Below are 72089 nucleotides of genomic sequence, written 5' to 3'. Positions count from 1 at the left end.
GCTCACTTAAACAACAAAAACACTAGTGAGAATACAAAGGAAATGGAAGCAAAAAACATAAGTGCCACAAATGAAAACTCTAATGGTGGAAGAGAAATACTGGCTTGATTTGGTACTTCACTCACATGTATTGTCTATGGTACTAGAGCCCTAGAGGTTCCCAGTGTGGGCGCTTTTCTTTGAGAAGCAAAAAGCCCCGGACATACAAAATAAGCACACACGTCAAATGATTGTGAACCAAAGTAAAAAAGCAAAAAAAAAAAATGAATGACATTTAAAAGACTTCCATCGAGCTTACAGTTAACATTTCAAGCTTTTGTTTGTAGTTGTGAGAGCTAGTTGGCTAATCAAAGCTGAAAAGCACAATTAGGGAATCTTGCATTTAGATAATCTTCTTAGCTTAGCTAGTACTAGAGTAGTTGTTTTAACCTTAGTCATAGCTAACTAATTGATAGACTCACCCATAAGCCCAAAACTCTTGATTAATTAATTTACTCAAAGTGCGATTTATTTGTCCTTAATGGCAGTCTAACATTTCATAAATCTTGCATTTACTCATTTCCACATGTACTTTACATTCCCCTCATGATTTATGGCCATATAATTCCGCTTGCTGAAACAGTTACTTTGCCTTGCAGATTCAAATCCAGATGCTTTACAACATGGACAGTCAACTCAATAGCTTCCGAGGACGGAATCTACATCAGGAAGGGGGGCATGTTAACCCTCGTGGCTCACGGACACCCTATCGCCTACGACGGACGCCGTATTATTTATTTAGTAGAGTCAGGCACCGGGCTTGTCGGTCCAATAGGAAAAGGGTAGAGTGATCGCCGATGAGAGGCGCACTCTAACTGGAACACGCAAGGGTTAGTTGGCTAAGCATGGGCGCCCAAATGTGAATGGGGCGAGCTCATATAAAAGTCACCTAAACCTAAAATTGACCCATTCTCTCAGTGTGCAATAGAAGAAGTGCTCTTGCCCTATCTTCATCCCCATCTCCATTGTGTGCTCACAGGTGGGTGTGTGTGTGTGTGTGTGTGTGTGTGTGTGTGCTTGAGAGAGAGAGAGGGAGAGAGTGTGTGTGTGTGATCGATCATTGCGACGGCACCTGCGGCGGCGAGGCAGTTGAGCGCAGTACGACGGCGGCTCCCTCTTCTTCACGGTGAGGAATCCTTCACGGCGACAAGCGCAGGGAGGTGAGTGACACACCCCTGTTCTCTGTGAGCTTGCTAGGCCTGCTAGTTGTGTGCTTGCAGCCTTCGTGGCTCGCACACAGTGCTCGGCAAGTCCCTAGCTCCAACACGTGTGGCAGACGCGCACACAGACCCTCTCATGATACCTCAAGTTTTTGGTGTACTCGTCAATCGTGAGTTTTAGGTTCTCTCACTACCAAGGATTTCTGGTGTATCCATAACCTGGTGCTATGATAGTAGAACCCCCCCTGAACAGATAGGGTGTAGGTCAAAAAATTAGCTTTCCTAAGATCCTCCAACCTTTTAACAAGTTCAGTGATCACATCGGCTCTAAGATCCTCCATCTGCTCATTACCCAATAAACCTATAGGTGACTCCCTTCGTATTTGTTGGATCCTTTTTGAAAGACCATACGGAGATAGACATGCCAATAACCACCCAACCATACCTATATATAGGCCCTTGGCCCTTTGGCTCTTAGCTATATATAGCCCCTGTACCGCATGTGTATTCGTCGGCCCTTGGCCAGGGTCATGCCCTCCTATAGTCCTACCCTTGGCATGACATTACTCCCCCCTTGGAGAAGCATTTTCGTCCATGAGAACATAAGTGGTAAGATCTTCATAAGAACACTAATGTTTTCCACAGTGGTATCCCTCATGGATCCAGGTGTTTGTTTGAGTGAAACACGGTGCATTAGGAGGTTCAATGCAATCAAGAGTAGCATCTTGATTTTGCACATTGTTGTCCATTTGCAACCATCTAGTGTGTAGACTCCATTTAGAACGCACGTGAGCACGCTAAACGAGTTATCACAACAAAGATGTACCTGAAAGGGTACCGATTTTCACTTTCCGTGAAAGTAACTTGCTGACCTAACTCATCATCCAAGTATAAGTCCTTGACTTGTTCTCAAATTTCATCAGTAAACAACCCCACCATAACTAGTATTCAAGGTTGAGAATCTGACTCATACATGAAGAGACTACACCTAGTCGCAAACATGCTTTAGCTGATGGTAAGCAAACTCCAAGCAGAGCAATAAATGCTTATTAATTGGATTGCTGCTAATGTACGCACTTTGAATATCCTTTAGCACAAGATTACACTTTGTAATCTGCATATCCCCTTGGATAACTGACAGTATTGAGGTGTGTTTCCCCCATGGTTTACAAACAGTCTTTCCAGATGGCTGATAAACGGGGATCACAATATGTACAACATTGTTGAGGAATCAACAATCGGCTAAATAACCATCATGGTTAACTTGAAAGATCCACAAGCACCCAAACCGAGCCATGACCTCTATTGGTGATTGGTAGATCGAAAAGTAAACTCAGTGAGATAGTAGCACATGGAGTGCAAAATGCTTCTTAAGCAACTAATGTTATGAATATGTATGCCGCTCCAAATCAGCCTTTGCTAAACACTAGGGCCCATGACACCTAGTGTGCATGCATTTAGCAAAAAACAGATCCGAATCTGTATATCCATGATCATCCTTGCCAATACTTATGGATAATGTGATCGTAGCACACAATAAAGAGGAATGTAAATAATTCCGAAAAGAAACTAAATACTTTTAGTGGCAATCATTTTCAAGCCTTGCTGAAATGTTTGAACCATAATAGAAGATGAAACATTAATCACTTTTAGGGACAAATAATGAAACTTTTTCATTAACAACTCAGAGCCTTGATCTATGTATAAACAACCATCTTTAATGTTGTTTAGTAGTACTTGTACCTGAACAAGTCATTCTAAGTATCCGACAATTTATGGCCACCAAAATTGCTCCTAATACGTCGTACTGAAAATGGTCTAGCAAACAGATGTGACCAACACCTAAGGACTTTGTCATGACACATATTTGAAATAGTGGTCGCCAGTGTCAGTCCAAAGACTCATATTCGCCACATGTGGAATATGTCTCAACTAAGGATGGCTAAAAGAAGAACATCCTACAAGTACAAGATGTACTTGTGTGTGGAGGTAATTGCAAACACTCTACGACAGGAGTGAGAGGGACCCTCATCAACCTTTGCTCCACACTGGCTAAACCGAACTCCGTGACTGCCTAAACCATGTTGTATCCCATGTGACAACATGTGCCAAATAAACCCTACAAGTGGGTCTATAACTACATAATGCAAAAACTGACTTTGGATAGTACAACCCAAATGGCTTGGCTCTTACATGACCGTGTCATTTCTCTTGAGAGAAAAATTTGGATGATAACATAGTGTGCGCATCCGACGTGGAAAAAACAAACAAAGAAGAAACAAAATCAAATTAGATGCGTACCTGAAGGTTGAATTTAAAGTTACTTACCCATGTTGAGATGCATAGGAGCACTAATGGAAAAATGAAAAATAAGCAACATTGCACTGGAATCCCTGGGTGTTACCTTTGCAATCCAAACCCGTTGGTTAGCATCTTTGTAGTCAAACCCCTTGGCCTGACACGTGAGAGAAACTGCACAAGTAGCAGTTAACGATAACTAACATAGTTAACCGTGTACAGAATGCTTGGAATCAACTGAAAAAGCTGAATTTATACACTACCACGTGGTAGATTGCGAAATTCTTTCCTTGAAAGTATAACGGGAATAGATCAAATTGTGATTCTCAATGCCTATGGAGTGATTTAGTAATCACCCGTTGGATCTTACCCCAAAACTGTGCTTACATAGACACTCGTAGTGCTATAGAGAGAGCAGGAGACCCACACAAGTGAAATGCCTAGCTCTTATGGACAACCATGTTGTCTCAACTGTTTGCTACCTCTAGACTCCGTGGTATAGATCAGTATCTATGAGTTTAAGATTATCAAAACTCAACTTGAGCGTCGCACTAAAAACATGTAGTGCAAAAATGACACCCTAAACATCCGTAATGACAAGACTCTTGCTTTTCCATTACTGTCGATGTATTTGATGTGCACTCCACTGGGTAGATATGTTCGATCTTAAGAACAATCACCCAAGGAATGCCAATAGTTGGGTCTTACCCAAGATCTGACAATGGCTCCTAGCCAGCCGGTGTGGCTCATAGCCCTTATGGCATTTAGTGTTCAATCGATGAACCGATGAAGACTAATGTGAATGGCATCTTGGCCAAGTTCTAGGTGAGCATTAGAGCACCTTGGCTCAAACTGACTCACAAGTAAAACATGTATCAAAGAGCTTCTTAGAAAGTTATCCTTATTCTTCGAAAGAGAGAGAGGTGCAAGGAGAGAAAAGAAGAGCATGTTGGGCTAAGGAACTTTCCGTAAATTTCTAGAGTGTGTGCCCAATTTGTGTGCTCTTATAAAATCTTATGCCTGACTTGCAGCTTATCCTATAAGCATACAACAATCTGCCTGTATAACGCTCTCATCGAGAGAGGTAACAGAAAACACAAGCCACAGCTTGACCCACTTACCATGTATGGGGTCGTGACTTTTTTTTTAAATGACTTAAAAAATGGCACTTTTCTTGTGAAAGAAGTACTAGATTTAGGTTCCTTTTAATTTTGGTGTGTGTTGACAGCAACCCAAAAATCATGTTAAACCATCCCGAACCTATCTTGTCCTTGACAGAGTTGCCAGTGGGATAGCGGAAGCTTATTTCATGAGGCGGCGGAATTCATGCCACCTGGTTAGCATGCCTTGAATGCAGAATTGTATGCCCTTGGCGATTATGACGGCCGCAAACATGAGAGCTGAAACCATAAGTGCCTTGCACAGTCTATACTCGTAGGGATACATCACATTGCAATGTTGCGTAAACTGTGAGCTTATATCCATGTAGTGCTAAAGATGTAGTAAAGAAGCCATGTTGCGTATGAAATTTGACAAAATAAACATAACTTGAAAGTTACTAACCTTGTCGCCCACTTGTGGTCAGTTTGTTGATAATTCGCTCGAATCTGGCTCATAACTAAGATCATATTCCAAACTGTGGAAATCACGATGCCAAATACCAAAAGGGAAGCCTTGCTTCACATAAGTACTCATGTAGTTCTGGTGCGCATAGCTACCAGATACTCTTGCCGATTTACAATGTCGTAGCAAAAGAAAGTCAACTGTGTCGAGCATGCATAGATGATCAACCTTGTCGAATGGTAGGGAATGGTCGGTCTTGCCGAGGGACCTCGTCCATCTTCATCAAGGCTAGCAACAGGTTGTGCCGATCTCCATGAGATTCTCAAGCACTACCATGCCTTGACCTTTGCCATGTATGAGAAGAAGTGTTGCTTTTAGATGAGAACATTGCTCACTCAACTTGTGCTTGAGTGTGAGTGGTTGTTGCTCATCGTGTGTTCAGAAAAACAAAAATAACATGCTTTTGGGAATGCTCGTGAGCCTTGCTTGTGCCTTAAGGGTTGAAATTGTACAAGCATGGAAAAGCAAATTTCAGGCAGCATACATACCTGCTAAAGTACTCGCATCGACTTGCCTAATAATGTTTGCCTTACATGCCATTTGTCCTTGACAAACAATGTGACATTTGTCCTTGACAAACACCCCTTGGAATAAACTCCCCTTCCACCAGAATTCATGGTCTTGAAGTGTGCTTTTACTAAACTTTTGGCCCATTGATGCGAGTAACAATGACAAGCCTTGCTTGTATGACAAGAGCATGTACTTGAAAAAATTGGCAAAATCAAAATTGATTTTGTACCTCATAATGTATGTGTATGAACGTGCCATCTGGGTTGCTTGGCTCGGATGTTCATGAACCTCAAACCGAGCATCGACATCATTGTTGCCTCGTAGCCTTGCTCGAAATTGTGTCGAACACAATTGGTAGAATTCATCATCGTGGAGCCCATATGGTAACCGATTTGAAAGAACAACAGTGATGGTGTGTTCTTGACATAATTAATTCCTATGGCTCTGATACCAATGAAATACCATAGGGAGATAGACATGCCAATAACCACCCAACCATACCTATATATAGGCCCTTGGCCCTTTGGCTCTTAACTATATATAGCCCCTGTACCGCATGTGTATCCGTCGGCCCTTGGCTAGGGCCGTGCCCTCCTATAGTCCTACCCTTGGCATGACATTTTTCACCAAATCAACAGGCTTTTGCCTTCTTCCAGATGTCCATTGAATTTGTGATTGTGTGTATTTTACTGAGAACGGCCCATGAAAGGAGCTTCGAAAGAGAGTAAGGGTTGAGCTAGAAGATGCCGAGAAGAAGTAGCTAGGGCTGCCATTATGTTGCATATGCACAGCAGTATCGTGGTCGTCTTGAAGGAGCATTGAGCTCAGCACCGGGGCTTGGGGGTGATTGGTCGATCTTGTGATTGGTCGAAGAGATCAAGACTCAAAAGAGCTTGGCCACTTTAAACAAGTGTGTGAACATAAAAGAAAAAATGAGCTCTCTGTGTAGAGCGCAGACAGTAGATGGTGAGCAAGCTGGATGCACTCGTAGCGGGCCGAGGAGGCACCAGTTGAAGGTGCTCAAGAGTCGAAAAATGCTCAAAAATCCAGGGCGACCATGCTCATGCAAAGATTGCATGAAATTTGTGTAGGTTGTTCCACCTCTTGTCTCTCTGCATAAGCGGCTGCTCTCGCGTAGCTTATCAAGCACAAGCCGACGCCAGGCAAAACCACCTCGCTTTGATACCAGATGTTGAGTTGAGGCCTAAGGGGGGTGAAGCCGTGGAACTACCATGGCGTGGTGTAGCAGAACGAGTGAGTGAGAGAGAGAGAGAGAGAGAGAGAGAGAGAGAGAGAGAGAGAGAGAGAGAGAGAGAGAGAGAGAGAGAGAGAGAGACTCGATACTCAAAACGCTATGCTTTTTTTTTGTGTATTGTTTGTAAACCTTACAATGTATATAGCCAAAAAAGGCTGCCATGCAAAACTTAAACTCCAACTGAACCTGCATGCATGCTATAGGTAGTGCTCCCACGGATTTGACACTTGACATAGTGGGCTTGCATACCCAACAGTTTGCAGAGAAAAAATCTCACCATGAATATGTGTGAGCCCCTTATTCTGTTATGTACATAAAAGAATAAGTGTAGTGGGCGGGCGCTTGGCCTAACCAATCACTTGGGGCTTTACGCCAATAGATTGGCTATTTCATCATTTTGTGCAGAATTTCTGACAGTGCCGTTTTTTGCATTACAGGTGCCTTATAGTCTTCTACGGTTTGTGCTATATAGCACAGGTTGTTCCCGCTCCGTTTCTCCTATTTTCGGGCAGTTTTCACATCAGGTGCAACATTTACCATGGCTGACAACAACAACACAGATGTGTTCAAGATGTTTGCTGCAGAGGACAAGTTGGATGGGGATAACTACCCTATGTGGGCTTATATGATGCAACATGTTCTTATGTCAAAGGGTGTCTGGAACATTGTGCAGGGCATTGATGTACGTCCTGGTTCTGAGGATGTAGGCAATGTTGAGGATGTTGCACGTCTTGCTGCAAGGATTGCAGGTGTAAGAGTTGTTTTGCCTACGGCAGAACAAGCTCGTTGGGATGTTAAGGATGCGCAGGCTCATGCATTGATTGCGTTGTCTATGAAGCGCACCATTGTTCCTCACATCCGTTCAGCAAAATCAGCAAAACAGGCTTGGGATATTTTAGCAGGTCTTTATGCAAGCCGCAATGAGGCTAAAATTGCTTTGCTGCGTAAAGAGCTGGAGTCGAAGATTATGCATGAGGAAGATGACATGGACACTTTCCTTGCTAGTGTCAAGGATATCAATGAGCAACTTATTTATGCAGGTGAAGTCATTTCAGACAGTTCCCTTGTGCAGACTGTTCTTGATGCCTTACCAGATTCTTACCAGACTTTTGCTAGTACTTGGAGACTTATGACCCAAGGAAATCCTGAAGTTGTCAAGTTTGATGCATTATGCACATTGCTGTTGCAAGAGTCACTTTCCAGAAAAAACAGGACTAGGCAGCGTGCAGTTGAACAGGCTTTTATTGCTTCTCAAAGAAAGGGTGGTAACAGTAATGCAGCCACTTCTTATGGTTCTGCTGCGAGTGGCAAAAATTCTGTTCCTAATGCTTCTGCTGACAGTACTTCGTCTGGCAATTCTGGTGATAAGGGGCAAAAGAAGATGCGTTGCCATTATTGTAAAGCCAATGATCACTAGATCAAGTCGTGTCCTAAGTTGAAGGCCAAAGAGGCTAAGAAGAAAGAGGGTGGTTCCATTGCAAATGCTGGTTCCACTACAAATGCAGCCATTGTTGAGTCTTCTGTGAAAGGAGATTGTGTTGCTGATGTTGATGCAGAATGGGATTTTAGCGCAGAGTGCACTTACAATCCTGTTGTCCATGATGCATGCTTGTCAGTTGTTGCAGATTCACATGTGTGGTATTTTGATAGTGGTGCTACAAAGCACATTACCTCACATCGTGAATTGTTTACCTCTCTCGAGTCAGTTCCTCATGGGAATTCAGTCACTTGTGCCAACAACGCCTCTTATTCAGTTCAAGGAGTTGGAAAGATTGTGCTCACTGCTGCTAATGGCAGTTCCTTCACACTTGTTGATGCACTTTATGTACCTGGGATCAAGAAGAATCTCTTGTCTGTATCCGCACTTGCTAGACTTGGACTTGTAGTCAAATTTGTGGATGACAGATGTACAGTTCATGATCTCAGTTTTGGTGATGAAATTGTTGCATCTGGGCTTTTGTGCCGTGGGCTGTAAAAGCTCACTTTGTATGACAAGTGTGGACAAAATTTTGCAAATGCTGTTGCAGATTCAAGGGCTATATCATATGCAAAACTTTGGCATGCACGTTTTGGTCATCTGAATTTTGCCAATTTGCTGCGTTTGCAGAAATCTGATATGGTTGCTTCTTTGCCACCTCTTGAAGCACCTGTCAAACATGTTTGTGAAGGCTGTATTTTGGGTAAGATGCAGCGTTCTAAATTTCCAAAGGATGGTTCAGTTCGGGCCACATGCAGGTTGCAGCTTGTGCATAGTGATGTTTGTGGGCCCATGCAAACTCCGTCCTTGGGCAATTACCTGTACTTCGTGACTTTCATTGATGACTACTCCAGGCATGCATGGGTATTTCCGCTTAAAGCGAAGTCCGAAGTTTTTATGTGCTTCAAACAATTTCTGGCTATGGCTGAAAATGTCTCGAAATGTACTATGGGCACCCTCCGTTCCGATCGAGGGGGGGAGTATATGTCTCATGAATTTAATGCATTTCTGGCTAGTCGTGGGATAAAACACCAATGTACAGTGCCTTATACGCCTCAACAACATGGTGTTGCTGAGAGGAAAAATAGGTCACTAACGGAAATGGCACAATGTATGGTCAAAAGTCAGCTTTACCACATTCTTTTTGGCTTGAGGCCATCATGTGTGCCACTTATGTACTTAACAGGTGTCCTACGAAAGCTTTGCAGTCTATTACTCCATATGAAGCATGGCATGATAGAAAGCCTTCTATTGAGCACATGCGTGTTTTTGGTTGTTTGGCATATGCTTTGGTGCCACAAGTGCAACGCAGAAAATTGGATGATAAGGCTGTCAAATGTATTTTTGTTGGTTATAGTGCTGAAAGCAAAGGTTACAGGTTGTATCATCCGCAAACAAAACGTATTTTGGTTTCTCGGGATGTAGTGTTTGTGGAAGATTCTGTTCAGCCCTTGCTGTCATGTACTAGATACAGTAATGTAAGCTCACAGGACATTTATGACACTTTGTAGCCTCTTTTCAGTGGTGGAAATACGAATGTAAGTTCCAATGAGGCAAATGTATAGCCTATGGGGGTTTCTGAAAATGTTTTAGATCAGCCTATTACTGATGCAAATGTACATGATGTACTTGATGAGGAAAGGGCTAAAAATGAGCAGGCTAGAGGTATGCCAAAATGGCTGGTGCACACTTTGCGTGACAGTAAATTGGATGCACCTTTGTCTAGTCGTACTCGTTCAGGCTCTTGCCATGCATCTTATGCATCAGATTGTTATGCTTTGGCTGTGTCTAGTTTACATGATGTTGAGGAGCCTCTATCTTTTGATGAAGCACAGAATTCAGAAAATTGGATGGCTGCCATGCAATCAGAATATGATGCACTTATAGAAAATGACACATGGACTTTATGTGATTTGCCTCCTGGCAAGAAGGCCATTGGTACGAAGTGGGTTTACAAGTTGAAACGCAAGCCAGATGGTGCGATCGATCGCCATAAGGCTCGACTTGTTACAAAGGGTTATGCACAGCAAAAAGGCATAGATTATGAAGAGACTTTTGCTCCCACTTGTCGTATGACTACTGTGCGTTTTCTATGTGCATTGGCAGCTCATTTTGGTTGGGATGTACATCAATCAGACATTGTTACTGCTTTCTTGAATGGTGACATTTGAGGAAGTTTATGTAATGCAGCCTCACGGTTTTGTCATAAAAGGACAAGAGGACAAAGTGTGCAGATGTAAGAAGGCTTTGTATGGGTTGAAGCAATCTCCTCGTGCTTGGTATGAGAAAGCTAACACTCATTTGGTCAAACAAGGCTTTCGTAACAGTCCAACAGAAAGCACATTGTATGTAAAGCGTGAGGGTGATGTACTTCTCATTGTGGTTCTTTATGTTGATGATTTGCTGATCACTGGACCAAATCAGAGACATATTGCTGAATTTAAGGCTGATTTGAATGCTACTTTCAAGATGAAAGATTTGGGGCTGTTGCATCATTATTTGGGTATACACTTTAAGCAGTGTGATGGTGGTATTGCCTTGTGTCAGAAAAGTTACATAGAGACATTGCTATGTAAGTTTGGACTTGAGGATTGCAAACCTATTGCCACTCCCATGGAAACAGGTTTGAAGTTGAGTCTACATGATGCTGGTGATCCTGCTGATGTCACTCTTTACCAAACTGCTGTTGGCTGCCTCATTTATGTATGCAACACGAGGCCGGATATTCAGTTTGCAGTCTCACAGGTCAGCAGATTAATGCATAGCCCAGGGTCTAAGCATTGACAGGCTGTTAAGAGGATTTTCCGCTACCTTAGTGGCACTTTACATCTTGGCTTGTTTTATCCCAAGGGGGGATCATTGCCGCCAGACTTACATGCTTTTTCGGACTCAGATTGGGCTGGTTGTTTTGACACGCGAGTGTCCACAAGTGGTTTTTGTTTCATGCTTGGCAGGTCATGTATATCATGGTTGAGCAAGAAGCAACCTACTGTGGCCACTTCGAGTTGTGAGGCTGAGTACAGGGCAGTCTTCACAGCTACGTTTGGGTATGTATGGCTCAGACGCCTTATGGCTAATTTGGGTGTTGGACAGGACACTGCCAACACTATCTACACTGACAGTCAGAGCGCATTGGCAGTTGCGAGGAACCCAGTTTTTCATGCTCGCACAAAGCACATTGAGGTGCATTACCACTATGTCAGGGAGAGGCTCTCAGCAGGAGAGATCAGCTTGGCTTATGTGCCAACACAAGACAACCTTGCAGATCTTTTCACAAAGGCATTGTCTCGTGAGAAGCTTGAAGCTTTCCGCAAAGCTTTGGGCTTACTCCCCTTTGTGGACTGATCCTGTCCTCAGGGCATGGCACTTCCCTTTACTCATGTGCCAGCTCTCGTTCACCGCATCACTCTAGGGGGGATTTGTTACCATATACATGTGGTAGTGATGTGTGTGAACACACTAGGACCGTCGGGGCATTTTTTCCCTCTTTTGGAGGTTTTTTTCCCCCGTGCATTGTATATACGCCCGTCACTCTAGGGCTATGTATCTTTTCATTGCACACTAAGTAACACACTCTCTATTGGTTGCCTTGAGCTTCCTTCGTCTTCTCCAAGCTGTGTGTGTTTCTCTACAACCCTAATTCCAACAGTGTACGGATAGAGGGGAAGTGTCATAGAATTCTCCACCCAATCACATGTATGGCCATGTTATCCTAGAAATCCTTGCCATGCCATGTGGACTCATAGCCCCTTGCCCATGCCCTACCTAGGAGGGACCCTTGTCCTTGCACTACTCTCCCCTTGGAGAAGAGTTTTCTTCCTTGAAAACAAAAGCGAAAAATTGTCTCTCAATGACTCTAATGTTCTCCCACACATGGAACCTTTTTCATGCATGTCCTTCCACTTGACCTAAAACTTTGTACATATCATAAAAGCATAGTCTCCAACAAAAGCCATGCTAATTGAAAAGATGTAAACATGTAAAACTTTGTACATATCATAAAGGCATAGTATCCACAAAAAGCCATGCTAATTGAAAAGATGTAAACATGTAACTCTGGGGTTCCACTATTAAGAGCCCCCTATATAACGTGTGTTCATGGCATACTTTAAAAACCCCTCTATTAAAATGTCGACATGAATATATCGACCCTTTTTTTTAATGAATTAACAGGTTTTTTTCAAAGTAAATTAAATGTATCTTTATTAAATTGCATAAAATTTCAAAATGAGAAAACCCCTCCTATTGAACTCACGTGGTATGTTAACATGATTATACAATGGACCCCCCGAGACATGTAATCATAATGCTTGTAACATAAGCATTTTATACATGGAACATCTTGATACACATGTTAAAAGGATGGATAAAAATTATCAAAATGTGCAGTATTCGTTCTCTTCAAAAGAACCATAATAAGTTAGGATATAATGCTACCTCTAGATTCTATCATACAACCGTCATACGGTTGTCATACTTCTTATTCTTGCCAATTTTGCAAGCAAAATCTCAATTGTATCTAGTTTGATAACCTTGGCCACATAATTGTCTAAAACAAGAGTTCTGTAATGATCTTCCCGTAACAAGAGTGATTAGTACCTTAGGACCCTCATGAGAATATTAAAATATGGCACCAATGTCATAGTCCATGAGAACTCATACTCTTTTCATGTGGAATATGTCTCAAATAATGATGTAGAAACATCGGCCATTTGTTTTTATCTCCTTGAGAAAATAAAGTTACCGTATGCATGCCCAAACAAAACACCATAAGCTCTTACACCGGTCTAATCACGTATGACGTGAGTAGCACCCGTAAATAGCTAGCTTAATTCCATCAAAGGAGGAATCATTACCCTTTGCAACTCTCTTGCAACTATCAATCTGGAGTTTTTCTTTGACAATAAAGCAAAAATAATGAGTGGCAACAAATTCCTTGTGTGCATTCTATAAAAAATAGTTTCAACTTCAAACAAGTGTGATGGTAAAGCATGATGTTTTGCAAGCAAGCAACATGGTCTAATGGTGATGATGAAAATAAGCTCAAGTGTAGAATACCTAGCACTACATAAGGCAATCATCTAGCACTCTTGTGCTTGAAGACATCCAAAACACACATCTTGGCAAGTTGCCATGGTAGCATCTCTAGAAGCACAAAGAGCCCTCAACATCGGAAGCTAAATTAAACAAGTAATGTACATAGTGTCATGCTCATATGTAGGCATGTAAAGTTGATGAAGGTGTGCTACTTAAGAGTCATTCGTATTCATCAAAGTTGATGGTAGCAGGTGGATAATGTGCATAGCAAAGAGAGAGACAAGTGTAGAGTAGGGGGTGATTATGGTGGAAAGATTAAGCTAGCATTCAATCTCAATGACAAACCTAATTGATCGATGCTGATTAGAATTAGGTGTTCTCAATGACAAGGAAATCACACATAAATTAGTCTTCATTTGACTGAGCAAAATGAGCTAAGTACAAGAGTTGTTATATAGGCCTAAGAGGAGAGTATCTGCTGACATCATGGGTGATGGAAGGCTCAAAATTAGCCCAACTCGTGTGTAGCAATTTGGGGGGTGTGGCTGAGTGTGTGTAACACGTGCAAGGCATGTGAGGCATCTACTAAATGTAGCAAGGAGTCCGTTGGGTCAAGTGCAATGTATCTAGTCAAGATGTGGTAGGAAAACTGCTCCATGATGTGAGCTAAGCACAAATCCTAACATCAAGATATTATGCAAGGGAAGATAACAAAAGAAGGGTAGAAAAGTTGACTCCAACCTCCAAGTGCATCATCTCCAATTGTGCAACATCAAATGGGCAAGAAGTTAATGCTTGTCACCTCGCTCTTGGTCTTTGTGCCTAAATAGTAGGGTGGAGTGTACACTTAACTATGGGGCAATGTGGGCCTTCCATTCTTATATATTTTTTGAGATACACAATGCGAACCCTCCACCATGCATCTATATGGCACTCAAGTAGTCAATGCATTGAATGTTTTATCAATATTTAGCAAATTTCTTGTATTTTCTTTTACAATTATTTTGCTCATAAGCTAAACATAAAGCCATCGCTCATTTGGCACCTATCCAGTTCACTGATGTGCTAGACATCAACATCACAACAATTCATCATCCACATAAGCAAATCCACATAAAAAATACTTAAATATCCGAATTCATTTCTACGTGCCGCCTTAACTGCCAAATTTGCACTGATGGGTGCCTAAACTGGAGAATCTGCATGAAAGGGGATCATTCCTTACGTCATCAAATTTGTGATCTTAAGTGAGTGATAAGCACATATCAAGTGGTGGTAAGTGCAAGGCCTTGGTTTCTAAAACCTCTCTCTCCTCTCATCCTCTTGCCCTCTTATAGGCAACCTTCGAGCTACAGTTTCATATTAGACCCTTGGCTTGACATTACTCCCCCCTTGGAGAAATGTTTTCATCCTCAAAAACAAAAGTGGGAAATTTCTTCTTAAAAACACTAATGTTTTCCCAAGTGACACCTTTCTCAGGTATGTCTTTCCACTTGACTAATGCTTGATGACGCACATGATGATGAATACGTAAATCATGATAGTCAAGAATGCGCTCATGTTCATGCAGCTGGGTTGGAGGTTCAATGAAATCAACCAAATTTTTCTAGTCAATGACATTGTCGTCCCTATGCAAGCGTTTCCGTAAATGGACTTACATGAAAAATCAGATGAATATGAGAGTGCGTAGGTAAAGAAAGTTTCTAAGCCATATCTTCAACTTGCTTGAGTATCTTAAAACGCCCACAATATCTTGGAGACAATTTAGGTGTTGGCCGAGTTTTTAGACTTTTTGAATGTTCTCGCACACGTAAAAGTACCTCTTCTCTTTCCACAAAGGTTACTTGTCGACATTTCTCATCAACATACTTTTTGTATCTATCCTGGGCTTGTCAAACATTTTGACGAGCAAATTTCAGCATATCCATGTGTTCTTGGAGAAGATCCTTCACCTGATGAAGTTTCTCAGTTTCCAATCCCATCATAATTGGTGATCTAGATTGAAAACCATACATTAGCATGAAAGGACTAAAAGTCGTCACATGCTTTGCACTATTGTAATCAAACTCTAGAATAGGGAGATAATCTTCCCAATCAAATTGCTTTTTGCTATTAGCATATCCTCTAGCATGTGATTAACATGTTCAGTCTGACCATCCATTTTTGGATGTGATCTTGAGTACTGATGTTGAGTTGTGTACCCAATCGTTTAAACACAGTCCTCTAGAAATGACAATTAAACTTGGGATCGCGATCACTCACAATATTGTTGGGCAACCGGTACTATCTATACAGATTGTCAACAAACAACTTGTCTAACTCTAGATTTCTAATAGTGGACTTGGTTGGAGCAAATTTGCAAAGTTTAGTCAACCAATCTACTACCACCCATACCAAGCCACGACCTCGTACAATGGTTGGTAAACCCACAATAAAATTTATAAAGATACTTTCCCATTTACCATTGGGAATTTCAAAAGGATGCAAGAGTCCTCTTGCTTTCAGGTGCTTGGAGTCCTATGTTTTAACGTGCTTCTTAAGATCTGGTTTTAACCCACTTGTTGGAAGGTGTCTAGACCGTCAAACTTGAGAGTTACATCACAATAGTGCAAGATATACTCTACATTTGTGGGCAAAAATTCTTTTCTAAACACATCCTTGAAGGCTGCTCATGTCTGCAGTTCGATGCACTTCTCCTTGAACGACGCCCACCATTTATAGGCCCTACCCTCTAGTGTTAGACTTGTTTGCACTGCCTTGACTACATCTAGAGTGCATCTAAGATTGTGAATACCTTCCCATTTGCTTCGAAATATGTTCACAATATCCTTTGTGCGCTCCTTTTCCTCTCCTTTAAAAATCGGTGGTTCAGTATTCTTTAACAAGTCATCGATCTCTTTTTGAGAGAGAAGGTGCAACCCCTCCAGATTGGAGCCTTGTTCTTGTAGACAAGGGGTCCCACCAGGCGTGGGGGTCAAAAAAACCTAGTATGCTCATTAACTGGGCCCTTGGATGACTGTTGCATGAATTACACAAGCATATTAGACATTTTGGTCACATTCGCATTCAATTGTGCAAAAGTGGACTCTAGAACAGCCATACATGTTTGTAGTGCCTTAAATTCTTGTATGTCAAGCAGTTCGATGCTATCATCCGTCCCAGTTGCCGTGCAAGCATCCTCCGTGAGAGTGGCCGATCGCGGCCGGGAAAGCAACAAGCGAAACTAGTGCAGGGTTCTCAAAATCAAAACTATGACGCATGCCAATATTCGAATCCATGGCGTAATGTGTTGTGTGAGCAAGAAAAGATAAATATCTTGTTGCTAAAAACGCGTGACAAAGCTAAAGAGTGACCTCATGTGTGCAGTCACAATATAAAAATCGATTAGCCTTGCTAGATCAAAGGCGTCAAATTGATGCAAGTTGGTGATGTCGAGTTCGAATGTCGAAACTCACGGTTTGCCAAGAACAAGGCTTTGTCAAATAGCTTTGAGAAGAATTGACCTTGCCAATTTCGACGGAGAAAGATGTTTCGAATCTAATACAACAAGAAGAGCTTCCTTGATATGTATGGTCGTCATTGACTTATAAAAATACTCCATCGAAAAAGAGAGATTTGAGATTCAAAAATTTTATGCGACTCATAATTTTTTGCAACAAGTCGATGTCGAGGGCCGGCTCGCCTTTCCCCCAAAGTTCCTGCCGATAACCTTCACCCGACAAGCGATGGGGAAGGTGTGCCCGGGGTGGGCACACTCCCTTGGGGAAGCTTTTTGGTTAATTATGGCACTTTGGACACCCACATATGAAATCAAGTACTCGTTGAGCTTCCATGGCGTTGCTTGACAGTAGTGTGTAGGGGGAGAGAGAGAGAGAGAGAGAGAGAGAGAGAGAGAGAGAGAGAGAGAGAGAGAGAGAGAGCACCAAGTGGCTTGCATAAACGGGACTAGTGCAGTGTCAAAACCTTCTCCCTAGAGCTCGATTCCCCCCCCCCCCCCCCCCCCCCCCCCCCCCCCCCCCATGCCCACGTGCCTGCTTGACCGAGAAGCTTCACCTTCTTCTCCACGGCTCAACACATGCAAGCTTTGCCAGACATAGACCACGCCTTTCCTCTCCCTAAAAATAGCTGTGATACCAATGTGAGGCCTTGGTCTCCGAAACCTATCTCTCCTCCCAACCTCTTGCCCTTTTATAGGCAACCCCCAAGCTACGATTTCAAACTAGACCCTTGGCCTGATAGTGGTAGTGTCAACTGAGCGATGCTTCTAATGTCAATTGGCCTTCTTCCAAGAAATGATTTTTGTATCTCCTGGTTTTGAACTGCCAAAGTGACTTCTAGGTGTAATTGCATGCAAGGTGGCTTGCTCATTGAAGGTGAAGTAGCCGGCCATTAAAAATAGATTTGTTGTGGACTTTGCACAAAGGCGAGCTCACACGGATGTGAGGATGCGTGAGTGCATACGACGAAAACTTGCGGCTCCATTGATAGAAAAGGAATGCTGAGTGAGATCGAATGTGGGAGAATAAGCAAGCAAGCACTCATCAACAACGATACCTCAGCTACAATCCCATGCATTGCCTCACGTGCCTTTCTCGTGCCCATAGCAACCATACACCATGCCCATCAAAATATGTCCTAGTTTGCCTTCGCTTTGATAGCAATTGTCAGAAACTAGAAGCATGCATGAAGAGAGAGAGAGAGAGAGAGAGAGAGAGAGAGAGAGAGAGAGAGAGAGAGAGAGAGAGAGAGAGAGAGAGAGAGAGAGAGAGAGAGAGAGAGAGAGAGAGAGAGAGAGAGTGAGAGAGAGAGAGAGAGAGGACAACACCATTGCCTGATTGGGCACATAAATTAAAAATAGGAGAAGATAATTGAAAACCTCTTAGGACCTCGTTCATATTGCCCAAGGTGTGCAATTTCATTGATAAGGGTCTTCGAGCTTTGAAGTTCACACTGCATAGTTCAACAACGAACGGGCTCGATCTTCCAGTTACATTGCACGGTTCTGTAGCCATGGGGCCTGGGATCAAGCTGGGTAGATTGCCTTCCCGCCCTAAGCAAGGTGGAAAGCTCATGTGTTTGAGGGGGTGGCGCCACCCACTGCAATGGTAGGTCCGGAAATACAGAGGTCTTTTGTTGACCAAGAAGTGCTCGCCATGCTAACAACTTGCCCCTATTGCAGGTGTTTGAGCGGGCAATCTGAATGCTACCTAACTTTCCACACCTTAGCTCCCGACACTTGGATTTTTGAGCTTATCATGTTCTACGGTTTCTACATTTCCAAGCTCGTTCTAGGTTTCTACATTTCATGTGTCGAGACCCAAAACGACCAACAAAGAATGACTAGTTGCTAGGAAGTGCATTTGACTGAACCACGGTTGGGTTAGGGTTTACAAAGAAGCCTTCTCTTTTAGTAGTCTCCTTCGAGCCGTCGAGGCATGCTCACAAGAGAACTAGGGTTAAAGAGACAGAGTTTCTGTCCACCTTGTCCAGAGATCGTCTGGCTTGGCCCCATTTTGCGCGAAGGAGAATTAGGGTTTTCAGCATCACGTAGGCTTAGTTCGCTCTCGCGTATCACTCTTCCAACTCATCTGTCGCAATGGGCTTCAAGGGAACGAAAGCAGAGAAGAAGGTGCACTATGACAAGAAGATGTGCGAGCTGCTTGAGCAGTACAGCAAGGTGCTCATTTGCGCGGCCGACAACGTTGGATCCACTCAGATGCAGACAATTAGGCAGGGGTTGCGACCTGACTCTGTGGTCTTGATGGGAAAGAACACGATGATGAAGAGGACGATCCGAATTTACTCTGAGAACTCGGGCAACTCGGAGTGGCTCAACCTCATTCCTCTCCTCGTGGTATGCGTGCACCTATTTAATCTGCATAGGCATGTGCCGGCTTTTTCAGCATACTGCCTATTTGTGGGTGCCTGTATGTGAACAAATGGCTGACATCGTGAGACTGGTGTAGCTGACAAGGAATGGTTCCTCAGCTGGGAACTTTCCTGAGCAAGCACACACCGAGCTTGTATGCTCATTTGATGGAGAAGGGGCACCTTCGAATTAACCAGCTGGCGGGTCTGATTGATCCCCGGTTTAGGATTCGCAGATTGTTGTCTGTTGAGTGGTGCGACGATGCATCCATCTTGATTTCAGGTGCTGTACCACAGTTCTAATGCTCTGCGGCTTTTTTCTGCAGGGAAATGTTGGTCTGATTTTTACGAAAGGAGATTTGAAGGAGGTTCGAGAGGAGGTTGGCAAGTATAAGGTCAGTAAAGATTTAGAGCTCTGTGGTAATCACTTTCCTTTGATATCTTAATGTGTAGCAGTTCTCAGACGATGGAGTCTGAGTTTTTATTCCTTATCTGAATGTCTTAGTCTTTGTGAATTGCCTTTATGGTTGTTTCAGGTTGGGGCCCCTGCCAGAGTGGGTCTGGTTGCACCTATTGACGTTGTAGTTCCTCCCGGAAACACTGGACTTGATCCATCTCAGACCTCCTTCTTCCAGGTCTCAATTATGCCTGATCTTTATGTTGCAAAGATGGATGTGTTTGTTGTTGTAAGTCACTTATACCAAGGCTTCTAATTAACAGGTCTTGAACATTCCAACGAAAATTAACAAGGGTACTGTTGAAATTATTGCTCCAGTGGAGCTCATCCACAAAGGAGAAAAGGTCGGGTCCTCTGAGGCAGCTCTTCTTGCAAAGCTTGGGATTCGTCCTTTTTCATACGGACTGGTTGTCCAGACTGTATACGACAGTGGCTCTGTGTTTGATCCTGCAGTCTTGGACCTGACAGAGGATGATCTAGTAGCGAAGTTTGCATCTGGTGTGTCTATGGTTGCTGCCCTGTCTCTTGGACTGAACTATCCCACTCTTGCCGCTGCTCCACATATGTTTGCTAATGCCTTCAAGAATGTTGTGGCTGTTGCCCTCGAGATTGAGTACTCTTTCCCGGAGGCAGACAAGATTAAGGAATACTTGAAGGTCAGGATTTCGCCTAATCTCTTGTGCCACTGTTGTGAACTTAAATTTGTTTAAGTATGTTTTCTTCTATGGTTTTGTTTGCAGGATCCTAGTAAGTTTGCTGTTGCAGCTGCTCCTGCAGCATCTGCCTCTGATACTCCTGCTCCTGCGGCAGCAGTGGAGGAAGAGAAAGCAGAACCTGAGGAAGCGTCGGATGATGACATGGGTTTCAGTTTGTTTGATTAGGGTTAGGTGTACTAGCTTAGCAACTTTGGAATGTAAAGCACAAATTCCAGTTTTGACATATGCGGCAAGATCAAACTTGGAACTATATCAATGTTTTGCACTGAAAGTTATTCTGAATTTTCTTTTTGTGTTACATGCGAGGATGCTTCTGAGGCTAATTATTGTTTCTGTTGAAGGGGTTCAAGGTTCATATCTATAACATACATTGCAGGTGCTTGATTGTTTTGAATGTGATTTTATTTTTAATGTGCAGTCTGCAACTCTTGTCTAGGTCTGCCAAAATAGCATGTGTCTGATTCTTATGTCACGATAAACAGAGATGAGGGTGCTAGGAAGGTTGTCCCATTGACTTGGTGGTTGGTCTATGTGTTGTAGACAGCTAATCCTCTCGAAAACTGAGGTTTTTGAAGAATCTTAAATAGGTTGATGCTGGAAATATACCATTGGCCACATCCACAGTATTACAGTCATGCCAATAAGTGCTAAAAACTGTTCCTGTCTCAAATATGTGAGGTGAATTTCATGGTTTTGATCAATCCACATCTAGTAGTGTAATTTACCAGTATTGTTCACATGCATGATTGGCAGTGTTCTGGAAAGTCTTTTTCCCTAGGTGGCTTTGTTTCCTCCTTGAGATGCAAACTGGCAGCACTAATAAAATCTTCAGAGTTGGTGCAAGTTTTTTGAACTATGTCCCTGTAATTTTTGCATGTTTTACTGCTTGTAAAGATTAATTGGTTAGGGTCCTCAGCAATGATTGTACCATGGTGTACATGCCCTGGATGTGATGCTCCTTGTTGAAATATCTCATCTCCTTCTGAATTGAAGGATTTAAGAGTCTACTGATCTGAGTGTCACTAGGTCTTAATTGCAATGGAGAAAACTTCATGGCGAGGCGAGCGGACCTGTTGCATGTGCATGCTTCACGTTCCTAAGAGGCCATTGCCATTGGGAACATGTGCCACTTGTTTTGCTTCTTGCAGAAAAGTAAAAAGAAATCTCTGAGTATCATATGCGCAGTGTGACCTAAAGTAGGGAACGGTCGTAGATTTTATGGTAGTGTGCAATGTATTGCAGTCTGTGTTTGGCAGAGTAAACCATGTTGAACATGTGCATCATCCTCACCATAGCATGCACCCACCTTTCTGCAGTTTCCTGTCGAAAAAAGCAAACTTTGGCTCACTGAAACACAAAAAACTGAGATCCTAAACTCAATATGAGCTTCAAGTCTGAACTGGTTTCACATATCAAGTCTATTTTGTGAAAGTAGAACTTCATAGATTTTTTTCTTACCACTGTGGTCTATACAACCTTTCACAAAGAATCTGTAGTGTAAAATGCACTACAAAGGTTTCATGTCTTTAGTGCATAAGAAAATGGGGTTTGGTTGAGCTCTTAAGTCATTCATTACACTACCATTCAACCTTTATTCACAGCATTTTCATGTCTTTCACATTAATTTAGACAAGAATTTCTTAAGGTCCTTGTAGCAAAAGGATTAAGTGGATCTACATATGACTTGTATTCTACAGTATCCTGGATGGTGTTTAGTATAGCAAGGTGTGCGTAGCATATGTATGCAGGGATTGGTTCGATCAAAGAAGCTCACATACTACACTGTGAGGCCACACATGAGGTCTTTTCCCTCTTCTAGCCATATACTTTTATTAGGGTTTGCATCCCTCAAGTGTAAGTTAAGTGGAAGGATTGACCTAAAGAAGGTTCCAATTGTACATTTAATAGTAATTTTCAATAAGAAATTTTCCACTTAATTCTTCAACGAAGATTGATGTCAACGTGACAGCCTTGTATGGAGGATAGTCCAGGGGTTGAGCTAGGGTTTGTAAGGGGCTATATCTATAGATAGCATAGGTGGGTGGAGATTACTCTATGTTAATTTAATGTTGCAAGGTCTACAACTAAGAGGGGGAGCAAGCTTTGAGCACTCATCCTAATATGGGGCTGAAGTACCTTTGTACATTAGCACTAGGTGATATACTATTTCTTGAGTTTGTTCTTCTTCAAGCTATACGTGTGCATGCCCACATCCTTGATTAAGAAGTTGTCCGGGTTTAGATATGGTCAACAGGATCTAAGAAGAGACCCATGAAGATGTTAAATTATGTCTCATGTATTGGGATATAGACGATAAAAATTCCGACACATTACTGTCCATGTTGATGTTGACGTCCATATAATTGTAATTAAGGTCGTTTGATGCTTTATGATAAGTATCAACATTGTCCTTTAGTAACAAGCCCTCCAAGGATTGTTTGTGTTGTGCCATCTAGTGTCTTACATGAATTTTAGGATGTCAAGTTGGCTAAAACTTGCATAGTCCCATTCAAACATTTGCAACCCTATCAAAATTTGAATTAAGAAACCTAGGAAGTTCAATGGCCATAAAGAATACTTTTTCTCATTATTTCTTTAAGGTCTTGGTGTCTTTAACATTGACAAGTTGCAACAACACATGCATAATTTTGCTTGGCTTTTATTTAATGCTTGGGAGACGTTACAAGTGCGTCTCAACATTGTAGCATGAACAAAGCTTAGTGTAAGATAGATCATGTGGTTCACCCTTGAGGAGTGAATATTAAATATTTGAGAGCCATAGAGAAGATAACCATCTCATGGAAATATGGTTCTTGTGCCTTCCCAAGTGCCATGGCTAACATCTAAGTGAGTAGCATAATCATCTACATAGATTTGAGATCGTTGTGATAAGCTACATATACAACATTAGAACATGGTCTTTGTGATAGTGCATTAGCTACTTGAGGGTGCTTGCATGTATATGAGCCATATGAAACTTAAATTGTGAAAGAATTTTTTTTTTGCCTCATTTGTTTGATGTTGAGGTTGGTTTGTCACAAAATGCTTGAGAATTTGATGATACATTCATATGATGAAAGTTGCTCCAAGGAAATAGTGCTTCCATGTATCCAAGACATATAAAACAACTAAAAGCCGTTTCTCTTTTAAGGGTCCAATCCATGACTCTCATATGCAATGGCATGCCCTTCTTGAAGTAGACCTTCTCCAAGGCAATCACCACACACATCACAATGAACCTCAACTAGCTTTGAGAGGTTACACAACACAAGAACAAGTTGAGCTATTAAATTTTCTTTGAGCATAGAGAAAGCTTTTTTCTCCTTAGCATTCCATTGATACTTAATGTTCTCCTTCGTTAAGTCATGGAGTGGACCATCTATGTAAGCAATTTTCTCGATGAGTCTTCTATAATAGAGGCACATACCTATAAAGCTTGTTTTTGTTGATTCATACAGATGCCATCTTTGAGATAATATGACCTAAATATTGAATCTCATCCAAGAAAAAACTCACTAATTCTTATGATTACTGAAAGCGTATTGTGTTGTAATGCTTGGACCCGGGATATTGATCAAGGGTTATTATATTGTATCATGTGAGTGTACAATAGAGGGGTTTTGTAAGGCAAAAAAGCTAGATTTTACAAAGGGGAGTCATGTATACAGGGGTAAATAGGACATTTTGGTGCACGTTGGTGACAACTCCCTAGCATTACTAGTGAATCTCCCGAGTGCTTGAAAGACTGCCTTGAGGTGATCTTTGTGCTCTTCTAAAGGACTTGGGGTAGACTATGATTCTTTGCTTGAATGTGGCTATAGCCTTTGTCAGCCCAAAAGGCATATCCAAATATTTGTACAAACCAAATGTGGTAAGGAATGTGTTCCAACACAATACATATATGATGGTAACCACTTTTAAGGTCTATTGTACTAAAGTACTTAGATTCTTGTTAGAAATATGGTATGAACCATCCTTCTTTTGCGCTAAAGAACGAGTGGCAAGAGGAAGAAGAGCTAGATCTTACCATACCCTTTTCTACTTGCTCATTAACTTGTGTTATAGTCTCCTCTTGTTGAGTGGGTGAGACCCGATTCTTAGCAAGCCAAGATTTACAAGATATCACAAGGTATTTGTTGACATAATGATGCTTGCCAAATCTCACGCAAATTATAGAAAGTGAGCATGGGGGTGTTGGCGATGCTAGCCACTATGCTTTTGTGGGGCGGGGGGGGGGGGGGGGGGGGGGGGGGGGGGGGGGGGGGGGGGGGGGGGGGGGGGGGGGGGGGGGGGGGGGGGACGTGATACCAATTGTTGGAGTTAGGGTTGCAAGAATGCACACATATCTTGGTGATGGAGAAGAAGCTCAAGGCACACAATAGAGAGTCTATTGCTAAGTGTGCAAATACAAGACAAAATAGCCCTAGAGTGATGGGCATATATACGAAGCATGAGGAAAAAACCTCCTAGTTAGAGAAAAAAGTGTCCCAATAGTCCTAACTATGTTCACATACATAACTACCAGCTTCTATACATTGGCCATATATCTAACAATCTTGGCCCTAACTTACCAAACATGATTGTCAGAGTAGTAATCCCTATTGATCTAGCCAAGAATAAACAATGTGTTAGCTCTAAAAAAGTATTTAATTATGGTCGCATGCTTTAGGTTAGAAATTAGTTTACGCTAATTGTCTTTTTTTATAGATTAAGTAGGTGTAATCAGCCACTAATTTTGCATTTGTCACAACTCTCCATCCATAATATAAAGATTCTAGCCGCAAGAGTGGCTGCACAAAGAGATAGAAAATATTTAGTCCTTACTTCACTTTACAACCTTAAAGCACTATACCTTCACATTGAGGAATAGGTGGACATTGCTCAACTGTCTCTACAAGCCTTGAGGCAGCCCTACTCACAAAGATCTAAATCATATCAAGTTAAGGCTTATCCAAAGGACAAAACTAGAGAAAGTAGGAGCATAGGACACTGAAGAGTCTAGCCATTTCATGGAAAGAATCAATAAATTTCAATATAAAGCATGTCTTATCAATTATGTAAATGGCTATGAGGCTCTAGTCTGAACCATGACAAGAGCAATGAAGTTTGCAAAAAGAAAAGATAAAAATAACAAATGTAAATAGCCTTTGCAAACAGAACATACCTCTCATGATAAGACAAAGGACAAGATCACATATCTCAAAGTCTATATTGGATAGCCAATTTTTTAGTTCATACATAAATACTTTAGCTCTCAAAAAGTGGGAGATAGTAGGATCAACCATCTCCACTTTTTGATGGATAATAACTTATAATTGTGCATCATTAGGGGAATTTTGAGGTCATTTTTGTGCCTTTTAGCGTGTAGAGAGAGAGTGGTCTCAACCAATGGTTGAAGAGCTTCCGTTACGGAACCTCTATTTTTGAAAACTCACAAAAAAAGCAAATATTCTATCTTTACCGCAACTTTGAGCTGGTAAATAGCAATGTAAACAAGTAAAAGTGCAAAGGCATTCAATAGCTGTCGCTTTTAGAAAGACGTACTTCTCATATTATATTGTTTTCATTTTGCACGTCGCCATCATAAAACAACGTTTGGATTCTATCTCATGATCGTTTCCAGATTTGAACCGTTTTTTGCACATTCTGCTTATTCTTCTCTTGAACTCAGACTAGATTTCTCTGCTCATTTCTTTTTTCACCATGGAATCTTCATCACTATCAAAACGACCAAGAACTTCCATTGAAGCCATTGTCACTTACAACACGACTGATCAAAATGGACAATGGATTCCAATAACTATACACAAAGGAACGTGGATACTGATGCAACAGAACAAGAGAATAAAGTCTTCCACCAAAAACTCTTTCTTGGCGGGATGGAAGGGTATTGTTAAAGATTTCAGCTTTGGCGACAACAAAAAATCAATCAAAGAGGTGCTGGTGCAGCATGTGTACATGCATAAAGATCTGCATATTGACTCAGAGAGTTCTGCTTTGCCATTACATAGACCAAATTGTAAGTCTCTTAACTTAAATCCTTATTTGTAATGCATGTTGTATAAGGTTATTTGTTGTACAGATTTGTATCCTTCAAACATTATGGAATGGCAGCCAGTAGAATGTGTTATAAATATTCTGGATGTGTGCCATGGATCAATTGGTGAAGAAATATACAAGGGAAGGACTAAGGGTTCACTGGCAGAGAATGGAATATTCTTCTTTGACCATTATTATGTTCCACCTAGAAGGACTGGAGAACTTGGAGCCACAACCAAGCTAGACTTGCCTGATTTCAAAAGTGGAGAATGGTCACTCCCCTAGCTCAAATACAAGTGAGGGCTATAGGTGCAAACTGTTTTGTGAGATTCAAAAGTGTTTGAAAGCAAACATAGCAAGCAAACAGAGTAGAATTTCCATATTCATGCCCATTACAGTTTTTGTAGACTTCTTCTCTAATGCTGAAGTCAGAAAATCTAGAACAATGTTTTCCGTGAAGACTTTAGACTCAGCAAATGTACTTGAATTTGTGGATGAGGGTTGGAACACCAAAACAGTGAATGGAATCACTTGTAATGTGCAAGCTGGCTCAATTGATTGCAAATACATGATAGGGACACAAAACTTCATTATGTCATTTTATTACAGAAGATGGCACTATGTTGGTGGTCAGCTAACTCCACTTGATCAAGACATGGAGGACTTCATTGACAACCCAATAGAAGACATTGATATATGGGTAAACAATGAGCCTTTGTCAATTGTAAAGATAAGAGGCATGTGTAGCTTACAACAATTGAGATTGGACCTGCAAAATGATGAAATTGAACTGCCCACAACATTCTGCTTTCAAGTAAATGGTGGAAAGGTAACTTTTATCTTATTGGTTCTCTTGTTCTCTTATTGGTTCTTTATTTAACTTGGACTATTTTTGTAGGTATCAAAAAGGAATTAAAAGAGGCTACAGTGCAAGGACATCTTGGATGGCATTGTACATTTGGTGCCTTAAACATCCTTCAAGGCAATTTTGTAACACATGCCCTGCAAGGATCTTATTTTGTATCACATGACCTGCAAGGATCTTATTTTGTATCACATGATCTAAAAGGATCTTTATTTTGTTATTGAAATGCAACTTTTCCAAACATCCAACGATTTGATTTTACTTCAATGATTTGATTTTGTAACAGAGTCTTAAAACAAGGTGATCAAAATGTATTCAATTTCAAATATTTGCACTTACATACAAGGCTCCATACAAGGGTCCATACAAGGGCCAATTGGTTACGAGTGGGCTATAGAATAGACAATTGGATACAAGTGGGCTATAATAAGCTTGATACAAGTGGGCTACAATAAGCTAGAATAGTTTTCTGCCAGGAGTTTTCCTGTCCCTAGGGGACTTCCTTAATGGGGTTGGTGATTTTGCAGGAGATTTTCTTTTTGAAGTGGCCTCTTTTGTCCTGGGAGATTTTCTTTTTGAAAAGGGCTCTTTGGCAGGAGGGCTTGAAGGCTGCTTCCTCTTTCTCTTATCACCCATCTCTTCACTTGCCTTTTCCTGCTCACCACTCTCTTCTTCCTCTTCACTTGCCTTTTCCTGCTCACCACTCTCTTCTTCCTCTTCACTTGCCTTTTCCAGCTTTGCTTTCCCCTTCTCTTCTACATCATCATCTTTAAATACCTCTTGCAGTTGTCCATTTTCTTCAATCATATACTTGATAATCCTTGCTCTTGTCAACCATACATGGTTCTCACTATAGCACTCTCTGTTGATCTATACAAGGCAATAGAAAGCAAGTTTTAGGAACAATAAAATGAGAAAAAATACAGCTGGCAAATATAAAATATGCTATACTTCTATATCCTGATTGTCATTGCAGTATATGAAGTCCAAGAGGAGCTTGGCATTTGTCACTACCCTCCATCCACATGAATGGCTTTCAGGCTGGATTGGAACCTGCAATTCATTACATGTATTTATGGGAAAAAATCTTTGAGGATAATCCATTGAAGTGAACAAAGCATAAAGAATTCCAACCTTCAAAACTGCAAATTGGATTTCATTCAGCATCTGTGGCATGGGTGGACAATTCTCTAGTGTCTCTATAAATCTTGTAGCAGCACTATCCAAAATTCTTTATAAATGAGGTTCTGCTTTACTAAAAGTATGTGCTTGTGGTTTACAAAATGTGTCTGCTGCTATACTTACAATTTTGCTTGACCATGTACTCCAGCAAGAGAATTGACAAAGTAGCATTTTCTTTTCACAATATCAATTGCAATTAAACTCCAATGTGAGCTATAAAAACAAGCCTCAATTAGCCTTCTAACATGAATTAGCAAATTCTCTTCACAAGGTGTAGGTAGAAAACTTACCTCTCATGATAAGGAATCAAGAAAATTTCACAGATTTCCAAGTCCACATGAGTCAACCACTTTGTGAGCTCTCTAATGTTTGTCTCTGTCCTGAGAAAGTGGGAGATAGAAGGGTCTAAAAATTCCACCTTTTGTTGAAGGTCTGGCTCATATGTATGCATCATTAACCTGGTACAAGATATTGTTATATAAAGAGTTCTTGCTATAAACAAAAATATAGAGGAAAACAAAAACAACCTGAGGCATGTGATAAGGAGTGGAGAATTGATCTCCTTGGTCCAGTCCTTGAGAATTTCCAAAGTCTCAGAGTCAAGTGAATTGTAATCCTCCCTAGGATCCTCCTCACTGAATAGACTGACAACAAAACCAGTAGGATTGACACTCCTCAAGAGGGGCACTAGCTGAGGTTCCAACAGGTCAAGCTCCTTTCTCTCTGCAATTTCCTTGTCTTCCTTGGCTCTCTTTTTCCTTTCCTTTTCCTCTTCTTCAGTAATATCAACAACTCCTACTTCAGGCTCCTTGGGCTTCCTCCATGGAGGAATGTTGAGAATATTGAATGCCTTTATATCATGCATAGGGGCAGGCTCCAAAATTTTTGAAAACCTGTATCTCAGCCTCCTGAGAGTGATCATGACTTTGTCCATCAAAGTAACCCTATGGGCATGAGCTACACAGATATAGGCATCTTGGAAAAGCTCAATCATAAATTCCTCAGAAGCCTCCTGGATACATGCCAATGCAGTTCTAGTCCACCTTATGGAAATCTTGTACTCCTCTGCAACTTGTCTGCACAGTCTCTGGAAGGGCAGTTTGGGAATTGCAAGATTGATGGCCTTTATGTCCTTCCTTATCTATTTGACCCCCTGCTTGAACTTTCTCTTTGTAAGGAGAGGCTTAAGCTGCAGAGGCTTGGAAGCTTTCCTCTGATGTGTAGCTTTCCTTTTGCTTGGTTTAGGGTCAGGTAGAGAAGAATCCTTCCTCTGAGATGTGCTCTTCTTTGTGCCCGCAGAGGTTGGTTTGCCAGGAACTTTGGAAGTGGATGGTTGGTTTGGTAAAGTACTAGCTGAAGCTTTGCTAGGCTGAGGAACTTATTCTTCATCTTTGGATAGAGGCTCATCAACCTTCCTTGCAGTCTTCTTGGTCCTTGGCATCTTCAAAAGGAATAGGAATGATTGCTGCACAACAAACAACAAACATTAGTAATAAAATTAAAAGATGTATATATAATTTTTACTATTATAATGGATGGTGACACCCCGTGCGCGATAACCATAGCATTGGAAGCTTTCAGCGTCTAAGCGGCTCGCGCACAGAGTGACAAGCTGTAGGCATACAAACACATGGTAAAATCCTCCTTGTGGACTTGGGGGTGCACATTATATGTGACACCCCGTATGCGAAATGACGAAGGGAGTAATGTCTTCACACATACACAGATCGCGCACGGGGTGACGGTTGATCCAAGTGCGGGTAGAATCGGGTTGTGGAAGCGCCGCTAGAACCGGGTAAAATCTCCTTCAAAATGCCCTCGATTTGGATTTTGAGGAGCTTCTTGGGCTTGTATAGGGCGCTATGCGCAAGTCCCTAGGCACACCGCTCCTCCCTAGGCGCATACTAGCCGTTGGGCACACATTCGAGGCGGCAACCGCTTTGCACACCCCCCGAGGCGACGTTTTTGGCCATATAAACAACTTACCCAACCCGCTTTTCCGCTTATTGTGCTTCACAAGGCTTAGAAATAAAGCATCCAGCCCTCCAAGCAACACCCCGCGACACCCCATGCGCGAATTCTGAAGGTGTCGACCTCTTCCTAGCACTAGGATTTCACGTACCAAGTGTCATGCCGTGCGCGAATTTATTGAGTGCCGACTTTCTCCTAACCCTCACAGCTCACGTAGCAAGTGACACAATTTGATGTAATTTTTTCTTGCTTGCTTAGATTTACAACTTGCATACTTGTTTATAAACCATTATTAGTTTTTTGCATTATGAAGGAAGGGTGGTTTATTTATATATTTTAGTCATAGAAGAAATTTACACACCATGTCATGTCTATTTCTTAATGTCTTGATGGACTTCTCTTTTCTCTTTCTCAGACATTTGTGGATTGTCATAATGGATACAGAGGATATACAAGAGACCGCTGATGACAGACTGATGTCTTTTCTTTACAAAGTTAATGAACTTACAAGATTTCAAAGTGTCAAAGAGATTTTTAATGCTGCCTTTGATCTTCAAGTACTTGTGGATGGCTTCTCCACACAAATTAGTGACTTGATAGAGATATATACAACATTGACCAGACATCATAGGCTTGAAAATCTTGTTCATTTTGTTGATATATGCAAAGCAGGTAGCTTGTCAAGGACAGGTATTGCAAAGAAGTGGTCAAGCCTTCATCCAGATTGGCAAAAGATCATAAAGCCTTGCAAATTTCATGGTAATATGCATTGTCAGTTCGTAGAGTATGAACTTGGACTTATCATTTTCTTCAGTGTACTCCCAACACCAGAGGGAAAACAGATTCCAAAGCAGATTTCTCAGGCTGAGGAAGACCAGGAGGAAGAGGAGATAGAGATGGAGTTCCATGAAGAGGAAGAGAAACTACAAAGCACTGAGATGCTGGACATTGCAAAATTTAAAGCAGAAAACATCACTAAAGTGGAGAATGTTGACATTGAGGATGAAGATGTTGATCCTTTGCATTGCACAACAACATTTCCCACATACAAAGTTAACAAAAAGGAATATGTTTTGCTGAATGACATTCAACATCTTTTTGATCTAAGGGAAGATTATGCTTTGGCAGTTTTGGCTGAGTGGGGATCTAATGACATAGGATTATTGATTACTCACCTTGCCCCTTAGCAGTCTTGGACACAGAGGCAGAAAATTTTATTGACAGCTCAAGTGTTGGAAAGCATGTGCAGGACATTGTTCTGAGATATGAGCAACAGGGTGTACCTTCTGAAGAGGAGTTCAATGAGATCCAGAAAAGGCTTAAAATATAGCATATGGGAGAGGAAAAGACCAGAGATTATGAAGTAAGGCCAACTAGATCCATTGATGTATAGGAACCTGCCTTGTTTGAGGAGGATGAGTCTCCTAAGGTATGTTTATGACCATTTTGCTTTGTCTAATTAATGTGCTGAACAATTAACCAATACATATTTTTGCAGATTGAAATACTAGGCACAGACAAATTCCTTGGCAGGGGGAAGGGTTCCAGACCCTTAAATTTAGGAAGGAACCAGAGCTTGGGACACTTTATTGGGAAGCTCAATAAAGAGACTGTCATTATATTCCATAACAAGTTTACAAGAGAACCATTGCTGCCAATGCTTGCAATTAAAGCACTTGCAAAGGTTGTTGGTTCATATCAGCTTCCTCCAGGGTTAGAGAAGTTATTATTGGTGTAAAAGGAGGAAGCCATCAGAATTTTTGGATTCTTCCCTGGCCTTACTGGTTCTAGAGCTGGTTATTTTGCCACAATGGCATCCTATGTGCTTGCCCACTCTGGGGACCTCAAGAGACAAATGATAGGCTACAATAAGCAGAAGTTTCTGAAGTTTAGGGGTGAAGTTGATGTACCTTCATCAGAAGACTGACTTTGCTCAAACCTGTACTTTGGCCCACTTTCTACCTTGTCTCTCTCTTGTAGCTAGCCATTGTAAGAATTTTTCATTTGCAGATGAACTATTATATGAATTTTGTCTTTTCTGCTTGTTCCTGTGTAAGGCATTTGCTAAATCTGAGTTCAGTAGTGCTTTCTTTGTCATTTTTGATCTGGTTCTATGCCATATTTGTCTATAGAACCATTGGAAAACCTCAAGCAAGCTGTTTGCCTTCACTGCACCTTCCCCATGTCTTGTATGCTTGAAAAACTTGGTTCTTGCTTGATAATGGGATTTCTCCATGCCTTGTGTAGACCATATGGACAGGGAGCCCCATCTCTTTACAAACCAGGGAGTGTGATTGTAAATTATATGCTGGCAAAGTAAAAGTGTGTCAATAATTAGTAAGTATGAGATTAATCATATGCTGCCAAACTAAAAGTATGTACATATTAAAAAGGTAAGAAAATAAATAAAAAACTTACCATGTAATGTGTGAATTCTTGATCCCAAGCATCTTTCATTGCACTTCTGAAGTTATTGAGCACTTTCTTGAAATTTGGCAGATCATTTTTGCCTCAGGATGTCTTACACAGTAGGAAAATACTTTGTCTAGTGATTCCCATACCTCTGCTTTTTTATTTCTTGATGTACCTTCAAGACCATGATCTTTGATGGCATTGTGGAGAGCTTTCCACTGGTTATACTTCACATTGGATGAACCCTTCTTGGCATTTACCTTTCCTAGTTTGCCATGAAACCCTAGGAAAGCTCTGGCCTTCACACCACCAACAGAGACCTTTCTAGGCACATTGTTTCCATTTGAAGACCTCTTCAGGTGTGTTTCAATCTTAACCTTACCACTGTGAAGGCCAATTTCTGATAAAACCCTTTCAATACATTTGATTGCAGCATCTCTAGCTGCTTTTGGCTGTAACTTCCATGCAAACCCCACATACAGATGTACAATTTTCTCCACAATTCTGCAAAGAGCATGCAGAGTGCATATGTGGACATTAGCAAGTGGAATATTTAAAACTGCTTTGAAGTTTGGATCTTGAGTATGCCTATTGGGTGCTTTGTTCCAATTTGCAAGATTACATTCTTTTGCTGATGCCATACAATACAGACAAGGGCTCTTTGCCATAGCTCCTTTGGAGACATTGTACATACATTTAAGGGTTTTAAGGTCTCCTCCCATGTGCCATTCCACCCTGTAACTTCCAAACCCTTCAACTTCAAGCTCTTCTCGTAATTCTTGTGCATTAATGACTTCGGGTATTGTTGTTTGATGGAAAACCCAATCCAGAACATCAAAGTCTTCACTCTCTACTTCAAAAGCACCTAGCCACCAGACATTCTTCTCTGATTGCACGCTGAAGTACTTGGTATCCTTCGGTTTCAATGCTTTGTTCATTAAAGTTATGGAAATCCTCTCAATTTTTCTGTTCTTAACAATCTCACATTCATCAAGCTTTATCACAAAACTGACAACACCATTTGCTTCTGTATGCTCCAGCTCATAGAATCTGATCATCTCCTTCTGAAGTGTCTTCAAGTCAAGGAAAATATTATTGAACTCGTCAAATTGAAGATCCCTCTTTTTACCATGATAGGTACCATGAATGTGGTGAGGCTCACCCAACATCTCCATTATCCTCTCATTGATATTTTTCCTTGCCTGTTGCACAATGGATGGCTTTGGAAGCAAAGAGGACCTGGCTTTACATTGCTTTAACCTTGACTTCATATTTCTGAATAGCTTGCTATAACCATCTCTGCTAATGCCTACCTTATCCATAGTATATTGCACATCCTCCTTGTCCAAGCAAGAGATCTGCAAAAATCCCTCAATGCACTGCTCCTTTGCCTTTTTAAACTTCTTCTCTGTGAAAATCTTTTTGGAAACCTTGGGAGGTAAAACATCACAATAATGTTTAGCTGCCATTTCCATGTTTGATGCAGAGTTTGGTTGTAGCAAAGTCCTAAATCAAAAGGTACAAAATTAACAGATTATTGATCTTGTCCAAATGACACCAACAAAATAAACAAACAGTGATCAACTAAATTAAAGTTAACTGAATATTAATCATTTAATAAAGAACAATAGCAATAGGGTCATAATAACAACCTAACAAAAAGATTAACAACCTAACATAAGCATAATAATGTGGAGCAGAATCATAATACAACTTAACAAAGAAAAGTAACCTAAGCATATTAACAAAGAATAGTAGCAACTTAACAATATAAAATAAGCATATATACCTTGTTGCTCTGATTCTCCTGCTGCAACCTCCTCCACCATGTCTCAAGGCTTCAATGTTCTTTAACTTCTTTTCTCTTTGTCTATTTCCTAACATTGTATTCTTTCTTCTAGCTTGTTTGAGCTGAGTTTGTAGCTTTTCGTTGCTCTCTTTACATTCCTCAAGCTGTTGTTTAAGAGTATTTATCATTTGTTTGGCCAAATGATCTTCTAACTTAAGAATATCTCTCTTTGTCGCAAGACTCTGTGTATAACCCAACAACCCTCTTTGACCATCACCCACAAATTTTATCAAAGATGAACAATTTGAGAATGGGGGAGTGCTCTTTGTCATTGGGTCCACTGGATACAATCTTCCATCAGTCCAGAGATCAATGTGTGTTTTTTTAATCTTGCCACATTGCTTCAAATATGGACGATGACACCTCTGCACATTTGTTTCTCTTGCGCACTGGACAATATTCTTCATTTAGCTCAATGTGTAGATGGTAAAAGCTTCTCTTCTCCATGGAAGTCTGTTAACAGTATTTGTCAGAGATAGTACTATAGGGAAAAGCTCTGCAGATAGGAGGAAGAAGACGACACAGAAAAGGTTTGTTTCAGCTTTTGGAAATTTTGAATTTTGGGTTAGAACGGACGTTTTCGTTAGTTTTGGAGGGATTATTTTTTAGACTACTAAAGATCCTAGAAAGATTTGATAATGACATGTATCGGCGGAGGTAAAAAGGATGCAAACTCACCTTTTTACAAACATTTCACTATTTTTTAAATAAAGTATATATTCTCTCTCCACATATTCTTACAGAGCACAAAAGTGACCTCAAAATTCCCCTAATGCAACATTGCAAGGATTTGAGTGGAAGGTAAAACCTTAAAGATGCATAAACAATAGAGTCAATGATCTCTCTTTTTTAGTCTTTAAGAATGCTGCTTCTCTCAGCATTTAGAACCACATTGTATTTCCTTTCTAAGATGTCATCATAAAGAAAGACAACCACCATGAAGCCTTGATTTCTCAACAATGATGGTTGTTTTTCTTCAATCCCTCTGAGCTCCCTAGTTTTAAGCTCCTTCCTATCAATGTTCAACTCCTCCCCTTCCTTCACCTCCTCCTCTATGATCTCTTCAATTATTGATTTAGGTTCTTTGTGTTTTCTTGATGGAGGTATTTTAAAACTATTGAAGGTTTCTCTTCTTTTAGTGGCACATAATTAAATAATTTTGCTATGACTATACCTTAGCCTCCTAAAGATAATCATGTCCAAAAGGGTAACACTATAAGAGTGAGATGCACATATGTATGCATCTAGGAAGAGTTCAATCAAAAAGTCTTCATCAACCTCTTGCCTATATTCCAAGGCACTCCTTGTCCACCTCACATATATTTTGATTTTCTCTACAACTTGTATGCAAAGCATATGGGAAGTTAGCTAGGAATTGCTGCTAAGATTTCCTTCCATACTTTCGTCACCTCCCTCAAGCATTTCACTTTTTGAGAAGATTTTTTCTTCTTTGGAAGAGACTTAACTAGTACCTTGGTAGCAATTTATTCCTTTGGTGGTTTTTTTTAAACTTGTAGTAGGTCTTAGAGTTCAGGCTAAGTGGCTGGCCACCCATCACATAGACTGTACTAGCATCGGGCACACTCCCGTCTTCATTGTTGGTCTTAAGGGCCATTAAGCCATAAAAGAACCACAATTTTTTTTTCTTGTTTGAGATTGCACATAACCCAAGACCACTTGGGCATGTCAATCTCTCTAATTTGTGTTTTTGAAGAATGGCAGGTAACCCAAAAAATAAGGGCTTGTCCAGCCTCCCCTCCTTCCTCTTTTCCACTCACTGAGAGTGGACCTTGCACATTGTGCCACGCCAATTGACATGAGGCCGAAAAAAGCAACCTTGGTTACTAGCATAATTGGGTATTCTAACAACCTTGCTATGTATGCTAACTAGCATAACTGGGTATGCTAGTTATGCTAGCCACCATTCCCACTAGGCTAAATGGGTATGCTAACTAGCATACAAACTATACTAACCACCATGCCTACTGTGCTAACTATCATTCACAATACGCTAACTAGCATACCAATATTTTATTGTTATGATGGTTTACCTATTAACATGCTGCCATTTATGATTATCTTACCAGAGATTGGTGTGATTGGATGTCCTTGTCCTGTGAGATTGCAACACCATTTTGTTGGTATCCTTTGTTGGTAGGTGGAAGCTTTACATTCTGTCCCCAGGGAGCATGCAACAGCAAAGCAAATAAGATGATAGCTATGTGCACAAGGCAACTTGATCGTTGTAGTGATTTCCTGTACTTCTAGTGGCAGACCACAGCCAGTGTAGTGGTTGATCGTTGTCTCGTTGCAAAACCCTCCTATCCTTTGCTTAAAGTAGCAGAATCTAACTATTTGAGTGTAGATCAAAAGAGCTTGGCATTTTCCCACCCTCCCTCCTTAGAACAAATCGTTCTTGAAAAACCCTATTTTCGAGGTCCTTTGAACCCAGTTGCATATTTTCCCTGCAAGACCGCTGATAGCTGAGAACTCCTTGAATAAGTGCGAGAGGTCCTCGCTTTCCATTATGTAGCCCGAGCTATCAGAGCCAATCCTCTGGCATGAATCTTTACTCTTGTGGGTAGAGCCCCGCATAAAACCTTCCAAATGAATATCTTTATCACAAGCGACCATTGTTCGCTATTGCCAACCATCTTGACTCCGGCCACTGTTTCCTTTAATGCTTGTTAAGTGGAGCGAACCAATCTGGCGAGGCTATAAGAGTCAAATATACATCTTTGGTTTTTGGTTTATAGAAGTGCCTGCACTTGTGCCATCTCAAAGATTTCTGCTCCAAATTAGACTCACACACCGGCATATAGAAGTTGTGCAGGCCTTCCAAATTTCTAGGCCAGTAGTCTTTCTATCCCATTGAGATTAAATTGAGCTGCCAATTGGTCAATTGTTTTCCATCTCCTAGAATTGTTGTCCCAAAATTGGGCGAAATGTCTAAGTCCCTTATTGTTCATCTTTCTGGCTGTATTCCTCCAGAATGGGCTCAAGTCTAAGTCTAAACCATCTAGGGGCGAGAAGCTTGTCGTGCACCTCAAGGCCTTCCCTTTGCCCTCCTTGAGGGATCAAATTTTCCTTGTTGACCATGTCCTTAGTCGTTCACAATTGCCCATGCCTGGTCTTGCTTTGAAATAGCTACCAAGAATCTAGTGCATTGGGCCTCTACATGGATACCAGGGTTAAGAATTCCTAGTCCTCCTTGCTCCACCGGCCTTGCTATCGATTCCCAACTGGCCCACTACCATGGAATCTTTAGTGTTATTTTTCTAATCCTTCAATTGGTTTTAAGAAGTCCTTCCAATTGCATTTGGCAAGCTTGAGCAGCGGACTAGTGAAGGCTATGTAGGGAAGCATAAATGTATTGATCACTTTCATCCTGCTCGGGAAGGGGAGCAAAACATATTCCCATCTTTTCATTCAACTATTTAAATTTAATAAATGATGCTAATTTGGGTATTAATTTTATTGAGTAATTCCAATGGCCTACTACGAATTTGTTTAAGTTCTTGTTACTTGGCTTTACAGTTTGATTTTAGAGCAACAGTGCCAAAAATTAGATGATAAGGTTGTGAAATGTCCAATAAATCAAAACTTCAATTTTTTTAAATCTTGGACATTTACTACACTTAATGTTGTATCTAAATAACTATGATTCTAATGATGATAGTGTGTATATCAAATGTTGACCCTGTTCTCATGGCGTTGATGCGTGCATGTTGGAAAATTCATTTTTTGTAAATTTGTACGTATGGACATGGAGTCAAGTGTCAAAAGGATGTGTGGGCTTTTTTTAATGGGTTTCTTTAGCTTGCTTTAGCAAGCACATGTACATTCAATGCAAGCCGCTAGTGTATCACAAGTTGGTGCCTGTTAGTGAGTTTTTTGAAGTATGATCTGATTTGTATATAACTTACACTCATATACAAACATAAAGAAGTTCAGTCAAATATCAAAAATCTATAGGTCTTGGGTAGTTGTAGATTTCTCATGCTTTTTGCTACAATTTTTTACCTTTGGCTAGCCTTTTCTACAGGTAATTGTGTCATGGTAGCTTGCTCTTCATGCCATTTTTTACACACAGTGATGCATATATTTCAAGTTTTGGTGTCTTCAAAACATTTGTGTTTGAAATTGAAGAGAAATTTTGAGGCTTGAAATCATCTCTTTTGGAGTTGTGGTTTGGGAGATGAAGTTTGTTTCTCACAAGGTATAGAATATGGCAACTCATAGGCAGTTTGATGTAGGATAAGTTGTAAAGGCTTATGTGTTTGGTGACACATGAACACTTTGAATTCACAATTTTAAAGAGTCAATTGGTCAATGAAGAAGCTCTTTTCCTCAAGTGCATTGGTTAAACTATGTTGTACTTCCATGCCAACGTACTAGTTTTCATGGTGATCTTTTGGGTTGGTGTGTGCTTATAAATTCCAAGGTGTCACTTGTTTTTGAGTTGTCTTTGTAGGAGTTCTTTTGATAGGGTTTGTTATGCTGAATTTTTGTCTTGAGTGCTATTGAGAGATGTTGCTATAGTGGTGTCCCTTGCTCTTGTTTTTCCAAGAGTGTGTATGGTCTATGATTAAGAGGAGGACCCAAGTGTGGTAGTTTGGTTATCAGAATATCTCTCTTAAATAGAAGGTATTGGGTTTAACACTTATCATAGCTTTTTGAAGTATCTTGGGATTGTTTGTACGATGTTAAAACACCTCTTTTCTGTTACCATATACATGTGGTAGTGATATGTGTGAACACACTAGGACCGCCGAAGCATTTTTCCCCTCTTTAGGAGGCTTCCCCCCGTGCATTGTATATACGCCCATCACTCTAGGGCTATCTATCTTTCCATTTCACACTAAGTAACACACTCTCAGTTGTGTGCCTTGAGCTTCCTTCGTCTTCTCCAAGCTGTGTGCATTTCTCTGCAACCCTAATTCCAACAATTGGATTCAGAGCAGGTTGCATCCTCTCGAGCTTAGTCGCCAGCAGCTCCAGCACACGCCTGCTCACTTTCTTCGATTTTTGTGAGCTTTGGCAAGCGTATGCAGGTTGATTTTTTTTTTTTTTTGGGATTGCTCGTAGAGCTCAGTCTACTCAAATTTTTGATCCTGGCTCATTTCAGCCTCCGTTTCCACTACAACCAAGTCTGTGCATGCAATTTTGTCATTTTGTGCAAATTTTTTGTCAGTGACATTTTCTGCATAACAGGTGCCTTACAGTCTTCTACGGTTTGTGCTATATAGCACAAGCTAGTCTCACTCAGTTTCTCCTCATTTTGGGCAGTTTTCACATCAGGTGCATGCATTTTCCATGGCTGACAACAACATAGATGCGTTCAAGATGTTTGTTGTCGTGGACAGATTAGATGGGGACAATTACCCTATGTGGGATTACATGATGCAACATGTTTTTGTGTCAAAGGGCATCTGGAACATTGTGTAGGGCATTGATGTAAGTCCTGGTTCTGAGTATGTAGGCGATGTTGAGGATGTTGCAGGTCTTGCTGCAAGGATTGCTGCTATTAGAGTTGTTTTGCCTATGGTAGAACAAGCTCGTTGGGATGTAAAGGATACGAAGGCTCATGTGTTGATTGCATTGTCTGTAAAGCGCACCAGTACTCCTCACATTCGTTCAACAAAATTTGCAAAACAGGCTTGGGATATTCTAGCAGGTCTATGCAAGCCACAACGAGGCTAAAATTGCTTTGCTGCGTAAAGAGCTGGAATTGAAGATTATGCATGAGGAAGAAGATATGGACACTTTCCTTGCTGGTGTCAAGGATATCAATGAGCAACTTATTTTTGCAGGTGAAGTCATTTCTCACAGTTCCCTTGTGTAGACTGTTCTTGATGCCTTACCAGATTTTTGCTAGACTTTTGCTAGTACCTGGAGACTTATGACCCACGGAAATCCTGAAGTTGTCAAGTTTGATGCATTATGCACATTGCTGTTGCAAGAATCACTTTCCAGAAAAAATAGGACTAGGCAGCGTGTAGTGGAACAGGCTTTTATTGCTTCTCAAAGAAAGGGCGGTAACAACAATGCAACCACTTCTTATGGTTCTGCTGTGAGTGGCAAAAATTTTGTTCCTAATGCTTCTGTTGGAAGCAATTTGTCTAGAAATTCTGGTGATAAGGGCAAAAAGAAGATGCGTTTCCATTATTGTAAAGCTAATGATCACTTGATCAAGCAGTGTCCTATGTTGAAGGCCAAAGAGGCTAAGAAGAAAGAGGGTGGTTCCACTGCAAATGCTGGTTCCACTACAAATGCAGCCATTGTTGAGTCTTCTATGAAAGGAGTCTGTGATGTTGATGTTGATGCAGAATGGGCTTTTAGTGCAGAGTCTTCTGTGAAAGGAGACTGTGATGCTGATGTTGATGCAGAATGGGCTTTTAGAGTAGGGTGCACTTATAATCTTGCTGTCCATGATGCATGCATGTCAGTTGCTGCAGATTCACATGTGTGGTATTTTGATTATGGTGCTACAAAGCACATTACCTCACATCGTGAGTTGTTCACCTCTCTCAAGTCTGTCCCTCATGGGAATCTAGTCACTTGTGCCAACAATGCCTCTTATCCGGTTCAGGGAGTTGGAAAGATTGTGCTTACTGCTGCGAATGGCAGTTCTTTCACACTTGTTGATGCACTTTATGTACCTGGGATTAAGAAGAATCTTTTGTCTATATCTGCACTTGCTAGACTTGGTCTTGTAGTCAAATTTGTGGATGACAGATGTATTGTACATGATCTCAGCTTTGGTGATGAAATTGTTGCATCTGGCATATTATGCCGTGGGCTGTATAAGCTCACTTTGTATGACAAGTGTGGACAGAATTTTGCAAATGCAGTTGTGGATTCCAAGGCTATTTCAGATGCAAAACTTTGGCATGCACGTTTTGGTCATCTGAATTTTGCCAGTTTGCTGCGTTTGCAGAAATCTGATATGGTTGCTTCTTTGCCACCTCTTGAAGCACCTGTCAAACATGTTTTTAAGGCTCTATTTTGGGTAAAATGTAGCATTCTAAGTTTCCAAATGATGGTTTAGTAAGGGCCACATACAGGTTGCAGCTTGTGCATAGTGATGTTTGTGGGTCCATGCAAACTCCGTCCTTGGGAAATTACCTGTATGTGACTTTCATTGATGATTACTCCAGGCATGCATGGGCATTTTCGCTTAAAGCGAAGTCCGAAGTTTTTATGTGCTTCAAACAATTTCTGGCTATGGCTGAAAATGTCTCGAAATGTACTATGGGCACCCTCCGTTCCAATCGAGGGAGGGAGTATATGTCTCATGAATTCAATGCATTTTTGGCTAGTCGTGGGATAAAACACCAATGTACAATGCCTTATACGCCTCAGTAAAATGGTGTAGCTAAGAGGAAAAATAGGTCACGAAAATGGCACGATGTATGGTCAAAAATCAAGCTTTGCCGCATTCTTTTTGGCTTGAGGCCATCATGTGTGCCACTTATGTACTTAACAGGTGTCCTACGAAAGCTTTGCAATCTATTACTCCATATGAAGTATGGCATGATAGAAAGCCTTCTATTGAGCACATGCGTGTTTTTGGTTGTTTGGCATATGCTTTGGTGCCACAAACACAACGCAAAAAATTGGATGATAAGGCTATCAAATTTATTTTTGTTGGTTATAGTGCTGAAAGCAAAGGTTACAGGTTGTATCATCCGCAAACAAAGCTTATTTTGGTTTCATGGGATGTAGTGTTTCTGGAAGACTTTGTTTAGCCCTTGCTGTCATGTACTAGAGATAGTATTGTAAGCTCACAGGACATTTATGACACTTTGTTGCCTCTTTTCAGTGGTGGAAGTTAGAATGTAAATCCCAATGAGGTAAATGTACAGCCTATGGGGGTTTTCAAAAATGTTACTGATCAGCCTATTACTGATGCAGATGTACATGATGTACTTGATGAGGAAAGGGCTGAAAATGAGCAGGCTAGAGGTATGCCAAAATGGTCGGTGCATACATTGCACGACGACAATAAATTGGATGCACCTTTGTCTAGTCATACTTGTTCAGGCTCTTGCCATGCATCTTATGCATCAAATTGTTATACTTTGGCTGTGTCTAGCTTACATGATGTTGAGGAACCTTTGTCTTTTGATGAAACACATAATTCAAAAAATTGGATGGCTGCCATGCAATGAGAATATGATGCACTTATAGAAAATGACACATGGAGTTTATGTGATTTGTCTCCTAGCAAAAAAACCATTGCTATGAAGTGGGTTTACAAGTTGAAACGCAAGCCGGATGGTGAAATCGATCGCCATAAGGCTCGACTTGTTGCAAAGGTTTATGCACAACAAACATGAATAGATTATGAAGAGATTTGCTCCCACTTGTCCTATAACTACTGTGCGTTTTCTATGTGCATTGACAACTCATTTTGGTTGGGATGTACATCAATCAGACATTGTTACTGCTTTCTTGAAATGATGACATATTTGAGGAAGTTTATGTAACGTAGCCTCGCGGTTTTGTCAAGAAAGGACAAGAGGACAAAGTATGCAGATGTAAGAAGGCTTTGTATAGGTGGAAGCAATCTCCTCGTGCTTGGTATGAGAAAGCTAACACTCATTTGGTCAAAAGAGGCTTTTGTAACATTCCGACAAAAAGCACATTGTATGTAAAGTGTGAGGGTGATGTACTTCTCATTTTGGTTCTTTATGTAGATGATTTGCTGATCACTGGACCAAATGAGAGACATATTGCTGAATTTAAGACTGATTTGAATGCTACTTTCAAGATGAAAGATTTGGGACAGTTGCATCATTACTTAAGCATAAAGTTTAAGCAATGTGATGCTGGTATTGCCTTGTGTAAGAAAATTTACATAGAGACATTGCTATGTAAGTTTGGACTTGAGGATTGCAAACCTATTGCCACTCCCATGAAATAGGTTTAAAATTGAGTCTTCATGATGCTGGTGATCCTGTAGATGTCACTCTTTACCAAACTGCTGTTGGATGTCTCATTTATGTATGCAACACGAGGCCGGATATTCAGTTTGCAGTCTCACAGGTCAGCAGATTTATGCATAGCCCAGGGTCTAAGCATTTGCAAGCTGTCAAGAGAATTTTTCGCTACCTTAGTGGCACTTTACATCTTGGCTTGTTTTATCCCAAGGGGGAATCATTGCCGCCAGGCTTACAAGCTTTTTCGGACTCAGATTGGCCTGGTTGTTTCGACATGCGAGTGTCCACAAGTGGTTTTTGTTTCATGCTTGGCAGTTCATGTATATCATGGTTGAGCAAGAAACAACCTATTGTGGCCACTTCTAGTTGTGAGGCTGAGTACAGGGCAGTCTTCACAGCTACGGTTGAGTGTGTATGGCTCAGACGTCTTATGGTTGATTTAGGTGTTGGACAGGACACTGCCAACACTATCTACACTGGCAGTCAGAGCGCATTGACAGTTGCGAGGAACCCAATTTTTCATGCTCGCACAAAGCACATCGAGGTGCATCACCACTACATTAGGGAGAGGCTCTCAGCAGGAGAGATCATCTTGGCTTATGTGCCAACACAGGACAACCTTGCAGATCTTTTCACAAAAACATTGTCTGGTGAGAAGGTCGAAGCTTTCCGCAAAGCTTTGGGCTTACTCCCCTTTGTGGACTGATCATGTCCTCAGAGCATGACACTTCCCTTTACTCATGTGCCAGCTCTCGTTCACTGCATCACTCCAGGGGGGATTTGTTACCATATACATGTGGTAGTGATGTGTGTGAACACACTAAGACTGCCAGGGTATTTTTTCCCTCTTTAGGAGGTTTTTCCCCCTGTGCATTGTATATACGTCCATCACTCTAGAGCTATCTATCTTTCCATTGCACACTAAGTAACACACTCTCAGTTGTGTGCCTTGAGCTTCCTTCGTCTTCTCCAAGCTATGTGCGTTTCGCTGCAATCCTAATTCCAACATTTTCTTCTCTCTCTTTATTGTCTCTTAATGTGTTTTATTTGGCTATACCTCCAATCCAATAGACTAGTAGTAACTTCGTTGAATTTTTTTAAAACAACAATTAGATCATCCCAATTTCCAAAAAAACAAAAAGCCTTTCAAAACATCTTAAGTGCACAAGTGACTAGTGAGTTTAGGAAACGAAAAGGCCCATGAAAGTGAAAGATCAAGAGACTTTTTGTGTCCATATAAAGAGTTGGTCGAGTCTATAAAGAGATGGCCGAGTACACATGATTGATAAATATGCTTTTTTTCCCCCTTTAGAATAGTCTTATCTTCTCTCCTCTCTCTTTATTTCTCTCAATGTGTTTTGTTTGGTTGTACCTCCAAGCCACTAGACTAGTAGCAACTTCATTGCAATTAGGTCTTCCCAATCTCGAAAAAAAAAGCCTTTCAAAACATCTTAAGTGCATCAGTGAGTTTAAGAAATGAAAAGGCCCATGAAAATAAAAAATCAAAAGACTTTTTGTGTCCATATAAAGAGATGACCGAATACACATGATTGATACATATGCGTTTTTTTTTTCCCTTTAGCATTTTGTTCTCTTTAGAATGTCCTTGCAATATAAAAATAGAGAATAATTTTGTTTTGAAGCCATTAGGAGAGCTATATATTAAGTGGTCTCTTTATGTAGCTTTATGTAGATGCTAATTACACCAACATGTCCAGGTCAAATCTTCCCATTGTTTGATGCCTAATATCACAAAACTTTTAGGTCGGGAAAAGGGATCAAAGAAAAGGCCGCACTAATTCTATCTAACATTTGAGTAAAGGTGTTAAAATGTGAAGAAATAGCTCAAATTTCTAAAATTCCCTTAGCTAAAGCATAGAAGAAGAAGAATGGTTTTGAGAGAGAGAGAGAGAGAGAGAGAGAGAGAGAGAGAGAGGCTCCTAGGCCCACCCAAGATCCACGAAGGTAATGTGATGAAAGGGATACAATGTGCACCAATTCAACCAGTGTAGCTTGGTCATATAAGAGGGCTTACACACGGTGGGTTTGAAAACTCACCTTCAAACTCACAAAACTATTTCTAAAAGGTACCCTTGATAATAGGCATACCTTCACACTAAATAGTTTTTCAAAAGATTGCGACTCGCACAACAAGTTAAACCGGGTGGGATGAGTAGGAAAAGGGAATTAAGAATAAGGTGTTTACCTTTTTATTACAAGTACCAAGAGTGAAAGTATTCCAACTTTTGCAAAAGTTTGTTTAAAGAAACAGCCTTGCCTACATTCTTGAGATTCTTCTCCAAACTCACCACATGAAGGTGAAGTTTAGCAAAAAAAAACCTTCCATTTTTCTTTTCCAAACCCACCGTGTGAAAGTCTTCTAACCGAGTAGTGCATAATAACATCTGCCCTCTGGCAGGGGTTGGAACCATAGAGTCATGACGTGCGCGTGTGGTTGTGAGATTGCTCAAAAAAGGGAAAGAAAAACATTATACTCTCATTCATTCATTTTGGTCCCCATTCTACAAATCGCTCCAGAAGAGTAAGACCTGATGCCAGAGCCGACACAAAGTAGAGGTCGTCCACGCTGGCGAAATATTGGGCAGGGGTAGCGTTGCGGGCTGCTTCTACACTCACAAAGAGGCGATGCGGGACGAGCGCATGTTGCCGCCGCTGGCACACACCCACCTCTTCAGCTGCCTCCTCAGCGCCATGCATTTGAAGGTACTCTTTGAAAGCACTGCTAAAGTCATGGAATGCTCTGTACCAGTCTAACTCCCCTTGCAGCGTCAGTTTTGTTGTCATCTCCTCCATCCCTCTAATTTGCCCCCTCGGTCGTGCCTTCGTGATTTCGACAGCGGTGATGCCTCCTACATCGAAATAGGTTTTTGCAGGTTTCATGGCGTTATATCGATTACCCCAGTTCATGAAGTAGGTGATCAGTATTGGTTCGATTGGAGAAGACAATGGCTCAGCCAGCAGGGGCCCCCAGTCAATGAGAACTCGCTTCACTCCCTCATAGCTTTCGTCTGCGATGTTGCTTGTGTCTATGCGATGAAATGTAGGGATAGGCCTCTGCCTACGAAAGTCTCCGGCAAGCTTTGTCGCCGCCATATCCGTGAGGATGAAGGTGACGTTGCATTGCATCCATTTTTGTATGAAATTGTGAAGTTTGTCTCTGATATGGAAAAACAAGCACCCGTAAAGATCCATGGAGGGCACACCATGCTGAAGCCCGGCGGCCAGCATCTGCCTCAAGTCCCAGCCGTGTAAAGGGTCACTTCCACCATCGCCGAGTGCCCAGCCGACGGAAGGCAGGAGAAGAAAGCGATTGGCCTGATTGATCATATGCTTGTCCAGATCCACAGCTAATGGTATTACAACCCCTGTTTGCCTAAAGTGATTCCAAGCCACGCGATGGGATGGGCGCTGGCAGCCCATTCTCCTCTCCACAAGCACAGGTCGCCCTTCCATGATTTTAGTGCGCGATGCTTTTGCCTGTGAAAGTGGTATGCAGTTGTCGCATAAGCTCTGCAAGGTCCCCAGGCATTGTTTGTGCAGCTTGGCAACGAGGCAAGGAGGCCCGGAAGACCGCCCAAAAGAGGACGATGAATGGTGATAATCACCCCTGGCAGGCCAGGCGAGTACGCGCTCTGCAATAGCCATGGTGGCGTGAAGCTGAGCGGGTGTGAGAGCTAGGGAATACCACAAGGCGATGACTGCATCGATGGCCTCATCGCCGTGGAGACGAAGGAGCTCCAGCATGAGGAAATTTCGCACCACCACTTTGGGGTTGATGTCATTCAGATGGACAGTGATGCTGCCATGGAAGCTGGCATCAGGGAGCTGGCAGAGGGTCTCAATAACGTTGCGAAGGTCTCCACTAGCAGCGAAGCATAGGCGCAATGGCAAGGGACGATCATCATGATCAGAATTAGCTGGGCAAACTGCGCCCAGCAAGCCATAGGCTGGCACATTACCCCACAGACGTTCCTCCAAGGGGTTCGGCCCTATATTACCGAGACAGGGAGGTAAGCGTCCCTCCCTCATCCAGGCCAGACCATCGCCTTTGATGAGGTTGGATCTACAGAGCAGCTTGTGACGGTGCCAGTGCTGCCGCTGGCAGTCTTTGCTGCAATAGCCCACCAGTTTACAATCCTTGCAAAATTTTGGGGCCTGCTTGCCGCAAGGCGAATTAGCACAGAGTGGCACAACCAAAGGTTCCCCATTCAGCCCTGACCCAAGTCCCCCCATCAATCTATTACACTCATGCCACCACCTGCATACTGCATATAGGATCTCTCTCTCTCTCTTCCCATCAGGCTAGGCTATTATATCGGCGTACAGCTCGAGCGTGAAGGGAGCGTGAAGGCTTACGCACCCTTTTATACTAGGCCTAGCTTCAGCCTTCACCCCTTCATCGTGACTTCTTTTTATTTTTCAAGCACAAAAGGTGACAAACCCGCCCCCCCTCAGCACTAAGGGGCACGGGAGCTTTAAGGATGCTCACGCAGTGGGATCAAGGGCGCGGAAGTGGGGCGCGGTGATTGATGGCATCGGGGTGCTACATGTGGCAAAAAAAAGTAAACTTGGACGGGTTTTGGTAAACGGGGGCGTCGAGAGGTAAACTCGGACGCGAGGGTGATGTGGACAGGAAACGTGGCGCGAATGGGCAGAGGTGGAGTCCCAGGTGGCAAATGGTGGTGGGGATGGGCTGAGGTGGGCGGCCTGCACTTCATGATACATCGTACGTCGCATGCATGCGGATGGAAGCCCGAGGATGGGGGGTGAGTGACTGTGTTTAGGGCATTCAAGCAGAGGGAGTTTTGTTGCTAGCTGATGCGAGAGGGCCTGGGGGAGGGCCTGCATTGCGTTAGACGAGCCATCTGGGGCCTCTAGACCAATCTACACAGACGAAGATTAGAGCCAGGTGGAGATTGTGGCGCAGGTACAGATTGGGACGGTAGGCGGGATCACCAGGTATGTGTGTGTGTTGTGTGTGTGTGTGTGTGTGTGACACCGCCCCAAAACCACCTCCAAGAAAATATGTTTTTATCGTCTGTTGCTTGTCATGTTGCATCACACACACACACACACACACACACACACTCTCTCTCTCTATGAGCCTACGGACAACAACAATTTTGTAGAGAACCGGGCAGCAGGTTTGTGTGTGTGTGTGGAAGAGAGAGAGAGAGAGAGAGAGAGAGAGAGCTGTGTCCCGATGCCTTCTGCTTCATGCATATTTTTGCCAACATGAGTCGTCCTGCTTGTCCGTTATGGTGCTTGCAAGCATGTTGCCATGCTATGATGAATGGCTGCTGGTGTTTCTTACAATAAAACGTTCATTGTATGGTGATCACCACAGGAAAAACTATGGCGCCAAGAAGGCCACATCAAGAGGTGCAGGCAAAGAAGCTAGTTGGAAAGAAGCATGGGTCAGATCTCGGGAGGGGCAGGGGGGAGGCTTCGCCTGTAAAAGTTCCTCGTTGTAGCCCTCGGCTAAGGGAGAAGGAGTTAAAGCAAACGGAGAATCAGCCTTCTCCATGCTCAGGCAATATGGCCCAAGTGGAGACACCAAAATCAGCGAATCCGCGCCTAAGAAAGAAGTTGGAAGGCATGTTTGAAGAGCTTCATCAGAATGAAAACGAAGTGGATGAGAAGAAGGCTAGAAGAGCTAAGGCAAACGAAAAGAACCTTGATAAAGAAAAAGTTGGTGAAGGCAAGAGGGATCAGCCGTGTGTCGAGACGGTGGGCGACGGAGCGCAAAACAATATGGATTCTTTGAAGGGAGAAGGAGATAGGGACATTGGTGCATCTTCAGCCATGGCTGAACCCTTGCCATATGTTGAGGTCTTCTTGCATGATGGAAGGCTTGCACGGCAATGTCGGGCGAGCGATCATTGTCCTCAGCAGTTCCACTTTGAGTTGGTTCGATTGCGGATGGAGAGGCATCTAAAGACAGAGCATGGGCTTGATGTGGTCATTCCCCTTCGCAAGGGAGGTAGGCGTTCCAATGCTGAATTGGGCTCAAGAGCAAAACCGCCAAATGCAAGAGACAGTGCACAATGGCACAAGCAAGCGAAGATGCGCTTCGAGGATAGAGATAGGAAGTTTGCATTAAATCTGAAAAAAACAGAAAGCCTTCATCGTCTTCGGGCAACTGAGAAGTGAGATAAGCTCAGGCCTGAGTTTAGAAGAGTCTCAAAGGTAGATTTTGTTGAGAAGATTGTCAAAGAGCGCATGGCAACCTACCTCGCGTCCTCAAAAGAGCGCATGGATGGCATTCAGCAGCGAATCGACGAAGGCTATGAAAAGAATGTGAGTACCATGGCCACTCCTTCGAGTTTACATATTATTGCATCATGCTTTATTATTACATTTGGTGTTGCATGTTTGCTTTGTTAGTCATAGTTCACTTGAAGGTGGATTGTTTGCCCGAATGGGGTCCTAGTTTATTGAGACGGGTTTAGGTCCACATTGAAATTTCTCCCGTTAAATGGATGATTTAGGCATAATGACCTTGGAGATTATCCTTGCAAACCATTTACCATTAATGAGTTGAGGCATATGGCATGTTTGCTTGCCTAGTCCCAGCTTATCTTAAGGTGCATTGTTTGCTAGAAGTTGTCCTAGTTTATTGAAAAACTCATGGTGACTCTACCAAGTTTACATATTATTGCAGCATGGCTTATTACTACATTTGTTGTGGCATGTTTGCTTGCATGGTCCACTTTGTTGTGGCATCCTAGTTCAAGGTGGATTTTTTGCCCAAAAGAGGCCTAGTTTACTGAGAGCAGTTTAGATTCACATTGCACTAGATCCCGTTTGAATGGCTAATTTAGGCCCGATGAAGTCTATGACTACTTGTGTTAAGGCATGTTTGCTTTCTTGGTCCGAGTTTACAAGGCAATGCATTAATTACTTGTGGTTGAGGTATGTTTGCTTTCTTCGTCCTAGTTTACAAGGCGGGGCATTGTTTGCTGGTAGTTGTCCTAGTTTACCGGTGGCTTTCGGAGGGATTTTAAGCTAATTCTCGACGTCTTGATTGAAATCATTTTATGTAAAATTGCTTGTTTCTTACAGGCTTCTTGTGGTTTTATTTGGTGCTGGTTTTTTGGCTACATTCATGTGAACATGCTGGGTTCAATGGGGGACTAACTTGTGGTTTTATTTGGTGATTGAATGCAGAGGCGGCTCAAGGTTTACCTCCTTGGTTAAATGTCATGATGGATGACATTGAGGACAGCCAGCCCATGGACAACTTCAAGGGCAAGGAGCTAGAGGAAGAAGAGGAGGATGCGGATGATTTTCAGTCGGACCGAGAAGATGAAGAGGCTGGACATTATGAGTGGATGGAGGATGAAGACATCAAGGAGGATAAAGATGGCCAAGAAGACAAAGAGGAATGCAGGGAGGAGGAGGGGGGAGCAAGCAACGCGAAAGAGGACTCCGCTGACTCGACTTCCCTTGGGCTTGGAGATACACCGCCCTCACTGCCTCTTGAGATTGTGGACACAAAGGAGGTGCCTGCTGCAAATACAGATACATTTAGCCGTTTTGCATCCATGACGCTCAATGTTGATCTTGTGCACGAGGAGGTAGTGGGACATCTTCCTAATTGCAGAAGTGGCATGCATTATTTGGTTGTTATTCCTGGCAGGTTTAGGGTGTCAAATTTGTTCGAATGATTTGGCATAAAATCTTCTTTTAACCATGCAGGGAATTGTGAAACAACATAGACCAAAGCTGCAAATTTGTTCGTCAATGAAGACCCGGGTTGTTGTTGATGTCTCATCTCCACCTGGTGCAGCGGCAACCACACATTTGTCTCTGAATTTTGCCATACAAAATGGTCAGTTAAGAGTTATGGAAGAAGGGGGAGGTAGGGTTGTCACGACACGAGGAAACATCGCAGCTGCCAAGTGGGTACAAGTCATGAGCCAGTTCTTACTGTTTGTTTGCTTGCTGGTTTTTTGGGCCTCTTCTTCTTCTATAAAACTTGTACGTTAAGCCTTGATTGTTATCGCATGTTAGGCTTGGCTCTTTTGCATGCATTACTTTCACCTACGACCGGTTCAAGTTATCAGTTAATGTAGATCAGCGATTAGTAACTGACATATTGCGTGGCGAGGCCAGTAGTAGGACTATTGACTTGTTTGGCCAGTAAGTTCTCTCTTGCCCCGATCATTGTAAATGGCTATACGCACATATAGGATTGCATGTGTTTTAATTTGGAAACTGAAATCTTTGCACAGGTGGATGGAGCACACCTTGCTTCCGACCATCCTAAGGAAAGTACACTTTGTCGATTCGCTTTGGTTTACGATGGAGGGACGTATTCTGTCCAATTTTCTTCAGCGGCAATTTAGCGGTGTTGACATGTCAGAGCTGGTCTTTTGCTTTTGGCCAGTCATTTGCAGGTATTTCAGGGTGACATAATGCTTTGTATGGTGAATTCTGAACTACTTCTCATTCGTAACACTAACAATGTGTGCTTGAAGGCATCACTGGACTCTTTTTGCTCTCTACCTGAATAGGGGAGCAAGGCTCCTCCGATTGCCTGGCAAGAAGCACTATCTGATTCATTTTGATTCCCTCAAGGGTTTGACAAACCCTTTTGAGTGCCTAGAGCAAGTGCAAAGGTTGGTTTTCATCATGTGATTGTTGTGCCCAACAGATGTGATTAAATTCAGCTAACCTGGTTTTTTGTATGGCTGTGCCTTAGTGGCCTTCGAAGCCTGGCAGAATTTGTACATGACAACGATGTTCGACGTGCTTTGGCTGATTCCAAGGAAGAGATTGAGCTCAAAGTTGTGGATGTGCCTCAGCAGACAAATGTGATCGATCGATTGCGGATTTTATGTCATGAGGATCATGAGGTGAGATCATGCTACATTGTGCAATAGTGTCGACAGGTTGTTAGGGAGGGTCATTGCATGGACTAACATACGACACTGTTCAGCAGGGAACTGATTGCAGGTGGATTGGAAGACAGGCCTGGGCGACATTGGCTTACAAAGGATTGGTTCGAGGACGTGGACGTATGCACTCTGAGGGTGCAGCTGCATGATTGGTGCTTACGTTGTTTGGCGGAGGTCTAGAGACGCATGAGCAATAGCACGCTCGGGGGCTGGTGTTTTGGGAGCATATCCAGCATATGAACTCAATTGACACTATACTTATACAACGGTGTACTTTATGGATTTTGAACCCTCCATTTTGAGCGGATCTAAGTGAATGTTTTTTTTTGTGGATGGCTTACCTAGCTACGCATTTATGCGCAATGTAGCACACCCTTTGGATGTTTTAATTAAGTCTACATAATGATCAGCCTTACGTTTCAATCTCATTGTCAATTGATCGGTCGTAGTGGTGTTATTTTGTCAATTTACAATTGCTCATTATGGGTTGTGGTATGTGTTGGTACCATTCATGAATGTGGTTAAGTTGAATCAGCTGAAATGACCCGGCTTAGGTGTTGTGGTGAGATGTTATTGGTGGCTGTTAGTATTGCTAAGGTGTTTGGAGCATGCATATATTCTATTTTTATATCTCTTTAAGGGTGGTTGTTGGCTCGGATTGCGTTGTGGGTGTTGAGAAGCTCCATGAGTGGTGAGAGCGTGACATTGTCATAGCCTTTATTGTAGTCCAAGTGGGGTATTTGTTGAGTTTACACATATGGATTTCCTTTGCTTCAGATTTAGCAAGCAGGTTGAACACATTTTAAGCTCGTCGTAGCTAAGTTTTGTGTACATTTGTTGGAATCTCTTTCTTGTCAGAATGTCAGCAATTGAAACTCTCCCTCTCTCTTTTTAATGTTTTGATAATCTGATTGCTCATAGAGAATAACAACTCGTAACTTCCAAATTTTATCTTTGGTAGATTTATGTATCCTCGGAAAAGCAAAGGTGCTTGTATTAAAAATGACAAACTGACAACCCTTTGTTGGCATACCATGTAGGCACATTGTGGTTGCAAACTTAAAGGATGATACATAGTATTTGTGTGCATTGGCAGAGTATTTATTTTGTTCGATGGATTAAATTGTCACCTGACCAATCAAACAAATGCATGGCCAGATTATACATACGAATATTGATTATACATACGAATAGTGCAACCAAGGAGTGAAGTTCGTCGCCAAGATGTTAGTGCTACAAGCCCATGATGCAGCACAAAGTTCATCTCGGCATTGGTGAGTGAAAAATGCATCATATAAATGCAAAGGCATTATGCACTACATGGTTATGACACAAAGCCTAACAGAAAAACATCTCAAACCTTGCACCTTGAATGGTCAAAATACGGTGAAAGTATACGAAGGAGCCACTCTTTGCAAGGGTCTATGCTGCCCAACATAAGTCACTGCAGTAAGCATTCACTTTCTCTAGACTCTTAAGCATGAACCGGCTTCAAACATACCATAATGCTCACCAAATCTAGTGGGAAACCAGCCGCAGTGCCCAAGAATGGTCAAACAAAACATCAGCCTTCCATCCCTAGTAACGTAAATAGTCGGTGACCGTAAATGTCTTGATCTCTGGTGCGGCACACACCTCATATATGGGCGGCAAAACAACTCACTCGCATGTATGGCAAGAATCCAAAAAACATCAAAAAATAAAAAAGGAAATCAACCCTCTAACCTAGAAACTGTAAATTGTTGGATGCCATAAATGCCATTGATGCTTCGGATACCAAAAACTGTAAATACTCATATACCAAAAACGCTAAATGTTTGCAAGTGAAATCAGCTGAGAAATCAGATCAGCCTCAATGCCATCCAATTAGGGCAGCCCTAGTGCTCAGAGATCGTACACAATCGGATAAGAAAAATTGGCTGGCAAAACAAGACATACATTTAGCAACAACCCATCCATGACTCTCACAAAAGGTCAGTTTCAATGCCATCCACTTAGAGCAGTCGTAGTCCATAGAGATCGTACACAATTTACAGGAGAAATGCATCAAGTTGGTAGCTGAAATGAGCTCATGACACATTGGCAGAATAACTTTTCGAAACCCAGCTGTAACGCTCACGCACGATCAAGCAAGATGCCATCCAAAAAGATCGGCCTAATAGCCTAAACAAGGTAAATAGTCATCAACCAAACATATTGGAAGTCTGCAGATGGAATCAGCTCACAACTTGCTCCCAAAACAACCCACCCAATCAGTCCAAAGATAGTTGCAAATGGGCTCACAAGTGCCTGCCGAACGCTCACAAACTGGTAATCAAATCAGCCCAGCAGATTGCATAAGGGAGAAAAAAGCTACATGTCTCTCATGTAGAGAGAACCATTCGTTGCTGGGACGCAAGGACTGCCTCGAGTATTGACCCATCAAGCAAGCAGATTGTGAAGCTTCTGTCTTCTGTGGGAACCTTGCCAGCTTTGCAACAGACAATCATCCCTTTTTGGATGCTCTCACCAAAGAGGGTGACATGACGATTAAGCAAGCTCGACTCTGCTCCACCTGGGGCATGTTTGAGCAATAACGGAAGGAGGGCATGTCATGTATGGCATGAAATGCTCTCCAATGGATCGAGCATGAGAGTTTTGTTGCAACAATGAGTACAATGTATTCGAGGCTTTCTTTGAAAGCGGACTCGACTCCGTCCACGCTGATGCTTGTGTCGCAAAACACCAGTAGTTGGACCTTTAGATGGTGGCAGGTCGGCCTCGAGAACCTGTTCCTTGCTGGCTCCACTTGCTTCTACGGGCATCCCATGCCCGAGTCGAGTTAGAGTAACGTGAGCTTGGACTTGCTTGATCGAGCCCTTTGTTGGTAGCTCAATCTTCTTTGGGATGATCAAGGCGGCGAGACTATTTCGTGAAAGATTTAGTTGCATTAGTATGGCTGGATTCAAAGAGCTATCACATTGCACCAACTGCTCTTCTAGACTCTGCAACATGCTTCTCATGTCATAGATGCAGCTACCAATCTCATTGTCTATGTTGTGGACAATTGTCTCAGCTACATCGAAATTGTCATGCTCTAGTGCTATATTATCTTCCCCTGCTCCAACTATGGGTTGTAGGTCCACATGGCTCAAAGCTTGAACGCTATCTACGATGGGGAGAACTTCGTGAAGATGAGGAAAGTGCCTCTCAATTATCAGTCGAAGGCCATATAGATGCTTACATTCTGATCCCCAATCCGCACAATCGCAGTAGTTGGATTGCATGCTCACATGATACCAGTTTGAGGCCGAAGTAGTGCTAAGGACTTTGAATCGCATGTGTCCTTCCTCTATCACTTCGAGGGTGCTTGGATCTGCTTCAAATCGTTTAAGAATCGATTCGCCTGCCGCTAGCTTGGCTGTATGTTGCTTGCTTGATCCAAAACGACTAAAACGCCCGGAATCAGCTCTTACCAATCTCCTGCTTTTGCTTGAAGAATTCGAGAAGTGTTCCCCCAATATATGTCCCATGCACTGAATCGCCCACCAATGCATTCAACAAGACCAACAGAGACCTGTTTATCTGTGCATTTAGCAAGGTATACTTGACATATTTCCATAATGGTTCAACCAAGTTTGTAGTATCCACATTCCCATGCTGAAATAGACGACCGAATCTTGGCCAACGGCTTCGCCACATGCATGTGCTGCCACACCAGCCAGTGGATACATACCGTCGAATATTTTCATGTGCCTGATACACCTGCAATAGCTCATCGCACCTTGCATCAAATATATCCCTCACTTGTTGCATGCATCAAATTCGACATGCGATTGTACACATCATCGCGCTTGTCCTTAGGGACCTATGCACAACAACGCCATGTGAGTACGACAGTCAATTTGTAGACATGAGGTGACACAAAGAACACATCAAAGAAATGACCAGCTACCTGGGGCAATAGGTTCTCAACCCATGCCTTCTTGACATGAAACCAGCATAGCAAAACTTTGCATGCGACTTGTTGCCGCCTTCCATCCTCGTCTTCTCTCCAGCAAAAAGAATCTTGATCCACAACCTTGAGGATGGCTTCGAGCTCTTGCTGGCTCTTATCAATGACAATGGCTGTGGGCCGAACGTCACCTAACCTTGCAAAGATAATCTTGAACGTGAGCTCTAGGGCCACCTTTTCCTGGCTGGTACCCACATCATTGCTGCATAACATTAGCCATATCAGAATCCCTATGCCGTTTTGGTTTGGCAAGACTGCACCATAGAGCGGTAGACCATAAATGTTTGTCTTGAAAGTGCTATCCACGGCCCATGAGTTCCGACGAGAGAAACGAAGAGCGACTTGTAGCATCCACTCGTCTTGAATGAGGAGGATGAATGGCCGCTTGTTCTCATCAGGGTTTTGGGGACTGTAAGGCTGCACAAAGATTACCTGTCCATACGAGAAGTATACTTGAGGATGCATGCTCACCCATCCAGCTTAAGAAGTTGAGAATGTAGTATTACCTTCTTCAATTCTTGCAAACGTAGAGCCTCGGCAAGCATCGCACCCCATTCAGTACCTACAGAGTTACCTACAGTCAAAAAAAATGTTGGATCAAATGCTATCAAAACTCAGCAGAGAAAAGGCTTCTTAGAAATTCTAATAGCAAGCTAAGTACCACGAGTGCGCATTTGATGAAATAGCATTTGCACCTCTTTTGGTATCATACAAAATCTGTAGATTACACGATCCAGCTCAGATGCATTTACCATGTGAAACCTTTCCTTGGAGATCGACATTTTGGCGACATGGCGGCACATCCCAACATCAAACAAATCATCCATACAGCATGCAACTACAGTTGAATGCACCGGCAAGTGGTAAAGGTCAGCACGTGAGCCAGGTATGTGCCCGGTGTGATCGCCATGGATTGTGATAGTCACCCTATCACCATCATGACAGTGTTGAACCACCAGCCTAAATAGGCACCCACACCTCTTTGACTTTCGTTGTCGCCGCTTATCCGCACCTCTCCGATCTATGCTTCCACCTCGATGGCAAATGTATTCTTGTAGCCACTTATATGCTCTATGCCTCTTTGAAGATTTGACTAGGACCAGCCGTGTGTGATGCTTTATCATGATTCTTGTCAACTGTTGCTCGACTTGAGATGTTGTTGTCTCGATTGAAGAGGTTGGGCAATTTGCGGTTCTGCTACTAATAGGCATCGCAACTACATCACAATCAATAATCTTCTCTTTTAGTAAGCATCCACATGCAGTGATTGAGTCTTTTATGTAATCAAGAGGCAACCCATGTTGTCTCTTGTCTGTACACCATTCCTTCTGGACGGCCTTGAGAGTGGCAGCCACTCCAAGATGATTGTCATGTGTCAAAGGGCAATGGGCTGCATGAACAATATGTGCCCAATCTTCCATAAAGGCAACCTTTAGGCCAGTAGATTTCAAGTGCAGGCAGCCTATTTCCAGCCCTATACCTGGACAAAGCATCAAGGAGTCTTTCATCCTATTCCACTTCTTTAAATCAAACAATCCCCGAACATCGATCGCTTGAAGCATTGCTAGTGACATGGTCTCTGTCCCTCCCAAATCTTTGGCCATTAAGGAGTACGTCATCTCGTCGAAGGAGAAAAATGTTTTTGATGTGTATGAAGACAGATCTAAGGCAACCCAAGAGCATTGCGAATGCCAACATGCGACTGAGCTGGGACTAGCTCCATTGTTCTGTGGCCAGTAATCCATGCCATTATCCTCGTTGATTGGCCAGTCATCTGACGATTCTCCTTCAGTCGTTGTTTCACCATTGAAATATCCACTCAATGGCCGGTCTTCGATTACATCGATGGGAGGCATCTAATACACAACATCTCTGTCTCTTTGTCTCTCTCTCTCTCTCTCTCTCTCTCACACACACACACACACACACACACACACACACACACACACTACCTGGTTCAAATCCATGCTCCCTTTGAGCTTCCAATCTCCTACAGAGTCTTCATCTGATTACTGTCTCAGATACCAGCCTCCCCTTCTCCTGCTCTCATCTCACCTCCGATTATCTCTGATTACCCTGCATTCCTGCGAGGGCAAATTTGAAAACGGGATGCCCGCGTGAAAGTAATGCCATGTTGGCCCACCATTTTCCACCTGGGACTCCACCTCAGCCCATTCGCGCCATGTTTCCTGTCCACGTCACCCTCCCGTCCGAGTTTACCTCCCGGCGCCCCCGTTTACCAAAACCCGTCCAAGTTTACTTTTTTTTTTTGCCACGTGTAGCGCCCCGATGCCATCAATCACCGCGTCCCACTTCCGCGCCCTTGATCCCACCGCTTGAGCTTCCTTAAAGCTCCCATGCCCCTTAGTGCTAAGGCCCCCCCCCCCCCCCCCCAAAACCCCCCCACCACAAGCACTAAAGGGCGCACTGTCTTCAATGGAGCCCCCGCCATGGGATCCACTACACTGAACTCAAGGCGGGAAGCACAAGACTCACAGGTCCGTTCGATTTTGACAAGAAGAAAACAAGTGATAAAATCACAAGGCCTGCCAAATTAAGAAAACTAATAAAGAACATGAAAGTGAAACAAAAAACTACTAGGATGGTAATCATATTGATCCATAGAGAAAGTGATTTACAGATAACATCATAAATGTTGACCACGATGAAGGATTGAAGAGTATCAAAGTGGTATTTTGATAGGATAAACACAAACATAATGTATGGAATCATGCCAGGCCTGATAAAATTTTCTTTTTGAGATGCAATTTTTAAAGTACCCTTTCATATGCTTTGTGTAATGCAATCAATTTATATAATTTTTCATATATATCGTTAACTTAAAGATATAAACACAAAAAATGATAGGCAATTTTGAGATTCTAGCATGTCAAATGACATGAGTTTTTTTTAAAGCACATGTTTTGATAGGCAAAATAGCCATTGACAAAAAAAAAGGTCAATTTTAGGCCTTGATCTAGGGCTAGATCCCACTTTAAAATCTCTACGACTCTAAGCTTTTAAAAAAAACATAAGCATAGTGAATTGAATTAAAAAAACACTCTTAAGCTCTACACCCTAAGCTTTAGATCCCTATGCTCTACACCCCACTTTAAAAATTCTACATTTTTAAGCTCTAGAGCGCCTTTTACAAATTAAAACTGTAGATCCCTAAGTTGTAAATCCCACTTAAAAAGCTTTAAAGTTCTAAGTTAGTAAGCCCTAAAACTCTAACGTCTCGGGGTGACCCTCCCCCTACCTGTGGATCCATGTAACATTGTCACTTTCTTTAATTCAAATTTTTACCTTCTACTTAAAAAAATTCTAGTTCCTCATTGGATTAGCTTTAAAATCTCAAAAAAAATAAATCTGTAAAGATTAAAGCTCTAAAGTATAAATTCCTTCCATAAAGTTTTAACCAACAAAAATGACAACTTTAGTTATTACCTAACCCTTGACAAAAAAAAGCTTCAATTTTAGGCCTTGATGTGAGGCTAGATCCACTTTAAAATCTCTACATCTCTTAGCTTAAAAAAAAAACATAAGCATAGTGAATTGAATTAAAAAAGCACCCTTAAGCTCTACACCCTAAGCTTTAGATCCCTATGCTCTACACCCTACTTTAAAAATTCTACATTTTTAAGCTCTAGAGCGCCTTTTACAAATTAAAACTATAGATCCCTAAGTTGTAAATCCTACTTTAAAAGCTTTAAAGTTCTAAGTTAGTAAGCCCTAAAACTCTAACGTCTCTAGGTGACCCTCCCCCTACCTGTGGATCCATGTACTTTCTTTGATTCAAATTTTTACCTTCTAATAAAAAAAAACTCTCGTTCCTCATTGGATTAGCTTTAAAATCTCAAAAAAAAAATCTTTAAAGATTAAAGATTAAAGCTCTAAAGGATAAATTCCTTCCATAAAGTTTTAAACAACAAAAATAACAACTTTAGTTATTACCTAACCCTTGAAAAAAAAAAACGTCAATTTTATACCTTGATGTGAAGTTAGATCCCACTTTAAAATCTCTACATCTCTAAGCTTTTAAAAAAAACATAAGTATAGTGAATTGAATTAAAAAAGCACCCTTAAGCTCTACACCCTAAGCTTTAGATCCCTATGCTCTACACCCCACTTTAAAAATTCTACATTTTTAAGCTCTAGAACGTCTTTGACAAATTAAAACTGTAGATTGCTAACTTGTAAATCCCACTTTAAAAGCTTTAAAGTTCTAAATTAGTAAGTCCTAAAACCCTAACGTTTGGGGGTGACCCCTCCCCCTACCTGTGGATCCATGTAACATTTTCACTTTTTTTAATTCAAATTTTTACTTTCTAATAAAAAAAATTTAGTTACTCATTGGATTAGGTTTAAAATCTCAAAAAAAAAAATCTTTAAAGATTAAAGCTCTAAAGGATAAATTCCTTCCATAAAGTTTTAACCAACAAAAATGACAACTTTAGTTATTACCTCAAGTTTCAACCATGAATGAAATTCTCAAAATGAAAAGATGGGTAAAAGAACTTCTCAAATTTCAAAATGAAAAAGTAACTCTTGGGATTTGTGGAGCCTCTAAGCTTTATCATTTAACATATAAAGCTGTCATCGTTTCATGCTTTCTAAGGCATTGGGCAACACAAAATCTTTTGTTTGATATATTCATTTCATTTTTCAAAACTCAAGACATGTCCATCATTAGATTTACACACTCTTCATTTCAATGAGTGTCCACTATCTTATTTCAACCAATCAACATTTTAAGTCTATCAAAAAATACTTGAAAATACAACTCAATTTTATTCCTATTTTAGTCAGCAAAAAGAGAAGTGATCTCTATAGCCTTTGCCCTTTGGGCAAGCCAAAAAGTGATAAAATCACGAGGCTTACCCATAAGCATTCCTATATGTAGAGAGAGAGAGAGAGAGAGAGAGAGAGGGAGAGAGAGAGAATATTGTTCCTACGACACCAAATGCAAGCCCACCCTCAAACAAAACGTGAGACATCAACCACTCTCTCACAAGCTCTCCAACCCCCTGCACTGCAACACTTTTGACAAAAAGCCAAGACATGAAACTACTCTGCAGGAACTTTGTAGACGATGCAATAAAATCTATGGTGCCCATGCACTTGTGCCTGCAAAGTAACCTCTAATAGTAATTAATAAGTCCTGCTCCAAACTAACAAGACACTTCCATTCTTTGACCACGACTTGGTACTTCGTCCATACGAAGGTGGCCACCACTGTCAAGCAGATCAATTAAAGCAAGGTGAAATTGACTCCATGCATTTCTTTTGAACTCTACAAAGAAGACCATTAAAAAACAGTCAGTGCTTGAGAGCCCAGCTATAAAACACAACCAAATCTTGCCCAATCACGTGGGTATTGTGTGTGTATATGAGACCCATTACTCCCTAATTTATGACCGCAGGGCAGGGACGCTAGAGGCGAGAGCACTGGTACAGGGTTTGTTATATAGGATTAGGAGCATCAACGCAACACATTGATAGAATTCGCAGGCAGCTCTGGCCGAGGCCCAGGCCCCCATCTAGAAATGAAGAATACGAGACTCGAGAGAATATAACCAGTTGGAAGTCGAAGGCAGACTCTTGCTTATACAACAATTAGGCCAGTTGTAGGTACTGCCTATTATAGAATCTGTAGGTTCATCCCTTGCGTGAATCATCACCTAGTATCGATAGCAAGTGGTTCGGCTGGATCAGACTACAGTGGCTGCTAGTATCGATAGCAAGAGGTTCGGCTTCTCTCTTGCTAATAAATTTAACACTCTGGATCATTCCTGCTCTGACCCCCTCGCAGACCATTTACTGCCACGATCACAACCAGCCGGCCCAGGATTTTTCGGAGAGCCTTGCACTTCATTCAAAAGCCCGGCTGCCACCGAAAATCACAAGTCTGCTACACCTGCAAGTCCCGTCATCGAGCCAACAACAACTCCTCCACAACCAACCATGGCGAGCGGGTTTTTTCCCATCTCGACCAGGGTTGCCGCCAAGACCACTTTGCAAAAATAGGCCTCTGATCTCTCTCTCTCTCTCTCTCTCTCTCTCTCTCTCTCTCTCTCTCTCTCTCTCTCTCTCTCTCTGTCTGTCTGCCTACGGAGCGGGCGCCTAGCAAGCTTGCCCTGCAATGCAAAACATTGAAGATAGCGAGAAGAGAATATTTACTGCTGTAGACTGCTCTCAAGACAATGATGAAACATTACCCACGGTAAAGCTCAACGTCATTCGAGAGAAATGGAGAAGCGGCAGAAATGGAGAGGCTGAGGAGGAAAGGGATAGAGAGAGAGTATTGAGTGTAGAGTATTGTCTTGCAATGAGTGTTGTCCGTGAGGATGAGCGTATAAGGTGGTATACAAACAATGAGTACCCACTACCTCATCTGCCAATAAAAAAATTTATGAATTAAAAAATTTAACTCTCCTTTTTCGTTAGGAAAAAAGGGAAGTCATCGCTATGGCCTTACCCCTTTGGGGTAGGCCAAAAAAGAGAAACTATGACAGGGGGACACATGTCGAAGTTTACTTATGAGGCTTTTTTTCGCCATGAGTTTCACATCGTGCGCGCGGACGAAGTGGTTAGAGCATCAACTTGGCAAGGGGGAGGTCATGGGTTCAATCCCAAGAGGCGCAAAGCAGGCGCTCCATTTTTCTTGAGCAGACTCCCTCCACACTAAACCCCACGGGGTATTTATGAGGGCAAAGCGGTGGGATCAACGGTTGTTGATTCCCCACGGGAATCTTGAGGCGCTTGGACACTTAGGAAAAATGGAGTGCCTGCTTTGCGCCCCTTGGGCTTGAACCCACGACCTCCCCCTCGCGAGGCTGATGCTCTAATCACTTTGCCTGCGTGCACGATGTGAAACCCATGGCGGAAAAAGGCCTCATCATGAAGTAAACTTCGACATGTGTCCCCCTTGTCCTAGTTTACAAAATCTGTCCTAGTTTAATTTTCTTGAGATTGAATGGCCTGTGCATCGTGCTTCCCGCCTTGAGTCCAATGCCGTGTATCCCATGGCTGGGGCTTCATTGAAGACCCCATGCCGTTTAGTGCTGAGGGGGGACCTCACCACTGACAAGGCTTTCACATCATTTCATAACCCACCTTTACCGAAAAGAGTTGAATCGTCTATGGTTGGTATCACTCGCTCTTACCAATGGGCCTTTTTACAGTTCATTAATGGACAATTTGCAATTGCTGGAATTATCTATCCGTGGATGCTATAAAATGGTCGGAATTATCTGTCCATGGCAAGCTAGTAAGCCTACAACTTAAAGCATCACACTCGTGGAGGTTATGTAAAAAGTTGTCTTATGGTCGAAGAATCCCAAGTTGAGCTTGTTGCAACGACATCCTTCTACACGGGATGACATTTTACTGAGCGTGTCCTCATGCAAGTAAATGGGTTGACTGACATGTTTGTAGATCAACAGGTTTGGCATGCGAGGCACCACATCACACCTGCTCACCACACGTTAGCTCAGATCGACATACGTCACCACTTGCTTCTCAAAGTCCACTGCAAACGTAGGGCTTCCCATGTGAGGTGAGCCGATGGTCCCATGCACATCACATTGTACGCGCCGTGGGCTTGCATGCTTAGATTTTGTAGCACTTGGCACAAATTCGGAGAGGGTATGTTGTTGTTCGTCACATCCTTGAGAGCTAGTTGGAAGCCTTATCATTGGCAATGTCATAGCAAGTATCTCATGTTATTAAAGTATATTTTTTTCTCATCTAATAAACATGAGTAATACGTGTAGAGAGAACTAAAAAAAAAAAAAAGGTGACAACATCTTGGAATGGAAATGCCCTCCTATTGCATTCATTGAAAATAGTCCAGAGCTTCCTCATTATACCTTAGAAATTTTGGGAAATTGATGGTAGCCAACCATCATCCACCACCAAGTAGCCAAATCTAGCTGGCATAAAGGATCGTCCTTGCAAGGGCACCTCCGATGTGGAGAAAGGGATTGCCAAAAGTAGGATTATGCCCTCCTTGTGTTCAATGTCCTATGGACATCCTATGTAGCCATAGATATGGCCTTGTCATAGGGCATTAAAGAGAAGCCAAGACGCACGGAGGCCTCCCTCAATCGGAGGTGATTCTCCTATAGGATTTTTTTTGTGAATTCAAAAGCCACAATTCAACCTTTGCATCTTCATTTTTGCAACTTAAGTTCTTCCCTCATCTCTCTTAATAATGAGCCATCGACAAAGGATTGAAACTTGTCAAAATCAGCCCATAGAGTTGGATTTTTATGTCATTTTATTGAATCTAAAATTTTGGCAAAGTGAAAAGTAGATCAAGACCTCTTGGACCATCCCTATGCCCTTGATTGGCCGCCCTAGGGTAAAACCCCCAATGTAACAACCCATAAGCGAACGGCAAGCGTTTTTTCTGCATTCTTTTCCATCTTGAGCAAGGAGGGGTGCAAACGGTAGCACTAGCCAACAACTACATGTGACATTGGCTTGCAATAGTCCATAGGCATTGATGTTCAACAAACTGAAACATTCTTGTCTTTAAAAAAGGGATAACATTATAACACAAAAACTCCAAGAACGCCAACATTGACGTGGTTTAACAAAGAAAATTAGAAAAAGACATTTTTGTGTCAGCGATAATAGTAACGAGAATGTACGAAGTAATGGTTATACGATAATATACATGATAATAATGACGATAATATATCCATGACTATTATCGTGCCTATTGCTACATATATTGCTGACATACGATTTTTCAAAAATAAAGATGTCCATTTGGGCCACCTAAAATTGGGTGGCCCAAATGAGCACCAGGAAAGGAAGTTTTGCGGGTGGGTTTTACCTTGATTGTGAATATAGATTAAGCTTTTAGATAATTAGATTTCTTTTAAATTGAACAATACTTAAAGTGTAGAGAGCCAATGAAATGTGTGTTGGTATGGAAGGTTACAGAGTGATTCCTGAGACATTTCTTTTTTTTTGGGCAAAACTCACGATTGTGAGTGAATTATATTGATCATCCCAAAAAATACAAAATCTTGTCATGCTCGTGTCGAGCCATGACATCACCAAGAGATCATAAGTACATTAGCTATCTGGGGAGCCACCCCTAGCGGCCTGCCTCCTTATCCTTGATAAATGAGGCCAATTATCTTGTTCCATCCTTAGAGATCTTCCATTTCCCAATGGCCAAGATTTCCCCCCTGCTCTCTTGAATTATCTCTGTGAACCTAGTAGTTTCCAAGGTGTTATCAAAAACCCAATTGTTCCTAGCCTTCTAGACCTGTTTGAAGTAGTAGAATCTGATGATTTGTGTTGTTGCAATAAGCAGCTCCTGGCTCTTGTGCGCCTTCCCCCCCAAAAAAAGGTCATTCTTAAAAAAACTTATTTTCCAAGTCCTTTGGACCCATTTGCAAATCTTTCCCGCTAGGCCACTGATCATCGGGCATTCCTTGAAGAGACGGGAAAGGTCTTCGCAAGCCATTCTGCATTGAGAACATCTTTCAGGGCCAATCGGCCAGAATCTTCAACCCAGTCGGTAATGCTCCCCAAAGCACCTAACAGAGGAAGATCTTGATATCTTGCGACCAATGCGGGCACCAAATGTTCTTGGTGATTGCCATCCATCTTGATTCTAGCCAATTCACACACACATACAAAGCCCGGGACACGCATAGACTCACTCAGCGAGATTGGGCTTGCTCATAATACACGCACCACAAACAGTTAGTGGTGAAGCCTCGTAATACAAGCATAGCCAACGGCCAATTGCACTCTCTCTCTCACACACACACACACACACACACACACACACACACACACACACACACACACACACACACACACACACACACACACACACACACACACACACACACACACACACACAAAGTGTGACCCAAAGCGGGCACGTGCACAGGTAGCTGCAAGCAGGTAGAGATTGAACCCAGAACTTCGAGCGTCGAGATCATTGAGCTGCAATTACTTCTTGCACTTCCAAACGTGGAGGTTTATGCAAAGCTTCATTGGACTACACGTGGAAGGCTTCTCCATGCTTGAAAAATTTAAGCTCCATTATACATAGTATAGATCTATACTAATAGATAATGGGGGAGGGAATTCCGGCTCCCCCCCTCGCCACATGGCGGCATGTGCTTGCTCCGGCCAGTGTGGCCTGCAAACCCGGCAACTGTGCACAGAGAGAGAGAGAGAGAGAGAGAGAGAGAGAGAGAGAGAGAGAGAGAGAGAAACAGCCCAAGGCGCTTTCTCCTGAGTCCTGGGACTCCGTTGGGAGCTGCACCAAAGGCGGACACTTTCTCCTGAGTCCCGTTGGGAGCTGTACCACAGGCGGAGAGAGAGAGAGAGAGAGAGAGAGAGAGAGAGAGAGAGAGAGAGAGAGAGAGAGAGAGAGAGAGAGCTGCGCCTCTGTGTGTGTGTGTGTGTGTGTGTGTGTGAGAGAGAGAGAGAGAGAGAGAGAGAGAGAGAGAGAGAGAGAGAGAGAGAGAGAGAGAGAGAAAGGAACCGTCTGTTAAAAAAAAACAATTTCGCAAATATAATTTAGCTCTATTTTCTTAAATTTTCCAAGTGGATTTTTTCCAACTCCCCCTCCCTTCAATCGTAGGTTTTGATTTTCCAACTGGCTCAAGCTAAAGCTAAGGTACACTTTTTCCGAACATTGGACTGCAAGTGCGTGAATGTGGAGAGAGAGAGAGAGAGAGAGAGAGAGAGAGAGAGAGAGAGAGAGAGAGAGAGAGAGAGAGAGAGAGAGAGCATTGTGCCGAAATCCATTGCATGAACGGGGAGAGAGAGAGAGAGATAGATTGATAGATTTTATTATCGTCCTCGGAGGTCAAATATGACCTATGGGACCAAAGTTACATGTGATGTAGTATGTGTATGGCTGATGAGTGACTCTCGATGCTCCAAAATTGTAGTGATGAGAGTCGCAATGGAGAGCCCACACTTTGGCTGGGAGAGGAAAGTGTGTAGGTCTAAGTTATGGCTGAAAATGTGAGAGAAGCAAGTTCGGATGTGATCGAAAGCTAAGCACTCTAGTAGTGTGTGGTACTCAGACTCTCGAACTTGCAGTGAGCATAATGTGCACAATCGATTTGACTCTTCTCCATTGCCCCAACGCCCTATCTCGCATCGAAGGAAATGGGAGCTAAGCCGAATTGCTGCGATAGTGCGTATCGCGGACAAGGGAATAGGCTCAAGCATGTAAGTGTGAGTATGGTTTCCTCTCTCAGCGAAGAACATGGTTTTGTAGTTGGGGGCAATATAGGTGGTGTAATGTATGAAGCGTGACCCACCGGATTTCTCCCAAGCCGTAATACATTGGTGTTGTAGAAAAGCTTCATTTACTTGAGAGTCAATTGAAGCATCATGTAGCAAGTGTAATGCATCCCATCTCCCAAACCACTTCTTTATGTCTTGCATCCATCCCGTGCTCAAGATCTTGCTTTTATGCGTCTTTTGAACTTTTTTGCTTGCTTCCCATGCAATTGTAGGAAGTCGATGTGAGGGGTTTTGACGCATCTTTATCATGTACTCCACAACCCTTTCCATGCCCATAACCTCAATTGGAAGAGATCCCGACTCAAGAAGTAGGAGCATATATGGTGTTTGTGTCTTAACTTGGAGAAAGTTTGTAAGAAAACGCTTTTGGACATTCTCAAACTCTTTCCAAGTAGACTTTGAGATGCTCCCGCCCCACACTTCAACTCCATAAAGAAGAACCGGTGTCACCAATGCATCAAAAAGATACTTCTTGAGAACCCAACACTTGATGTTTCCCACATTACACATGTTCTCAAATGCATAATATGCTCTCTTTCCCGCTTCCAAACGACGCATAGCACATTCATGCCACTTGTGATTGGATGGAACCTCAAGGCCAAGGTACTTAAAGCTCTCAACAACTTCAAGTGTCTCGTTGTTGTACACAATGCATGGCTTCTCCTTATGGTTGGTTTTCACAAGCATAACCTTTGTTTTGGATTCATTTACAATCAGCCCACTATGCAAGCAAAAGTTCTCAAGGACAACCATAAGCTTTTGTGCATCTTCTAAAGTGTGTGCTAGAAGCACTACATCATCCGCATACAACAAAAGCATGATTACCGCATTGCAAATAGTGACCTCTTCAATGCCTTCTTCTTGCATAAAGTCAAGTACCATTTGTTCCAATTGATCGATGCATAGACCAAAGAGAGTTGGTGACAATGGACATCCTTGTTTAACCCCAATAGTGCTTACAAAAATTTCTAAAATTTCTCTTCCCATGCACAATTGACAAATCACCTTCTCATAGATTTGAAAAACCGCAAGCATAAACTCACTTGGCACTTGGAGTTCTTCCATCCTTCTCCACAAATTGTTACGTGGAATCATATCAAAGGCTTTCTTAAAGTTCACAAAACAACAATACAATCGCTTGCCTTTCAACCGACTTTCCTCCATGAGAACACGAAGAGTGACAAGATGATCAATGGTGCTATGGCATCGACGAAAACCCGCTTGTCCCTTTGCACGCTTGTCATTCTCTTCAGCCCAATCACTCAATTTCATCTCCATTATGCACCCAAACAACTTTGCCATAAGAGACCCAATCATTATAGTCCGGTAGTTGCTTACATTCTTTACATCCCCTCCTTTATGCAAAGGCTTAACCCAATTAGTACTCCAATCATAAGGCATACCATGTTGAAGTGCAAGGTTGAACATATCACACATCCACTCATGGGTAAAATCTCCCATCCATTTGATCATCTCCGGCTTGATACCTTGAAGATCTCCCGCTTTGCGAGTGGCCAACTTTTCAAGCCCACTGCATACATCCTCAATAGTAAAAAAAGACGGCATACATGGGAGTGAACCATAAAATGGCATTTTTTCAGTATTTTCTTGCTCATATAATTGCCTACAATGTGTGTACATATCCACTAGACTCAAGTTACCAAAATTCTCAACCCGCTTGCCTCTCAAGATTCTCCAAAATCTTCCACATGCATGTGCCTTTTCTTGGACTTGAAATTCTTGTTGCTTTACTTCCCATCTTCTTCTCTTCTTTTGAATCAATGCCTTGTATGTATGCAAATGACTTTGATAGTTGTCTTTATCCATAGTTGCATCAAGATTTATCAAGGACTTTCGAGCATCTTGACATTCTTTATCAAACCACCTTTTGCGTGATCTATCTTTGTTGATACCATGTTTCATATGCAAAGCTTTTGCCTGCACGTTTTGGTCATTTGAAGTTAGTCAGTTCGAGATGTTTGTAGGAATTTGGTATAATTTCTTCATTGCTCTCTTTTGAGGAATCATCAAAACATGCATGTGAAGGTTGACGCAAGTTTCCCAAAGATGGTTCTGTGTGGGCTACTTGCAAATTGTGGCTTTCCATAGTGATATTTATAGTTCAACGTACACTCCATTTTTAAAAATCATTTATACTTTGTGACTTTTATTGATGATTACTTTAGCCATGCATAGGTGTATCTTTAGGCATGGCATCACATGGAAAGAAACCGGTGTTTTGCATATGTTTGGTTGCTTTTCTTATGCATTGATGCATACACAACATTGCAAAAAGTTGATGAGGAGTATGTGAAATGTACTTTTGTTGATTATACACTAGAAATAAAATGTCATAGCTCACATCATTCATAGAAAAAGTATGTATCTTTGATTAGTTGAGATGTTTCTATGGAAGATGTAATGGAAATGGCCTACGAACTTTGAGAATAGTGAAATTTATATTGAGCATTTTTGTGAGATTACTTTGAGAACATAGTGGGTGAACTTAATTGATGGTAGCAACATGAACATAGTACTTAATTAACTTGGCATGAACAATACTTTTGCAAGAGAGAGACTATCAGAGAACATGACAATAGTTGACCGGATTTACTTGGAGCCGGTCCCCCTTCCAAAAGGCGTTTGTATTATAGATTCTCCCATCAAGAGAGACTTGTCACAATACAATCTGTGTGTTCCTTGTGACTTTGGTGATTCTATGAAGATGGAAAGCTTCATGCATCACGAGCATAACATAAACTTTGCAAAAAGCATTAACTATCCCAAGCCACAGTCCCAAGGCCTCAAACACCTTCGAAGGTGGAGAGAGCTAGCGGGGAATGAGGGTAGGGAAGAGGAAGAAGAATCATCCATAGGAGAAAGAAATAGTTCCTCACTTATCATCACTCTTCTTCTTGCTTGGAATAGCATAATAGCATAGTAATGAAGATGAAGAAGATGGCAAGCTTAAGCATTGAAGTATGGCTCTTGGTTGGATTTGCATTCCATAGCCAAGAGTGTTGGTGTAGGCTCTCTACTTCTCAACAATCTTGGAGAAGGAGATGGAGCTATTGCACTTTGCACTCCACACAATGAGAGAATGTGTGTGTGTGCGGGGGGGGGGGGGGGGGGGGGAGGGAGAGTATACCCCCCTCTCATGCTTGGTCCACCTCTCTCTCTCTCTCTCTCTCTCTCTCTCTCTTTCTCTCTTGTATTAGTTAATTGTTTCATTTGGACATGTGTCCTCTTTTTCGTCTTTGAGAGAAATAACTTAATTATTTATTTTTATGTATCTAAATTCTCATTGAACCCCTTTAAAACGTATCCAATAGCATTCAAGCACATCATGAGGGCCATGTGGAGGATCATTTGAACGTGTAAACGTTTCAAATCGAAAACTAAAAACACTAAATTTTTCTCATATTTCTTGAAAGCATTAACTTTATGCATCCCATGAAAAAAAGTGCCAATTGTCCCAATCGAATCACCAAAATCAAGACCATGCACATTACATTTGTCACCCACAATTTGTCTATAAGACCAAATTTTTACAGGTGCTTATACATAAAAAATATTTTCTTAGTTCCGAGTACATACAAAGCATCTAAAAGTGTGAAGGAACTATTACATACAACAATAAACATAACCTTTCCAACTCCCTTTATTGGATAAGAGTCATTGTTGACACACGTGACAGTGTTCTTGTGAGAAAAAGTGTCAAGAGAAGTAAACAAATCCCCATGAGATGGTAATGTACTTGATTGCACCACTATCAAAGTACCAAACATTACCCACGAATTCTACAATATATGTATCATGCATAGATGGGTCATGGGTCATGGGTCATACTTTCACCATACACTAAAACCCCATTTTGCATTCTGTAGAGCTTTTGCCAAATTTACGATTAAAGAAGCATCTACAATGGTCGTGTTTGCATCTTTCTTATGATAGCCTTAAGATTAGAGTATTTTTTGATGGGATTATCAATTATCCTATAGTAATGACATTTTATCTCCTTGCTTTTATCACGAAACTTCTCAAACTTGTTGCTAATTGAAAAATCAACTTCTGCAAGAAAGAGCTTGCTACCTACAAAAGCATTGGAGATGGTCTGGCATTCTTCTTTTGTTGTGTAGCCACAAATTCATTTTCAACAGCACTGTC

General features: G+C 41.9%; 2 protein-coding genes and 2 pseudogenes across 3 annotated transcripts; 2 read left to right on the top strand and 2 right to left on the bottom strand.

Annotated features, from left to right (window-relative positions):
* The first annotated feature begins 18843 nt into the window (after positions 1 to 18843).
* Positions 18844 to 20738, top strand: LOC147439862 (large ribosomal subunit protein uL10-like). The gene is made up of 5 exons (XM_086485593.1): positions 18844 to 19253; positions 19594 to 19662; positions 19804 to 19902; positions 19988 to 20380; positions 20465 to 20738. Exons 1-5 carry the CDS (start codon positions 18996 to 18998, stop codon positions 20603 to 20605), a joined length of 960 nt encoding a protein of 319 aa, XP_086341719.1. The 5' UTR covers positions 18844 to 18995; the 3' UTR covers positions 20606 to 20738.
* A 25190-nt stretch (positions 20739 to 45928) lies between these two features.
* On the bottom strand, positions 45929 to 48077 carry LOC147439861 (uncharacterized). The gene has a single exon (XM_086485592.1). The coding sequence runs from the start codon at positions 47955 to 47957 to the stop codon at positions 46209 to 46211; it is 1749 nt and encodes a 582-aa protein (XP_086341718.1). The 5' UTR covers positions 47958 to 48077; the 3' UTR covers positions 45929 to 46208.
* Positions 48078 to 48541: 464 nt separating this feature from the next.
* On the top strand, positions 48542 to 53143 carry LOC147439860 (uncharacterized; annotated as a pseudogene). Its single transcript, XR_015184652.1, has 9 exons — positions 48542 to 48683; positions 49072 to 50024; positions 50895 to 51304; positions 51426 to 51628; positions 51741 to 51869; positions 51962 to 52126; positions 52208 to 52348; positions 52432 to 52585; positions 52672 to 53143. The product of XR_015184652.1 is annotated as an uncharacterized LOC147439860 (transcript).
* A 1647-nt stretch (positions 53144 to 54790) lies between these two features.
* On the bottom strand, positions 54791 to 58754 carry LOC147439859 (uncharacterized; annotated as a pseudogene).
* Between the last annotated feature and the right edge of the window lie 13335 nt (positions 58755 to 72089).

This window comes from Adiantum capillus-veneris, chromosome 16 (assembly GCF_014529385.1).
Source record: "Adiantum capillus-veneris isolate H3 chromosome 16, ASM1452938v2, whole genome shotgun sequence".
NCBI lineage: Eukaryota > Viridiplantae > Streptophyta > Polypodiopsida > Polypodiales > Pteridaceae > Adiantum > Adiantum capillus-veneris.
Note: the sequence above shows the minus strand (reverse complement) of the source record. Positions and strands in the feature narration are given on the sequence as shown.

Coding starts and splice junctions, on each gene's coding strand:
- LOC147439862 (XM_086485593.1), top strand. CDS start 18,996: ATGGGCTTCAAGGGAACGAAAGCAGAGAAGAAGGTGCACTATGACAAG. Junction 19,663..19,803: donor AGGAGGTTGGCAAGTATAAG/GTCAGTAAAGAT, acceptor TGGTTGTTTCAG/GTTGGGGCCCCTGCCAGAGT. Junction 19,903..19,987: donor CTCAGACCTCCTTCTTCCAG/GTCTCAATTATG, acceptor TCTAATTAACAG/GTCTTGAACATTCCAACGAA.
- LOC147439861 (XM_086485592.1), bottom strand. CDS start 47,957: ATGGGGGGACTTGGGTCAGGGCTGAATGGGGAACCTTTGGTTGTGCCA.